This window comes from Macrotis lagotis, chromosome 2 (genome assembly GCF_037893015.1).
Source record: "Macrotis lagotis isolate mMagLag1 chromosome 2, bilby.v1.9.chrom.fasta, whole genome shotgun sequence".
Lineage (NCBI taxonomy): Eukaryota > Metazoa > Chordata > Mammalia > Peramelemorphia > Peramelidae > Macrotis > Macrotis lagotis.
Genome location: NC_133659.1, coordinates 24,238,295 through 24,309,993, shown reverse-complemented (window position 1 = coordinate 24,309,993; position 71,699 = coordinate 24,238,295). Strand labels below are relative to the sequence as shown.

At 45.9% G+C, this 71,699-nt stretch overlaps 1 long non-coding RNA gene across 2 annotated transcripts; it reads left to right on the top strand.

Moving 5' to 3' along the window:
- Window positions 1-49,843: 49,843 nt before the first annotated feature.
- Window positions 49,844-63,798, top strand: LOC141512433 (uncharacterized). 2 transcript variants are annotated; one of them, XR_012475497.1, is made up of 4 exons: window positions 49,844-50,489; window positions 55,814-55,885; window positions 62,009-62,083; window positions 63,190-63,798. It is a non-coding gene; the product is annotated as an uncharacterized LOC141512433 (long non-coding RNA). The 2 variants fall into 2 exon arrangements; XR_012475496.1 differs by having other exon boundaries at window positions 62,009-63,798.
- Window positions 63,799-71,699: the final 7,901 nt, after the last annotated feature.

The following is a 71,699-nucleotide window of genomic DNA, read 5'->3' as shown; positions in this document are numbered from 1 at the left end:
TGCCATGGATATTCTAGGCAATGGTGTCAAGATTTGAGTTTGGCATCTCTTTTCTGCAGTTCTGAAGACATCTGGGACTTCTGGCATTCCCTCCCAGGGGCATGTTCATTTTCCCCCTTTTATTATTTCCTTGAATTTTTTTTATTAAAGTCATTTTAGAAACATTACCTTTATTTGTTGTTGATTTTTTTTTTTTTTTGCCCAGGATCATACAGCTAATAAATATCTGAGGTTGGATTTAAACCCAGGTCCTCCTGACCCCAGAACTGGTACTCTATCCACTGTGCCACCTAACTTCCCCTTATCTTTATTTATGAACATATCCCATCCCTTTGGCTACTCAGTGAGCTATCCCTTTAAAAAAAGTATAGTTTGGTAAATGCATCAACATATCAAGGTATCTGACAAAATATACAATATTTCACTCCCATAGTCCCCCATCCTTGCAAAGAAGGACAGTTAGAATTCTCAACTTTATAATGCTCTGGTTAGAACAATAATAGTATGATTGTGTGCTACAATTAAAGTGGCAAAGTTTAACCTTAGTGGGGAAAACCATTGAAAAGTTATATCTCCTTTCCTAATACTATCATTCATTGTGAACATGATCCACTGGTTGTGGTTCTTCTAACTTCACCCTGCATCTGTTCATTTAAGTCTTTTCAGCTTCTCAATTCTTCAAAAGCAGTTTTTCTTACCCTAAGGTAATAGGTCATTCCTTTCATTGACCAGTATTTGCTTAGCCTTTTCCCAAAAAATGCAGTTGGACACCTGGGCAGCAACAGAGAAAAGATATGAATGCAAATCCTGCCTCAGATACTTATTGACTTTGTGACTTTGGGCCACTCACTTCTCTCAACCTTAACTTCCTTATCTGTAAAATAGGGATAATAGCACTTATTTCACAGGGTTGTTGTAAGGACAAATAAAATAGTCTACGATAAGTGTTTAGCAAATATTATAAAAATGTTATTATTTTGTTCCCATGTCTTTGCTAAATGAATGAATGAAGAAAGAAAAAGAAAGAAAGGAAGGAAAGAAAAAGAGAGACAAAGAAAGAAAAACAAAAAGGAGGGAAGGAAGAAAGGAAGGAAAAGAAAGGAAGGCTTCTATGGAGGTTGTGGGACTCTCCTCTGATTGGAATATATGTTCAGCAGTGGGATCTCTGGGATAAAGATTATGAACTTGGGTCATTTACTCCCCCTCGTGCCCCCCCCCCCCAATTCTAAATTGCTTTTCAGAATGGTTGAGGCAATCCAAGAGCATTTGAATTTTTTTTTTTAAGGAGAGGGCAAAGCTTTCCTTAAAAGTAAGAATTACAGCTGGTAGAATGTCTGGAATCCAGTGGGATTATAAAGAACCCCAACCAGCCTCAAAACTCATCAAGTGGTTGAGTACCTGCTGGTTCATCCACATTGTTTCAGGAACTATTTGTGGGTGAAAATGAGACTCATCTATTGAAGAACTGGGGCTTTCCTCTCCCCCCTCCCCATCTCTCCCCCTTAATCTTTAGTGAGATAAGAATTCAAGTGTTACATTTGTATCTCCGTTCCTAAGACTATCATTCATGGTGAACATGGTCCACTGGTTCTGGTTCTGCTAACTTCACCCTGCATCAGTTCATTTAAGTCACTTGGGTGATCCTAGTGGGCAGAGGGGATAGAACTGGCCCTGGAATCAGAGTTCAAATATGCCTCTGATCTTTGTTAGCTATGTATGAACTAAACCTCTCAATCTCAGTTTTCCTCATCTATAGAATGGGGATAATAAAAACATTTATCTTCGAGTTGTGAGAAAGCCATCCAACACACTTGTAAAGGTATTTCGTAAACCTCAAAGAGTTATAGGAATGTTAGCCATAGTCATTACTTCCCCTTACTGGCCCCATCCCTCCCTAATCTTCTCTATTCTAATGACCCTCTCTCTCTTCTGAGATCTCCCAAATACCCCCCCCCCCAGCTCTGACATTCTCTGATCTAGGTCTCTTCTAGCTCTCAATCCCCCAAACCTACTCAGGGCTTACTTTTTTCTTCTTTTCTAATCTGGAGCCTTTAAAACACAACAAATACCTCTCGCAGTTGTTTTAAATTTCCTGGCTGGGGCTACTGCCGGGGGTCTCTATAGGCAGAACATTTTTTCTGTGAGATCTTTATTTCCCTCAAATTTTATATTCGGGCAGCCTCCTGGGCTGGGGGGTTGGAGCAATAACTTCCAGCTGGGCTGGGGGGCTGGGCTGGAGGAAATCCATCAGGGGGTTGGGGGAGGGAGGGAGCTGCCCCCAACTCCTCCCCCTCCTCTCCCTAACTCCTCAGTCAAATTTATTATCCACCCTAGAAAGCTGATCTTGTCATGGGTCTTTAATATAAATGTTCCTTTTTTTTTTTTTTAGTTTTGTTTTTAAAGCTTCTCTGGGCTCCATTGCTATTTCATTTATATTTTTATTTTCTTTCCCTTTAACCACCCCCCTTCCATTTCCCTTCTGTCCCTCTCTGAATTTCTTTACCCCAGCCCAAGTCTTTCTCCCTGTCTTTCCTTTATATCCCTTGTTAGACTTTCCAGGGTCCATTATCAGGAGAGAAATTACTGGGATCCGTCTCTGGGGTTCTAGAATTCTGGTACCCTGAGCTTCTATTTGGGGTGCTAGGACAATGGCTGGCTCTGAATTCTGGGAAAAGAACCCTTGGTCAGTTGCTCTTTCAGATTTAAAGCGGATGGACCTTGGATTGAGTTATCCTGTCAAACTTTAGGAAGGAATCTGGGTTTCCTGCCTCCTTTACAGATTTGGAAACTAAGGCTGAAGATAGTGAAGTCTGAGCAATTTGTTCTTACAGCAAGCCCTGGACTCTCTACTCCACCTAGTCCACGCCTCAGTGCCTCAAATCCCCTCAGATCTTAGACTCAGTTAGGTGAAGGGCAGTTGTAGAGCCAGAGAGAAGAATGAGTTTCTCAGAGACTATGAAGGACATACTGCATACTCCAAGGACAAACTGAGGATAACCCCAGGCAGCTGCTCTGAATCAAGCTCCTGGGGCTTCCAAGTTATTGATATGAGTTCCAGGGCCATCCCCTGATCCATATCTGGCCACTGGACCTAGAGGGCTCCAGAGGAGAAGGTGAGGCTGGAGGCTTAGCATAGCACCCCTCTTTCAAAGCCAGCTCATGTGCTTGTCACAGCTTCACCTCCCTGATGTCCTGGTCTTCTTGGAGAACTAAGGACAAACATCCTCATCCTCATCTGTCCAGTCGATGAATCAGTCCTGGTGGTGGTCGCAGGGCTGGAGTGGGAGATTGGGGGAAGGCTTTTGGTCAGTTTTATTAAGAGTTTTAAATTCTTCCTCTAATCAAAATGTCCCCCCCCCCCCTTTTTCTGAAGCACTCCTTCCCTTGTTTTGCTCTTGGAAGGCATTTCCGAGCCCCTGATGCATCCTCCGAGAAGCTATTTCTGTGACTTGGGCCACTGAGTCCCTATTGGAAAGGACTGGCTCTGGAAGTCTGGGCCACGAGCTAGCTAGGCTGAATGGCTCAGTTATTCCTCTGAAAGGGAGCTACCACATTTGACCAAACTCCCTCTAGCAAGGCAGATCTGATGTTATTAACAATTAAGGTTACAGTTACACAATGTACTTTCTGTCCATGACCCCCAGAGTTAGGTTGGGCCAGTATATCCGTCTCTCTTTTGCAGATGAGTAAACTGAGTCAGAAAAAAGTGAGAGGAATACCCACCTATAGTCTATTGGGAAAGGGGTTAATTATTATGAGAAACCTCTTTTGTGTACAACCACCAAGTTCCAGGGCCTAGGCTGGAAGAAGAGACCTCAATGGCCAATACCCTTATTTTTCAGAGGAGGAAACTGAGACCCTGAGAGGGGCAGTCACTAGCCCGGGATCACCCAGATAGAATCAGGATTGGGATTTGTCTTCAGGACTAGCTGCCTCTCAGTGACCTTGGGTGAGTCCCTTAGCAAGAGAGCTCTGGCCTTTTTCCCGGTCCAGTCCAGGTCTCCCCCTCCCCCTCCAGTGGCCTGGGGGTGGGATGTGCAAGCAGAAAGGACCTGGCTCCTTTAAGACTCCTCTGAGAAGAGACCCCAGGGAGCCACAGTGCCGGGAGTTGGAGGGAGAGGTGGCCCCGAAAGCCCCATCTGTTCTGCAGGGCGTCGCCGGGGCTGTGTGGGAGGATCGGGAAGGCCCAGGACAAAAGATATTGAAATGTTGTCTTTGTTCTGCTCCTCACAGACGCCGGGAGGCTTGGGGACTGGAGTGGAGGGGGGAGGGAGGGCAGGGAGGTCGCGGGGCTGGGACTGGAGGACTGGGGGCTTGGTGTCTGAGCCCCAGGGGAAGACAATGCTGGTGGCTAGAGTCGCCTTCCCCTGGGGGAGGGACCAAAACCCCCAATTTCCAGGAGAGGAAACTGAGGCTAAGACCACCCAGGGAGTGGGAGTCTGGAGACCTGGCTTCCAGTCCCGGAGCCTCAGTTTCTTCTGCACAAAAGGGTTAAGAATGCTTTGCTCCCTCACCTCTCTGTCTCTAGACCTGTGTGATCACAGGTCAAATGCTTTCCCTCCTCCTTTGGACCTCAGTTTCTCTCACTGTAAAATCCAGGTTTGTGATGCCTATCCTTTCCTCTCTCCTTTTCTTTTGTCCTTATTACCTCACTCACTTCCCTGGGCCTCAGTTTCTTCATCTGTTTGAGAAAGGGGGGGGGGTCCTAGTAGCCAGCCTCTGCTGCAGATTTTGGAACCTCCTGATTCTTCTCAACCTTTTCTCCATTTTTTCCTTGCCTACAGTGAACTCTGGGTATGGTGCGTGCGTGCGTGTGTGCGTGCGTGTGTGCGTGCATGTGTGTGTGTGTGTTGTACGTGTGCGTGTATGTGTGTGTATGGTGCGTGTGTGTGTGTGTGTGTGTGTGTGTGTGTGTGTGTGTGTGTGTGTTACAAGATCACCCAATGATCTGGATTCCCTAGCCCTACAGAGGGGAGGGAGTCCTTCTGGGGTCCTCCAATGAAGGGAGACTTCTGTTTCAGAAGAGATCTAGACAAATTAGAGAATGAGCTTCCCGTGTTATGCTCCTTTCACCTGGGCACCCATGGGCACATGTCTTTCTTTGTGCCCTCCCGGTCGGTCTGCAACCAATCTGGTAGGGGTCAGGGGAGAGCATTTCTACATCCCCCCTCCAACCGCAGCCATTTTCCCTGCCTGGCCTGCCTAGAAACAGGGCTCCTTTGTCCCCTTGGCTAGTGTAGCTATGATTTATGGGCGGGCAGGAAGTATACTCAGCAGGAGCCGGGGTGGCAGGCTGCCTCTCCTGGGCCAGGCTGGGGAAGGGAGGGGAGGGGAGAGTTGGAGGAGGAGGACCTGGGAGCTGGTGGATCTAGGAAGGCAAGACCTCCTGGCTTCAGGAAAAGCTTGGTCATTAATAAGCTCATGAGTAGGCTCTTAGAACCGAAAACAACTGCTGGGAGGGCCCAGAGAGTCCTTCAGGACCATCTTCCCTCATTAGAGGCAACAAGGCCATCAAGAGGAAGGAACTTTAGTAGTCACCCCAGACTGGGTTCAGGTTTAGAAGATGAACAAAAGACCTGGGAGCTAGCTGGATTGGTGGGAGTTCTCCATAACTAACCTGGCTCATACCTACCTAGGGAACTACCTATTCCTCCCCTCCACCCTTTGGAACCACCATCAGTCCATAGCCCTATGGCTCTACACAGTATCCCTTGGTGACCCCTTTGGGGTCAGTCTTCCCCCAAACCCCCCGATCCTCTTCCAGCTCCCCTGTTGGTCCCTCTTCTTCCCCAACAAGAAGTTCCTTGGGTCAGGGTCGCTTTTTGGATGTGCAGTACTAGAGTTTACCAAAGTGACTCCAACAAAATTAGCATTTAATAAATGCTTTTTATTCCTTTATTAATGCGTTCTTTCATTCCTTTTGTACCGGCCCTGAAGGAGAGAAGTCAGGAATGCCAAGTTTGAGGTCTGGAAGGAATGGGGCTTATTCTCCCTTTGACCTTGAGGAAGGCCTTTCTTTGGGACTTGTCTCCTCAACTGAAGGGTTTTGACTATGACTTGTAATGCTTCTTTCTAATTTATTTTGTTCTGATACTCCTTTTAGCTTTAAAACTTTGTGTCCCCAGGCCTCTCCCACTTTCTCCCTTCTAAGGGCCTTGGCAGCTCCAACATTCTTTGTTCTAAATTCTGTCTACTTAAGGTTTTTTCTGGCTTCCAAATCCTGTGTTTTACATTCTAGAACTTGGTCATCTTTCTCTCCTTCTAAAGCTTAATGTGTATACAGTTGTCTCACCTGGGACCAGCTCTTGGATCATGCATTAACTTTTTATCCTCTGCTCTCGTCTCCTAGCTAGACTGTAACCCTCCTTGGAATAGCACCTGCCTCTTCTATTTTTCCCCAGTGGAGCCGGGGAGATACTTCTAGTCAATCACTGGAAAGATGGAAGAACTGAGCTCCAAGGCCCTGTAGAACCTCTCTGACCTCTGCCAAATCCCTTCCCTTTCCTGGCCTCAACTTTCTTTTCTATAAAATGAAGGGCTGGGATTAGAGGTCTGTGGGGTCCCTTCCAATATTTAAAGGCTTCAGTTACAACCCCAGCTGTTCCTTCCCATTTTAATTTCTTGTCCAGTGCTTTGTTCTCCTTCTGCCTTGGCTTCCTTGCCCATTATTTCAGATAGCTCAGTGATACCAGAAGAAAGTAGGCAAGGGTCTGAATGAGCTTGAATGACTTTCTTCTTCTCTTCCTTCCAGGGTCAAAAAGAACCCCAGTTTGGGGGGTGGTAAAATTTAGAGCTGGGAGTGACCTGGAACATCAGATCAGTTGGGCCAATCATTTCACAGGAAAGGAAACTGAGGCCCAAGGGAGGATGACCAAGTCATTCAGGTAGTAGGAAACAGAAGAAACTTCCCCAGCCTTTCTTCTCATATCAGAACTGCTTAGTCTGGAGGTTTAGGCTTCTTTAGTCAAATTCCTTTCAAGTGACATTTATTAAATACTTACTGTATATTTGTCATACATGCTGCCCACGACCAATCTCAGTGTCCCATGAAACTCTAAGACGAAAAGTTAGAGAAAAATTACTTAGCCGCCACCGCGTGAGAAGTCTTCTATCCTCTGGTCTCATGCAACAGCAACAATAATTGTTTTTATTTCTTTACTGTTATAGCACATGAAATATAAATAGTATTGATACTATGTAGCATTATAAAATCATGATTAATTAGTTACATATTGAATTCGTCGTCATTATGTTTTACGGTCAGCTAGGCCACCCCGTGAGATGGGTTATTATGATTCCTTCCCAAACAACAACAAAGAAAGGGGATTTTCTTAGACCAAGGCCCATCAAAATAAAATCACAGGTTCCCTGGAAATTGATACTATCTAGTCTCAACTGGGCCCTCCACGAAGCAGGACAAACATTCTGTTCCTCCCTAATCGATTCCCTCCCCTACTTTTTTTCAGCAGCTGTTCCAAACCTTCTCTTCTTTCCTCATGCTTCCCACGGCACCCCTCCCCCACCCTCTGAGCAGATCTCTACTCATATTTCACCGAAAAAAATTAAAACCATCCATGGGAGCTCACCCTACTCCCCTCCTCGTCTCACGTCCCTCAGATGACTTTCCCCAGGCTAGCCTCCTTCTCGCTAGTCCCAGATGAAGAGGTGCTCCCATTTTTTGCCAAACTCTTCCCCTCCCCTACTGACTTCTCCAGCAAGATTGCACCACTCTCATCCCTACCCTCCCTTATCTTCCATCTCCTCTTATCTACTGGCTCCTACACTGCTGCCTACCAACACACCCAGGTCTCTCTTCCTCAAAAGACTTGAAGCTACCATCCACTATCTCTCCTCCTCTTCTTGGCTAAGCAACTTGAAAAGGAACAATGGGCAAAAATCAGTCTTCTCTCCTTTTTACCCTCTTTTCCCTTTTGAGAAGGCAGGAAAAGCAAAAGCCCTGTTACAAACATGTATAGTCAGGCAAAACAAATGGCGGTTTTGTCTTTAGTCAAACAAAAAAGTCACTTTCTGCGATTTAAATCCTCCCTCTCTCTATTGGGACATGGATGACATGTTTCATCATGAGTTTTCTGGAATCATCATTTCATTGATCAGAGATGCTAAGTGTTTCAAAATTTCTTGTCTTTAGAAAATTGTTGTCATTGTATAAATTATGATACTGGTTCTGCTCCTCTCATTTTATATCAGTTCATGTAAGTCTTCCTAGATTTTTTGATACCATCCTGCTCACCATTTCTTATAGCACATTAGTAGCCTATCACATATACCTCAACTTATTCAGTCATTCCCCAATTGATGGATACTCATCAATTTCTAATTCATTGCACTGCAAAGAAACTGGTGTCAATATTTTTGTGTATCTAGTTTGTTTTGCTTGGGACTCATTCCTTCCTTAATCTACCTTCTCTTCTATTTGCCCCTCTACCTTCTCTTTCTTCCTGTTTTTCTGTTTAATGAAATGTATTCCTGACTCAAATATGGTGAGAGTGACATTAAAGTGCCACCTGCTTTCCCTACATCTTCCTTCTTGGTTATATAGACTTCTACATACCTACCCCAATGATATGAAGTAATTTCCCTAACGTTCCTTTGTTCCTTTCCCTTTTCCCCCACTTTTCTCCCTTTTCATTCCTATTCCTTCTTTTTAAAGAACAATAAAATAGTTCCAGACTCTCTATCTAATTAGATTTTGCCGATGATAATAGTGTTCAGTGTCACTTTTCCTAAATTAAAATGTAAACAGTTTAACCTTATTTCATCTCTTAACTTTGTGAAATCATGTTTGCCTTTTTATGGTTTCTCTTCATTAGAATCTCTGTGGAACTTCATTATTTTCATCAGGAATGCTTTGAAGTCTTCTACTTCATTAACCCCAGCAACATACTCAATTTTACTCTTATTCTTGGTTATAAACCTGAATCCTTTGTCTTTTGGAATTTGGCATTCCAAGTTCTACATTCTTTTTTGTTGGTGGCTGCTAAATTTTGTGTGATTCTAACTGTGACTCCATGATACTTGAATTATATTTCCTCTTATCTACTGGCTCCTACACTGCTGCCTGCAAACACACCCATGTCTTTCTTCCTCCAAAAAAAAAAACTCACTTGAAATGTTTTTCCTTTGACTTAGAAGCTCTATATTTTGGTTATGATGTCATTTTGGAATGTCTTACAGGAGGTGACCAATGAATTCTTTCTATTTCCACTTTATTGTTTTAGTTTCTTTCATGATTTTTTTTTTTAGTTTTTTTTGCAAGGCAAATGGGGTTAAGTGGCTTGCCCAAGTCCACACAGCTAGGTAATTATTAAGTGTCTGAGGCTGGATTTGAACCCAGGTACTCCTGACTCCAGGGCCGGTGCTTTATCCACTACGCCACCTAGCCTCCTCTCTTTCATGATTTCTTAAAATATTATGTGTAGACTTTTTATTTTTCATGGCTTTCAGGTAGTTCAATGATTCTTAAATTGTCTCTCCTCAATTTTTTTCTAGCTCAGGGAAGGTAACTGACCTTTTCTTCTATTTTTTTAATTGTTTAATTTTTTTTCACTATTTCTCATCTCATGGAGTCATGGATTGTATTTGACCCATTCCAATTTTCAGAGGTTTGTTGCTTGGGCAAGGTTTTGTACTTCCCTTTCAATTCTCCTCCTCCTCCTCCTCCTCCTCCTCCTCCTCCTCAGAGTGGGTAGCTCGTGGTACTTTTTTCCTGCTATTTCAAAATCTTGATTCCATTTTCAATGATCTCATCTAGAAGTCTCTGGAGCACTTGACTCTGTGGCTCACCTTCTTCTCTTTGATACTTTCTCCATATATATATATATATATATATATATATATATATATATATATATATGTATATATATGTTTTAGGGCTTTTTTTTTTTTTGCAAGGCAAATGGGGTTAAGTGGCTTGCCCAAGGCCACACAGCTATTATTAAGTGTCTGAGGTTGGATTTGAACTCAGGTACTCCTGACTCCAGGGCTGGTGCTCTATCTACTGCACCACCTAGCCGCCCCTCCTCTTATATTTTTAAATACTGATTTCTTTTGGTTCTGCCCCTATTTATCTGATCATTCCTTCTCTTTGTTGGATCTTCATAGAAGTCATACCTACTAGCCATGAGTTTCCCTCATTTTTCTCTTAGGCATCCTTTTTCAAAAAAAAATTGTATATTATCTCCCTTGGTGATCTTATCAGCTTCCATGAATGATACCCAGAACTATATTTCCAGATCTAGTCTCTCTCCTGATCTATAGACACACATCTCCAACTGTCTCTTGAGCACCTTGATGTCCCAATCTTAGCTTAGATCCTCCTCCCTTTTTGACCTTTCTAATGGGTCTGTCTCAAGTCTTCCTCCACTCCTATCAATATTCCACTCAGCTGTCAACATGTTTTTTCCTAAATTGTCGATCAGGTCATGTGATTCCTCTCACTGAAGGAGCTCCAGTGGCTTCCTATTACTTCCAGGATCTAATATAAAGACATTTAAAACTCTTTGTAACCTGCCCCTTCATAGCTTTGCGATTTTCTTACATTTTATTGCCATCCTTGTACTCTGTTATCCAACTCCTTGGGTCAACTGGCAATTTCTCAAACATTTCTCAAACATCCTGGACTTTTGCATTGGCTGGCCCCCACTCCTGGAATGCTCTCACTTCTCTGCCTCTTGTCCCACCAGTTCTTGCTCAATCCTCACTGAGATGACCTTGGTATATATCTTGTATATGCCTGTTTAGTTACATGTTTTCCCCATTAGAATATAATAAGGTCCTTGAGGACCCAGATTGAGTTTTTTTGTCTTTTTAGCTCCACTTTGCAGTTTATGACCCATGTTACTTGTCTAATAAATACATTTTGACTTGATTTGACATGCCCCATACCAGGTACTTAATAAATGTCTGTTGACTGACTGACAGAAAAAAAATGTCTCTGCCATGAAGCTTCAGGGGAGGAGGGGAGGAGGGAAAGGATCCACCATGGATACTGATCATTAAACACATAATTTAAGGGAAGAAACCAAAACACTCATCACTGGGACTGGGGCTGGCGCATGATGGGAGACTGCCTGGAGGCAGCAGTATCTGACAGAAGACAAGGATTCTGGGAAGTGGAGATGAGGGGATACATCTAGGCACAGGGCCTGTCTACACAAATATTGGGACTTGGACTTTCTGTCACAGCCTTTGGATCAAATTCAGCATTTGTGGGGGGAGGGATGGCAGAAGGATCACTGTCTTGAGTATAGTTAGGGGGGAAATCCTTTAATATGTGCATTTGGGCTAACGTTCCCTTCCAATTCTCAAAATCTGGTGTTCTCTGACCTTGGAGTTCTATGAAAAGAGATGAGCAAGGGAAGCTAGAACCTGCTTGTGGAGGTACTCACCTGGACACACCTGGATACCTGGAACTCTGCCAGCCCACAATGGATTGTGCCCTTTTCCTCTCTTGGGTCAGACTGAAGCTGGGATTTCTCTTCTCTTTCCCCAGGAGTATTTGTAGGGTGGGAACAGGGAGCCTAGGTCACCATGCCCTAGAGGAGGTATGCTTCACATTCCTAACTTTTCTCCCAGGAGACAGAGATCCATATTTCTGATGGTTTTTTTTTTTTGTTCCTTCCCAGTTGTGGTCTCCTGGGTAGAATTCTACGGACCCACCTCTGTGGGTCCCACCTCTGACACACCCTGACTGTCTCCAGGTTGCTTTCTGAAAAGGTCAGATACAGATCTGCTTTGGGATGGGGAATTTTCTCACCAGGAGTTTCCTAGCTTGATGGAATACTACTCTTCCCTCCACCTACTTCAAGAAAAATGGAACACCTACTATGTACTGTCGAGTTTTGTGCTGGGGATACAAAGAAAGACAAATCCCTTCCCCATTTCCCTCCTCCTCCCCTCCCTGCTCCCCAATCCAAAGGGGGGAGGGGAGATCACATACAAATAAATAAATAGAAGATAAATTGGAGATAATCACAGACTCCAGCCTCTACCCAAGCAGAAATTTGACAGCTAACCTTTCCAAAGAACTCCAGGGACAAGGAGCCCATCCCCTTCCAGGGTGGCCACTTTAGAATGACTCTTACTGTGAGAATGCTTTCCAAACATTTAACCCAATCTTGAAGCTTCTCCCTGGTCTTGCCTTTTAGGGTTCAAACAGAAATGATAGTCAACTGATGCTGCAAATATTTGGTGGGCTATCATGCGCCCAGAAAATTCAGCATCTGGTCTACAGACACTCCTTTATTGGTCCAGCTTTGGACTCAGCATCTCATCTCCCGACATATTCTCATCTCCAGGATAAGCATTCCTAACTCTTCCCACTGAAGCTCTTGGGTCAGGTAAGCTAGTCCAGTGACTACAATGAAGAAGTTTCCTTGGAAAACTGGCTGGGGAATTTCACCAACCTTGGAGCCAGAGACCAGTCTCTTGAAGGGCTGTCCAATGGGGAAGGGTCCAGAGGGCTAAACCAGGGTTACTGGGTGGGGAGAACAGTTCAGAGTTATCTTGATAGCAGGAAAAAATTCAACCAATGAGAGTTCTCCAGGAATGAAAAGGTGGTAGTGGTGACTCCCCATTTTTGCTGGGGTTCTGGAGGTAGGTGCTTGGTGACCACTGTAGGGGAGATTCTTGTCTGGCATGGATTCTAAGACCTGTTCTGTGTCCTGGGCCCCTTTGACAATCAATCTGGTGAAATCTTCTCTGAATCATGTTTTGTTTTGTTTTTTTAGGTTTTTGCAAGGCAATGGGGTTAAGTGGCTTGCCCAAGGCTACACAGCTAGGTAATTATTAAGTGTCTGAGGCCTGATTTGAACTCAGGTCCTCCTGACTCCAGGGCTGATGCTCTATCCACTGCACCACCTAGCTGCCCCTGAATCATACTTTTAAAGATGTAAAATAAAATTCATGAGGTTACAAAGCAACTATTATATTAAAATAATTCCTCAATTAAAAAAAAAACAAGTTCATGGACTCTCTGTTAAGCAATTTTAAGGTTGGACCATTTCTCCTTGCCCCCCCAGTTCCAAATCAGATTCTGTCATGTCTGTGAGCCTCAGTTTCCTTATCCATACAATGGGGGAGTCCTACCACTCTCACAGATTATTAGGAGAAAAGAGCTTGGTACATCCTAAAGACCTAGAGAAATGTATTATCTTCTTGGTCTCTGGTATTTTCTCCATCTTGGCCTTTCTCATTGGAAAAAATGATCTGGTTTGCCTTGTTTCTTCTCTCCCTCACAGTCTAACAAGGAAACAGATATCCACATGTAATTAAGTAGCGAGATTTTCAAGGCCAGAGTCGTTTCATTTCTGGAGTCCTAGTCTCTAAAATTGGAAGAAACCTTAGAGAACTTCCAGTGCAACTCCCTTATTTACAAAATTAGTAAATGGAGGTCCATGGGGAAGAATTAACTTTCCCAAAGTCTCTTGGTGGCTTAATAAAAATAAAAACAATAATATTATATATTTCTTTGTGTCTATATATAACTATATGGAGCCTTATGATTTGCAGAGTGTTTTACAAGTCACCTCTGAATCAGGTGCTGTTATTTTTCTCATTTTACGGATGAGGAATAGCAGGCTGAGAGAGAATAACTCATTTAGCCTTAGTTATACAGCTTGTAAGTACTTGAAATGGAGATTTGAACTCATGTCTTCTTGGCTCAGGTATAGCCTTATAAACACTAGGCCATCCAGCTGTTTCTAACAGAGCTTATAGTAGAACTGAGATTTGATTGCTCAAAAGAAATGTGAGGGGCACAAATTTAGAGAATCCATCACAGTCATATGGCTTATTTCAGCTTGACTGTGGTAGAGCACCCCAAACTTATCTGATTAATCACAGTTGGACTATATCTTGACTTTAGCATAGTGATGCCATTTTGGTTCTTTTTAAGAACCAAAGATCATACTCATCTAACCAATCAACAGAGCTTGTAGGAGAGCTGAGTTTTAAACTCAGGTTTCCTTCCATGCTAGATCTGTCTTTGTAATATATGTTGTCCTGGGGATTCCTTTTCAGGTATGGCCCTATAAAGTTCTGCCCTTCAGACTTGGGGGTTGACAAGAGACCACTTGAGATGGGATAGGAGTGGAGAGAACATCTACAGAAGTTCTGTTAGTGTCTTCTTTTGTTAACTGTTCAATTATGGCAGCTGATCCAATTGCAAAACACTTCATTTCCCTGGATTTTCCTTTTTTTAAAGCTGCTGAGTGGGAAGGGACCTCAAAGGCATCTAAATATAATTCAGCCTCCAATGAGGAGAGCCAGCTATCCAGGCTACATAGGAACCTTTCCCATTTTTAGGGATTTTTTTCCCTTATATCAAGCCTTAATCTATCATTTTTATCCATACAACTTATAGCTTCCTCCCATGAGTTTTCTCCTTTCTAAAATTACTAGGTTGAACTCAGGTCTTGAAGGTCTTTTCCCACTCTGGCCTTCTTGTTCTAAGGCTTTACCAGGTCTAAAACTAGGATTCTGTAATATTTATTTTGTTTTGTTTTTGTGGAGGCAATCAGGGTAAAGTGACTTGTCACACGGCTTATAAGGTCAAGTCTGAGGTCACATTTGAACTCAGATCTTTTTGATGTCAGGATTGCTCCATCTAGGTGCCCTGATTCTATGATCTTTTCAAGATAGATAGGAGGAATAGCTAGGTGGCACAGTGGATAGAGCACTGGCCCTGGAGTCAGGAGGTCCTGCATTCAAATATGACCTCAGACACTTAATAATTACCTAGTTGTGTGACCTTGGGCAAGTCAACTCCATTGCCTTGCAAAAAAAAAAAGCCAAAAAAAAAAAAGACAGATAGGAGACAGGGCAGCTAGGTGGCGAAGTGGGTAGGGCATTGACCCTGGAGTTAGGAGGATTACCTGAGTTTAAATCCAGCCTCAGACACTTAATAATTACCTGGCCCTAGTGACCTTGAGCAAGTCACTTAGTCCCATCACCTTGCAAAAAAAAAAAAAAAAAAAAAAACAGGAGATAAAAAAGGATGAAAGGAAAGAAGCAAAGTTAGGAAAGCTTCCCAAATGGGCAAAGCATGGGTAGGGTGTTTGAAGAGAGAGGGCCCCAAAGAAGGGTTCTGGTAGCTGGGCAGAAGGAGAGAAGGGAGGAGAGATATAGTGATGATATGAAGGACGGCTCAAGCTGAGCAGAAGTGTCAGACACAGAATGTTAGTGTTAGATAGTTTCTCACAGGGAAAAAGGATCTAAGAATAAGGAACTCCTTTTTTTGGAAGGAATATTGACTCTTGAAATTTGAAGGTATCTGAGAGATTAGAGATCTTAGAAGTGAGAGTGCTAGAAAGTAAAAGGTTCAGGCTTGGAAGGATCTTAGAACATAGGAGTGGGGAGAGCATCTACAGAAATTCTGTTAGTGTCTTCTTTTGTTAACTGTTCAAATGAGCTAGCTGTGTGACCTTGGGCAAGTCTCTTAACCCCATCACCTTGAAAAAATGCCAAAAAAAATGACAGATAGGAGACAAAGAAGGATGATAGGAAAGAAGCAGAGTTAGCAAAGATTCCAAAGTGGGCAAAGCTTGGGTAGGGAGGGACTTTAAAGCATAGAACACTAAAGGGACTTAAGACAAAGGAATCTAGAATATCAGATCTGCAAGAAGTCTTAGAATGTAGAAAAGAGAATGTCAAAATTATGAGAGAGCCCTAGTTTAAGGCACAGGATATTAGAAAAGAGTTTAGAGGGCCCTTTGAACAGAGAAAGAGAGGAGAGAGAGTGTCTGAGCCCGAGGGAACCTTAGAACATAGAACATTAGAACTCTATCAGAGGCAAGAGACTGGAGAACACAGAATGTTATAGCTTCAAAGGATTTTAAAGTTCATTTACTCCAACCCCTTTGTTTTATAATTGAGGAAATGGAGAGCCAGAGATGGGAAGTGGCTTGTCTGAGGTCACATATAGAGTGAGCGGGGACTCAGGGCAAGAAGAGCCCTGCTCATGGGAGGTTGCTGGCCTCCCAGCACCATTGCCTCCACCCTGACCACTGTGGGTAGGGGGCTGAGCTCAGGACAGGAGCAGGCAGGGAGCCATAGACCACTTACTCTGCTTGTGGCTAGAAAAGTAACCAGCTGCTTGACAAGAGGCATTTGGTTGGAAATGTTGACAAGAATCGAAGATGTGACTGGTTTCCGGAGCTTCGAAGGCATTTTTTGGTGACTTTTAAATTATAGTGTAGTGGGTGTTGGGTTACCCTTAGTCATGAATGAGTGGCTTACAGCAATACCCCCAAGTTTTCCTGGGGCTCTCCATCCACCAAAATCTCAGTGAAAGAGTAAACTCTCCTTTACCACCTTTGTTTCCTCCTTCCACAGTTTTTCTAAAACAACAAAAACCACTTCCCCAAAACTTCCAGAAAGTGGGTGTTATTGACTCCTAAATACAGGAAGCCCCTAGGTTTTAAATAGACATGTGGGGAGAGCTCATGTTCTGAAATCAAACCAGTTCTTTGCTACTTGTATGACTCTGGCTGAGTCAATTCACAACTCTCAGGCCGTGTATCTCATTCTCCAGTGGAATAAAGAAAATTGGACCATCCATATGGGACTTGGAAGTGGCAATAACAAAAAAGAACAACCATCATCATAATGCCAGTCACTTTGCTAAACTCTACAAATATTGTAAAGGTGATCTTGGGTGATAGATGCTTTTATAGATGAGGAAACTGGGGCAAGCAAAGATTAAGTGACTTTCCCAGGGTCACACAACTAAGAAAGCCTAAGGTTGACTTCAGGTCTTCCTGATTCCAAACCCAGTGCTAATGTCATTGCCCCAAAATGAATATTCTGCAATCCCTTTTTTCTTAGTTCTCCATAGATTTCAGAGGAAAGTGCATCTGTCTTTTATTTGTCTTCCTTGGAGTTAATTCTTGTCCTTGTGAGGCTCTTTATATCTGACTGGTATCCCAAGTTTTACATCTCATGCAGCTGTCCATGTCCACCATCTTGTCACTTCCACGGAATCTCCTTGGGACACACCAACATCCATGACCTCCATTTTTGGCAAACTTACGGGAGTATAAACTTGCTAACCAGTTGCCCCTAGGTTGTATTAGATTATCTTTCACATCCCACCTAGTTCTTTAACAGTCTGTCTCAGTTTTTGTATTTCTATTCCCTCCACTTAGCATAGCACCTGCCCCATAATAAGTCAGTTGACAAACATTTATTAAGTTCTTATATACCAGGAAGTGTGCTAAATGTGATTTCATTCACTCATTTATTCATCCTCCATCCTTTCATCCATCCATACATCTATCCATCCATCCATGATACCAGAGCAGTTAAATCCCATGAGGAAACAGTCAGTGAAGAGATAGTTGCCTCAAACTCAGTTGTGTTCTTCTTGTCTTCTACTTCTTCTAGAGGCCTTCCCTCCATCCATCCATCCATCCATCCATCCATCCATGAGACCAGAGCAGCTAAGTCCCATGAGGAAATTGTGAAGAGAAAGTTGCCTCAAACTCAATTGTGTTCTTCTTGTCTGATACTTCTTCTAGAGGCCTTCCCTCCCTCCATCCATCCACTCATCCATCCATCCATCCATCCATCCATCCATCCATCCATCCATCCACTCACCCATTCATCCAGTCATCCATCCATCCATGAGACCAGAGCAGTTTAAGTCCCATGAGGAAACAGTCAGTGAGGAGAGAGTTGTCTCAAACTCATGTGTACTTCTTGTCTGATACTTCTTCTAGAGGACTTCTCCCTTTCTCTGAGGACAGATTCCATTATAAAGTTCTTTGCCTCTGGCACTGGAACCTTCCACCACTGGACCAAGCTCAAGGAAAACTTGGGGTGATTTGGGGCTGTTATTTAAACTTCATTGGGGAATGCAATAATTAGAGCTTACATTTCTTTAGTTTTTTAAGGTTTACAAAATGCTTTATAGATATATTATCTCATTAATTCCTCACAGCAATAGATGAAGAAACTGAGGGTCAATGATGTTGAATGATTTATTTAGTATGGCACAGTCAGAGGCTGAAGAAGTCAAATTTAGATATTCCTGACTTGAGTCAAGTGCCCTATCACCATGACATGATGTCGTTAGTTCTGTGGGTAAGACACAACCTGTCAGAGCCTCAGTTTTTGTGTCTGTCTATAACCTATAGTCTATCTAATCTCTGTGAATCTATCAGCCTATAATTCTATGATTTCAATGGGGTGTTTGCAGTTAAAAACCATGATCTTTTAAAGGAAGCACTTGGACTTCCTTGGAAGTTTATAGGTAGAGGGCAGGTGATGGCTTTCCCTCCACTCATCATTTACTATTTATTCTGACTCTGGCTTGTTTATATTTGTTTGCATGTTGTTTCCCTGGGCAGGGACTGTCTTTGGTCTCTTTTTGCATCCTTAGTATTTAGCACAGATTCTACACACAGTAGAAGCTTAATAAATGTTGATTGACTGATTCAAGTAGGGACTGAGCCAAATGACTTCTGAGGCTTCTAACTGTGAGATTTGACTAAATCTTTGGAACATAAACCATTTTTATGTTGGAACAACTGTCTTCCTTTGGGTCTGAATCTATTGACATTGGGGAAAGTGGCCTCTAATGGGAGTAAGATATTTCTCACCCACTCAAGGTAAAACTTCACATCTTTTTTTTTTTTTGGTGAGGCAAGGGACTTACCCAGGGTCACACAATAGAAAGTGTCAAGTGTCTGAGGCCAGATTTGAACTAAGCTCCTCTTGACCCCAGGACTGGTGCTCCATCCACTGTACCACCTAACTGACCCTGCATGTGTTTTTAACCTTCTTTTTCCTCCTAGATCTTGCTGGAGTAGAAGGATCTCTCCCCACTCCACCTTTCACAACATCCCTCCTTCACCTCCTTTCCTCTGACATTCTGACCTGTCTAGCATCAGGCCTGGACCATTGCCTTAGACCTCCCTGCCCCAATCTCTCTCCACTCCAGCCCATCTTCCTCTTGCCTCTCACAGTGATCTTTCTAAAGTGTAGGAGTCCCCCAGACTCGTTAAAGTCCAGGGGCTCCCATTTCCTCTGAGGTTAAACCTCAGATCTGCTTGGCTTTTAAAGCCCTTTGCAACTTGATTTCTTCCTACCTCTCTATCCTTCTTTCATTTTCCTTCTGTCCACATCTTCTATGATTTAGTGACACTGGCCTTGCTGTCTCTATATAGGACACATTGGCTCCCATCTCTGAGTATTGGCGCCCGCTGTCTCCCAGGCCTAGGATACTCTTCCTCCTTACCTCCATCCCTTACTTTCCTGACTTTCTTCAAGACTTAGCTCAAATTCTTCCTTCTATATGAAGACTTTCCCAGGCTGCCATGTTGCAGATGCTTTCTCTTTGAGATTACTTCCTATTTACTGTCTATATTTTATATACACATATTTGACTCCACCATTAGAATGGGAGCTCCTTGAAGGCAGGGGCTGCTTTTGCCTTGAAGTAGCTGTTTGCAGATTGTTCCTGGCATCATTAGTTCATGGTCCTTAATTAGTACTTGTGGTGGGCCGACTGACATTAATACTTTTAAAAGTCAATGGGGGGGGGGGTGCGGCTAGGTGGCATAATGGATAAAGCACTGGCCCTGGAGTCAGGAGTACCTGGGTTCAAATCCAGTCTCAGACACTTCATAATGACCTAGCTGTGTGGCCTTGGGCAAGCCACTTAACCCCATTGCCTTAAATCAAAAATCCTGGTGGAATTTCTCAATCTCTCAGGATTCTAGATCTTGGGGGGATTTTGTGAACCCAACCTGTCTGTAAAAAGGAGAGAAAAGAGAGTGATGCTGCTAACAAATGAATGGATGAAATCTCTCTTCCTTTGAGGTTTTGCTACTTCTTTAGCCTCGTTAGGCACTGATCACCTCCCACCTGAATTGTTGTTACCAAACTCCTATCTGTATGTCCAAACACCAGACTCCCCGATCTGCTGCTTAGATTATACTTGCTGATACATAGCTCTGATTCTATCACTCCCACACTTAAAAAAATACTGCCCCTCCAAAAAAGCCCCAAACCTTCAATAGCTCCCCATTGCCTGTAGAATCAACTGAGGTTCACCTTCCAGGTTCTCCACCATCCTGCTCCCTTTATTCTCTTGGGAGAAGCCTTTGCTTCCCTCCCTTCCCTGGGGCCATGAGTTGTACCTTGGCTCACAACTACCATGCCTCTGCCAGGAATTCCCTCCTTTTTATCTATCCTGCCCAACCTTTAGCCCCAGAATAAATCCCACTGCTACCCCGAAGCAGACTTACCCAGACTCCCCATTGCCTAGTGGAGTCTCCCACCTGAGATTTTCCATAACACTGTTCATGCTACAAATTTCCCCTTCATTTACTGAACCATGAACCCCTGGGGAGCACGGATTATACCTTAACTCTTTGTCTTCACCCCAGGCCTGAGTAGGGCATCAGTCAACCATGTTTACTAAGATGTAAACATGTCTCCATGTTTACTAAGGCAGCCTGGCCTTTAATAGATACTTGGGGAGGGCCTGGTTATTGTCCCTGTGAATGCTGATGGAAGGGACTTGGGATGGTTATCCCAGAGAAGATAACACTCAGAGGGGTCAATGAGGAAGGACAAGATGGGGGTCTTCAGGTCTTCAAATCTTGGGTGGCGGCTCTCCCGAGGAAGGAAGATGAGAGGTGTGGAAGTGCATGCTTCTGAAATCTATTGTCATTGGACTCCAGGGCTCCTGGGAGTCCCTCTTCAGACTCAGATTCTGACTTTTAGTCTAGGTTCTGCTATTCAATCTCTTTTTTCCTTTTTTTTTTAAGGTTTTTTTTTGCAAGGCAAATGGGATTAAGTGACTTGCCCAAGGTCACATAGGTTAATTATTAAGTGTCTGAGACTGGATTTGAACCCAGGTACTCCTGACTCCAGGGCCGGTGCTTTTATCCACTGCTCCACCTAGCCACCCCTCTGCTATTCAATCTCTGTGTGACTGAGGGCACATCTTGGGAATCAGACCTTATCACAGGGTGTAACATGGGTCCTAGGGTCACCAAGCTGGTCCAAATCAGAAAGAATACTCAAACCCAGGTGTCCAGCACTCTTTTAACTTATCTACTTCTTTTTTCTTTCTCTTTCTTTCTTTCTTTCTTTCTTTCTTTCTTTCTTTCTTTCTTTCTTTCTTTCTTTCTTTCTTTCCTTCGGTTTTTGCAAAGCATTGGGGTTAAGTGACTTGCTTAATGTCATACAGCTAAGTAATTAAGTGTCTGAGATTGGATTTGAACTCGGGTCCTGGATTTGAACTCGGGTCCTCCTGACTTCAGGACCGTGCTCTATTCACTGTACCACCTAGTTGCAACCCCGCCCCTGCCCAGTTTCTTAAGTGACCTGAGATCCAGTCCTAAAGCTGCCCTTTGTCTGAGCTTTAGTTTCCCAGTCAGTAAATTGGACCCATTTCTCCCTCCCTCCCAACCTAAGGAACAGCAGGACCTTGAAAGGATCTAAAGGGCCGTCAAGTCCGGTCACTCTTGAACACATGCAGGGATGGGGAGCTTATTCCCTCCTAAGTTCCCCATGACTTTGGCACCTTTCTAAACGATGAGGACGTTTTTCCTTCTCTCCAACCTAATACTGCTTCTCTGTTTTATTCTGGTAATTGCTGCTAATTCTCCTCTCTGGGTCCATGCAGAATAAAGCCAATTCTTTCCCCACATAGCAGCCCCTCAGATACCCTGAGACAAGCAGCTCCTAATTCTGCTCTTCCTCCAGTCTTCTCATCTCTTGATCGTCTTCTCTGGACACTCTATGCAGATAATCAATAAATATCCTAAGCATATCATCAGTCACCCATTTGTGCTTCCGTCTTTACTCGCTACTTGGGGAGGGTCTGGATATGTTCCCTGTGAAAGGGACCAAGAGAAAGAAGAGAATATGGGGGGGGGTAACCTGAGCACCCACTCCTGGATATCAGGGCAACAGGGAGTCCCTCCACTAGCCAGTGTCTCTCGAGTCCTAGACAAACTCAATGCAACTCCAAATCTCAGGAGATCGGTTTGACAGTTAAGAACTTTAATGTCATTCAGCGGTCTCCTTGGAAGACATCAGCTCACTGAGGCCTCATCCCTCTACAGATCCCAAGTCATTAGTCCAGTCTGCCTCCGGACAGCCCAAGAAGAGAGCTGCCTTGCCTCAGTGACAGAGCCAGAATTGGAACCCATCTCTATCTCCTGCTTCCCCCATTGTCCCTGCTGTCTGTGCCATTGTGTTAGCTAAGCTACCGGAGTCTTCCTCTTCAGATTATCCACCCCTGTGGGATCAGGGCCTTCAACCCTCCCAGGGAAGGGACTGTGCCTTCCCCTCTTATCTCCCTGGCTGACCTCGAGAGCCCATGAAAACTCTTTTTACTGTGTCTTTTTCTTTGAGTGATAAGAACGCTTCCAACGATTGCAACTTGAAGATGCATACTTGAATACATTTATATTTTCCAAGATACACATCTAAATACAGCTATAATATAGTGAGCTAGATACACACGTGCATTCAAAAACATGCTGAAAGACTGGGTTCCGTGTGTATCTAGGTACTTACAAAAATGCTGAGCCCCAGATCCCCCCCTGCCCCCACTGAGACTTCTGTCCTGAGCCCCCACAAGGCTTTGGCTGTGAGCTGACAAGGCAGGTGTGTAGCAGAACATCAGAAGAGCAGAGCTGCCAGAGGGCTGGGGACACTGAGGCACAGGCTGGGAGCTTGGAAGTCAGCCGGACCAGCCCACCCGTCCTACAGAGGAGGAAACTGGAGCAGCTTCCCCAAAGTCACACAGATGCAGAACATTTCAGGACAGGGACTGTCAGAGCTGGGAGGGGCTTAGAATAGGGAAAGTCAGGGTTAGCCAAAGAACAAGGGATGTCAGGGCTGGGAGGGGTCAGAAAATAGGGGATATCAGGGATGGAAGGGGGCCATAGAACAGGGGTGGCAGGACTGGGAGGGGCCATAGAATGGGGGTGGCAGAGCTGGGAGGGGGGGTCTTAGAATAGGAGATATCAGGGCTGGGAGGGGGGTCATAGAGCAGGGATGTCAGAGCTGGGAGGGGCCACAGAACAGGGGTGGCAGGACTGGGAAGAGCCACAGAATAGGGGTGCCAGGGCTGGGGGGGGGCATAGAATAGGAGATGTCAGAGCTGGAAAGATTGTCGAGATCATCTTGTCCAAAGCCCTAGTTTTACATAAGGGGAAACTGAGACCCAGACAAGGGCACGACTTGCCCAAGGTCACAGGGGACGTGGCAGGCGGCAGGGCCCGCACCCACTCCTGCGGCTCGGAGCACCTGGGCAGAAGCCCCTGCCTCTCCCTGTGTGCCCCCCGGGGCCGAGCTGCAGGATCTCCCTCCCAGCTCTCAGAGTTGATGCTTCAATCAGGAAAGGGTGGCAGGAGCCGAGCGGGCCCTTCATCTTTATTTATCTAAGGTCAGCTGCCCTTTGGGGTGGGCTAGGGGGAGGGGCTGCAGGGAGCCGGGCTCGGCCGCCCGCCCGCCTTCTAGTCACTGCCAGGAAAATGTGTCCCCAGCTGACATGGTTGGAGAGCAGCAGGCGGTCGGGAGGAGGGAGGAGGGGGAGGGGAGGGGAGGAGGAGGAGGGAGGAGGAGGAGGAAGAGGGAGGAGGAGGAGGAGGAGGAGGAGGAGGAGGAGGGGGGAGGAGGTGGAGGAGGAGGAGGGGGAGGAGGGGGGAGGAGGAGGAGGAGGAGGAGGAGGAGGAGGAGGAGGAGGAGGAGGTTACCTGCAGTGCCCCTCACCCCCAGCCAGGCAAGCCTGGAGCTGCAGCTTCAGGAGCCTGGGCTGGGGGTGGGGGTGGGGGGCTGCTCTCTGGATCCGGTCGGCTGCATCCTCGCAGCACCCCCACCCAGCTCTCCTTTGCTCTTTCTCCCTCTCCCTTCCTTCTCTGACTCTTTTCCCTTGACTCTTCCCCACTTCTTAAGGCCAGAAACCGACTGGCTTTTGTCTTGGTGTCCCCAGAACCTAGCCTGGGTTTGGCACACAGTAGGAGCTTAATAAAGAAATGGTCGATGTTTTTCTTCTTTTTTCCAGTCTCTCTCTCTCTCTCTCTCTCTCTCTCTCTCTCTCTCTCTCTCTCTCTCTCTCTCCCCCCCCCCCCCCCGTCTGTCTCCATCTCTCTGTCTCTGTTTCCCTCTCCCTTTCTCTCACTATGCATCCCCATGTCTCTGAATATCTCTCTCTGCATCTGTGTATGTCTCTGGGTCTCGTAGTCTCTTTTCTTTTCCAAGCTATTTCATTGTGTATGTGTGTGTCTGTATGATGCTGTGCCTTTGTCCATCTGTCTGACTCTCTGCCTGTCTGCCTCTTTCTCTGTGGCTTCTTCTTTATCTTTCTAATGTCTCTGTCTCTGTTTTGCTGGCTCTTCCTCTTCCTCTGGCTCCTCCTCTGCTTCCCCTTTCTGGATCCCTTTTTCTTCTTTCTATGTTTTCTTCTCTTTCAAGCTTTCTTTTTTTTTTCTGTATCTCTCTTCTCTTTCCTTTTTCTTTCTTCCGTCTTTCTTTGTCTTCATGTTTCCCTTTTTCACTCTGTGTCTGTCTGTCTCTTTCCTCTTTCCTCTCTCCTCTTTCTCTGTCTCTCTCTCTGTCTGTCTCACTGTCTCTCTCCCTTCCCTCTCCCTCTCTCTTTCTTTCTCTGTCTTTGTCTCTGTCTCCCTTTCTGTTTCTTTCTTTTATCTCTCAGCTTCCTTTCTTCTGTATGTGCACGTTTCCCTCTCTCACTATCTCTGTTTGTTTCTCAAGGGGAAGGCATGTGAGGGAGTCCTGACCTAGAAACATGGCCGTCTCTCTCTCTCTCTCTCTCTCTCTCTCTCTCTCTCTCTCTCTCTCTCCTCTGTCGGTTCATCTTGGAAGGGGAATGACTTAAGGGTGGGAGGTGGGAGCCATTTATCATTTGGGGAGAGGGAGGGAAGGGCTTTCTAGTTCAGCCAGAGCTCCAGAAATTTCCACCCCCAGCCCCCTTCTCCGCTGGTGCCAGGGTGGGCAGAAGGGCCAGCTCCAGGGAGGCTTGAGGGGAGCTGCTTCAGCCCCTGTGAGCCCCCCTCCCACATTCACACACTTACACACACAGACACATATACAGGCAGGCATACATTGACGCAGGCATACAGTGACACATGCACCCTCACATACATATTCATACACAAACATACGGACACACAAACACACATTCAGACATATTCACACATGCATAGACTCAGACACATACATACATTCTCATGCACAGATACATAGACACATTCACAGACACAGAGATGCACACATATTCACACATACACATGGAAACACACATTCACGCATGCACATACACACATCCAGGCAAATCCTCACCCACAGACCCACATGTACACACACATTCACACATGCATACACACATAGACACAAATATTCATGATACACACATGCACATAGACATACAGACACAGAAACATATTCACACACATAATGCGCACAATACACACACTTACACAGACACACATTAACATACAACCATGCACACCTCCACACCTCCACACATGGACACACACACATTCAGACACACATTCACACACAAATAGACACATTCAGACAAATATATTCACACACAGACCCATCATACATGTGCATACACACATGTAGACACACACTCACACAGACACACATTAATATACAACCATGCACACCTCCACACAGACACACATGGACACACACACATTCAGACACACATTCACACACAAATAGACACATTCAGACAAATATATTCACACACAGACCCACCCACACATGTGCATACACACATGTAGACACACATTCACACACAGACCCACATGCACATATGTACACAGAGACACACAGAGATAAACAGGCCAGTTACAAGAGACAAGGGCTGTAACTTTCTTTTCTCCTGAGTTTAATGTAAGCTTGGGAAGGACAGGGAGAAGAGATTGGATGACTAGTCAGGTGGACAGAAGGGAGGCTTCCCAACAGGCAAGATGACTGCTAGATCTTGGGGTGTATCAACACCAAGGGGAGCTCCTTTGGCTCATCCCCCAGCACTGGTAGACCCTCTGCCTAAATCCTCCCCAGCCATTGGTTTCTGCTGAGTTCCCTAGGAGCTATGGCAGGTTCTAAGGTGCTTCTCCTAGCTGGGAAGTCTTCCCTGATGACTCTCCACCAATTTTCTCACTGCTCCTCCTCAGAGGTTGGAGGATCAGCTGACCATCTTAGTACCAAATTGGAAGCCCTAGAGGACATCCCTGGATTTTCCAGGGAAACCTTGGTTCAGCCAATGTTTAAATAAGCACAGGACCCTCTTTGGTAGAAGAGCCTTCCTGAGACCAGCTAATCCAGCCTTGACCCCACTGTGAATGAGCTCTAAGATCTATCTTAAAAGTGGTCAGCTGGAAGCCTTCCAGAGAAGGTAACCCAGTCCACTCCTCCAGGACCAGTCTTTTAACACCTTAATTTCTTGCCCACCCTGCTCAGAGGACTCTGACATCCAATGACAAGGGTTTTCTAACTGCTCCTGGCACAAGAACCTCCATCTCCTGACTCCAGCCAGTTTGGCTCACCAGACCCCCAACTCCCCCTCCCTCTCCTCCCTTCTCCCTTCTCCCATCTCCTCCCTGTCCTTCCTCCTCCCACCTCCTTCTCTCTGTCCTTCCACCTCTCTCCCCTCCTTTATTCCATCACGTACACCTCTCCACCCCCACAGCAGTCCCACAGTTCAAGCACTCATGACCTCTCACCTGGACCACTGCCACTCCAGTAGTCAGACTGGTCTCCTTACCCCAAGTCTCTCTCATCTCTGTTCTATGTTCCTCTGAGATGCCAAAATAATCTATCTGAGACATGTCACTGCCCTGCTCCAAATTCTCCCATGACTCCTTGTTCTTTCTGGGATGGCCCAGCAAACAAAGCCGGCATGGTCTGGGTCCAGCCCAACTTTCCAGCTTTGTTTCTGTACAGACCGCACTGCTCCCACAGCTAGGTAAAGTAGGTACTTTCCTGTCTAGGCTTGTCCCAACTGCCTGGAATCCCTTTATGGACCTTCCAGCTTGTCTGGTTCCACCTCAGTTTACAATGAGTCAGATAGAGAGGTGACTTACCCAAGGTCACATGTGGGATTTGAACTCCTAAGAGCTCGCAGATATTTAAGTCTCAAATGCAGAATTTGAACCCAAAGCCTCTAACAGGCAGTAGGTGGCAGTGCAGCCAGGATCTTGAGTCCAGGTCCTTTGTTTCCACTTTAGTGTTATGTTCCTTGCCCATTTCTGCCTGTCAGATCCAGTCCTTTCTTCAAAGTGGATAAAGAGCTGGATGGAGAGTTAGCTAGAACTGAGTTCAAATCTCACCCCAGAGGCATATTAACTAATGTGTCCTGGGCAAGTCATTTAACCTCTGTCTTCTGTAAACTATAAAATGGAGATTCATAATGACACTTACCTTCCAGGGAATGGAGCAGCTAGGCAGCCCAGTGGACAAAGAACTGGCCTTGGAGTCAGGAGATTGAATCCAACCTCAGACACTTGACATTAACTGTATGATCTTGGGCAAGTCATTAACCCTAATTGCCTCATGTCCAGGACCATCTCCAGTCATTCTGATCCATATCTGGCCTTTAGACCTAGATAGCTCTGGAAGAGAAAGTGAGACTGGTGACTTAGCACAGCCCCCCCTCCCCAAAAAAATCAAATTTATGTGCTTGCCACCTTCCATGATGCCATGGTCTTTTTTTTTTTAGGTTTTTGCAAGGCAAATGGGGTTAAGTGGCTTGCCCAAGGCCACACAACTAGGTAATTATTAAGTGTCTGAGACTGGATTTGAACCCAGGTACTCCTGACTCCAGGGCTGGTGCTTTATCCACTGTGCCACCTAGCTGCCCCCGTCTTCTTATTTTTTAATTAATATTTTATTTGTTTTCCAATTATATACTATAATAGTTCCTACCCAGCATTTTCTGTAAGGTTTTGAATTTTACAAGCTTTCCTCCACCCTTGCTTCTGTCTTCTGTTAATCTTTACATTATTTCCATGCTATAACATTGATCGAAATTGAATGTGTTGGGGCAGGAATCATATCCTTGAGGAGAAAATAAAATATCAGAGATAGACAAAATTATGTAGTGCATAAGATACTTTTTTTTTTAAATTGAGGATATTAGACTGGTCTTTGTTTAAACCCCACAGTTCTTTCTAGTTTGCTTTTTTTTTTTAGGTTTTTGCAAGGCAATAGGGTTAAGTGACTTGCCCAAGGCCACACAGCTAGGTAATTATTAAGTATCTGAGGCCAGATTTGAACCCAGGTACTCCTGACTCCAGGGCCAGTGCTCTATCCACTGTGCCACCCAGCTGCCCCACAGTTCTTTCTCTGGGTACAGATGGTATTCTCTGTCGCATGTGCTCTAAAATTGTCCCTGGTTGTTGCATTGATGGAAAGAGCAAGTCCATCAAGGTTGACCATCACCTCCATACAATGTTCTTCTAGTTCTGCTCATCTCACTCAGCATCAATTCATGCAAGTCTTTCTAGGCTTCTCTGAATTCCCATCCCTCTTGGTTTCTAATAGAACAATGGTGTTCTATAACATACATATAATGGCATGGTCTTCTTCAAGGGGGTAGTTGTGAGGTTCAACTGAGATACCATTTGTAAAATGTTTAGCATAATGGACATGCAGTAGGTGATTAATGAATTCTCCTCTCCTCCCTTTTGCCCCTTCTTTTCTCTTTTTTCTCCCTCCCTCCCTCCCTCCTCTTCCTCTCTCTCTCTCTCTCTCCTTTCTTCCTTCTTTCCTTTCTTCTTCTTTCCTCCCTCCCTTCCTTCCTTCCTCTTTTCCTTCCTTCCTTCCTAATTTAAATGCCACTTCTGACCCTGAGATTCCAGAATTTCCCTATTCATCTTTCCCTATCTTTCTCAGCTGAAAGTATCCCCTCCAGGCTCCCATGCCCCAAACCCTTGGTTCTTCCTTCCACTCTTTCCTGTTACATTCCACCTCATATCATACTTCTTTGTATAACCATCATGTCCTCTCCATACCCAAATTCCAGATCAGAAACACTTTGAGAGTTGGGTCTAAGTCCCCTCTTATGCATACAGTAGGCCTTCAACTTCACTTAAGGTCCTTTTAGGAAAGAGGACAAACAGTCGAGCTTTTAGAGTGTTGATGGGTGAGAGGCAGATCCTGAGATCAGTAGGAGCCAAGAGGCTATTGGAGGGCCTAGAGACCATTAGGCAGGGAAGATTGGCTGGAGGAAGTGGGGATGGTTAGCTGGAGAAGAATTGGGAGGCTAGGAATCTGAAGAGCTATTGTGGAAAAGGGATTCTGTTTGTCCTGAGTCACCCCAGAAAGCAGAAATGGCAACTATGGCAGGGAGAGAAAATGGTGGATTTAGCTTGAACATCAGGAATGATTTCCTAATGTTGGGAGCTGGATTGAAATGGAGGTACTGGCTTCTTCTCATTGGAAGTCTTCCTGTAGTGACTGTATTCAAGGCAATAAGCATTTATTAAACACCTATTGTATACCAAGGTCTGGGGACACAGAGAAAGGAAAAAATAATCCCTGCCTAAAAGGTGCTCATAGACTCCTGGGGAGAAAACATGCAAATAATTGTTAGGTTTGTCATAGGAGGGATTCATGTTTAGGCAAAGACTGGGGTCCCTTCCAACTCTGACATTCTGGGATTCTGTTAAGGAGTATCCAGTTTGGAAATTGTGAGGTTCAACTCCTTCTGGGTTAGTCAGAGGTTGGGACTGATTACTGAGAAGGAAGAGGACATCAGCTGTCCTTGAAGGGGTGAAAGGGCAAAATGTGTTGAGGGTCAAGGGAAAGGGATCCCCCTCCCCACCTTCACTAAAACCACATACTTCTTAGACAAATCTGCAAATGTTCATCCAGCATCTGTTCAACATCATGTTCTAGAAACATCAAGAGAGTCTGCCATTAGGGAGCCATGGGACTTTGACTGAGACACTTATTCTTTTTTTTTTCAGTTTTTGCAAGGCAATGGGGTTAAGTGACTTGCCCAAGGCCACACAGCTAGGTCATTATTAAGTGTCTGAGGCTGGATTTGAACTCAGGTCCTCCTGTCTCCAGGGCCAGTGCTCTATCCATTGCGCCACCTAGCCACCCCAAGACACTTGTTCTTGAGGTTCAGTGTTTCCATCTGTGATATGGGAAGAATAGCTTTTGCACATTCTAATCCCTAAGGTTGCTGTGAGCTGAGTGTTTCATGAGTCACAAAGCACTGCATCTATGGGAGCTATCAGTATTAATGATGAAAATGAGGTCAATTCTCTTGACCTGAAGATTTCTGATCTGTAAGCAGGGTCATGGAGAGGCAGGGCACTGGACACGAAGTCCAGAAGACCCAGGGTCAAATCCCTACACTTAGCTTATTGAGTGGGTGACCCTGGTCAAGTCACTTAGCCTTGGAGTCATTTAGATTCTTTATCTGAAAAATGAGGCAGGGGATGACTTAAATGACCTCTGAGGTCCCTTCTAACCCTAAATTTAAGCAGTTAGATACTCCATCAAAGTCTCTGAGGTGAAGACTGTTTACTAGAGTCTGAGGAAGGCAAGAGATCACTGGCTTAGCCTTGTGTCCATTATCCAGCTGGGGTTGGACTCATGCTATCTGACTTTTTATAGAACCCTCCTATGGTTCGACTTTGAGGCCTTCTGACCAGCTCTTTCTCCCCCCCCCCCCCTTTGATATTATGGATTTGCAGTCAGGATACATGAAGATGGATCTCAGTTTTGCTGACTTGTGAGCAAATCCAGTCCCTGCTCTGGACCCAGACCTCCTCTTGTATAAAAAGAAAGAGTCAGATTGTATCATCTCTAAAGTCTCTTCCAGCTCTGACATTCCACCTTCTAAGAGCCTCTCTGTCTCTGATGGTGTGTACTCTAGGCCCCCTTCTCTGGCTCCAACATTCTATATTCTCAGACCCTCTATGATCCTTGATCCTTGGTCCTCAGACTATACACTCCTATGCTTCTCTGCCCTACCTTTGTTTGACTGAGCTACCTCCAACCAGCAATTCCCCCCAATCTCACTGCTCTCTTCTAATTTCTATTCAGGGTCCCTTGGGAGATTTGTAGCTGGACTGGCCAGTAACATCCTGCCCAGGGCCCCAGCCAAAGGGATGGCTGCAGTAGAGGGAGTTTATAAAGCTTGGCTGCTGTTCAGGGCAGGCGATGCTGCAGAGACATCGGGAGCCAGGGGGCTGCTGCCTCTTGTTGGCCCTGGTGGAGGAGAGGAAGAGATGTCTAGTTTAGTCAGAAGTAAAACTAAACCATAGGTCATTGCATTAGAGCTGGGGGGTCTTTAAAATGATCAACTTTTATCCCCCTCATTTTGCAGAGGAGGAAACTGAGGCACAAAGAAATTAAGTAATTTGTCTAGTTCACACAAGTAGTAAGAATCAGAGGTTATAGATTTAAAACAGTTCCTCTGACTTTAGAACTGGTGTTCTTTCCCCTCTCTCACTGACAACACAGGTAGGGAAGGACTGAGACTCTAAATCAAGTACTCATTCCATAGTGAAATGCATCTATTTGATTCTAGCCTGTCCTTCAAGGGTTGGTCAATCCCTTCTTCCCCCTGAAGTCTTCCTTCTCCCTTCCTAGTCTGGGTTGATTATTTGCATTTCTATTTTTCTGTCAACTCTCCTAGCATGACAGGACTTGAGACGAGGGATGGATCTTGCTCCCAGCATTTTACAGAGAAAGAAATTAAGGTTTAGAAAGAGTGATCAGCTCAAGGTCATGCAGATGATTAGAGCTATGACTTGAACCCAGATGTGCCACATATATGTGTCATGGTGCTCCCCTACCTATTGAATGAAAGACAAACTCTGCATCCTGGATTTCAAGACCTTCAACAATCTGGATCCTGATGACCTTGCCAACCTTCTCTGATCACTTTCCTTCATCAACATTTTTTTTAAAACCAAACCAGGCTATTTTCCTACTCTGGGTCTTATCTTGCTAACTCCCACCTGTACCTTTGCTCAGACCTTTACCCATGCCTTCATAGCCCAGCTCAGTTGCCCCTTCTTCCATGAAATTCTTCCATATTCATCCAGATGAAGGAGATCTCTCCCTCCTCAAATTCCTCATCACACTTTGCCTGGATCTCTCCTTTATATTCATTTCTCACATCATCATTCTCTGTGTCTGTCTTTTCCCTCATTCATCAGTAAGTTCCTTAAAGAGAGGATCTATGATGTTTCTTCCTTAGTATCTCCAGACCTAAGCACAGAATTCGAAGGTAAATAAACGTGCGTTGACTGACTGAGATCAGTCAAAAATCAAACCAGGGTTTCCCTGGGGCAACATGGAAATTTTACTGCTGACTCACTAACTTTTTTTTTAATTGATATTTTATGTTTCCAAATACATGTTATAAAAGTTTTTCAACATTTATCCACTTGCATATTTATTAGTTACACAATTTTCTTCCTCCTTTCCTCCTTCCCCCTCTCCCCCTGCCCCTAGTGGTGAACAGTCTCTGCTAATTCTTTTTTTTTTTAAATATCGATCTCTTTTGTTTTAACATTGCCAACATTCCTCTCATTATCCTTTCCTCTCCACCACCACCTCAGACCCTGATGGGTGAAGCATATGCTATATACATACATACATATATATATATATATATATATATATATATATATATATATATATATATACACACACACACATATATATGTATATGTATATATCAAATAATATCTTTTAAAGACAAAAAGGGAAAAAATTGGCAAAACTGATTAATACAGGGCAAATGTGGAAAAGATCTGCAATGTTCACATCTATAATCCTATTAGTTTTGCTAAAAAGTGGTGGAGCTAGTATATTCTGATACCTCTCCTTTGGAGCTATGTTGGTGCTTTGCAATTTTGCAAAATCACTTTCAATTGCTTGATGATTGATGTTCTTTCCATTTACATTGTCATAGACATGTGTGTGTGTGTTTTAGCCATTTACTATACCTTGCATCAGTTCATACAAGTTTTTCCATGCTTCTCTGTATTCATTATATTCATAATTTTTAGAGCATGTTTTAGTGCATTCATGGACACAATCTGTTCCCATTCCATTCATATACTACAACTTGTTTAGCCATTCCCTAATCAAAATTGTTTCCAATTCTTTGTTACCATAAAACATTCTGCCATAAACATTTGAGTATATATGGGAGCTTTCTTCTCATCAATGATCTCCTTAGGATATATGCCTAATAATAGAATCTCTGTCAATCACCAATTCTGATGCAACACATTTGGTTCCCAATATTTTCCTGATGTTAACTTTTTTTTAATTCAACATTCCAAAATCATACCAACTAATCAATCAGTTAACCAACAGAATATTTTCAGTATTTAAGAAATGAGAAGAGCACGTTATTCTAGTTCTCAGTTCAATTCAAAGCAGTCAAACAGTGGAGGACTCCAGTCTTAGAAAAGCCTTCAGGAGGTAATTCCTTGTATCTACCTGGGGGAAACAGAAGGGAGCAGAAAGTGAGCCCAGGAGTGTTATCCTTCTCTTGGCATTGACCTCATCATTAGAGAGAAGAGACCAGTTGGAGATGGGTATATATAGCTTAAAGTCACAAGATGTATTTAAGGCAAAGATTGTCACCTCAGAAAGGACTTCTTCCCCAGGGATCTTGTATATACAAGGGGAAAGTATGCTTCTGATTGAGGGAAGAATATTTTCTTCTAATGTGTTTAATAAATACCTTTTGTAAAAGCTAATTAAGTCTGGGGCAGCTAGGTGGCATAGTGGATAAAGCACTGGCCCTGGAGTCAGGAGTACCTGGGTTCAAATCCCGTCTCAGACACTTAATAATGACCTAGCTGTGTGGCCTTGGGCAAGCCACTTAACTCCATTTGCCTTGCAAAAACCTAAAAAAAAAAAAAAAGAAAAAAAAAGCTAATTAAGTCGAGCTGATTGTCAATGGGGACAGCAACCAATGGGGGCTCTTGAATATGAGTGCTAGAAATACAACCCTTTAGAATTGCCCCTAAACACCCTTGGGAGAGAAGCAGGAAATCCTAAATTACAATTGTAAGAATATGTTGGAGAAATGAGTCTTAGAGGAAGAGTTACACAATTACCAGAGGGAGATAGTTTCTACTCTCAACCTTACATTCTAAAGGAGAGACATGTTCATAGACAGAGATAAACAAAAAGTAAATATAAGATAACAACGTAGAGAAATGTAAAATCCTCTGTTTGTGCTTATTAACATCACACTTTCTACTTTTCCAGTCTCAGACAGCTGTCCTTGGAGTCTCTGCTAGAATCCCACCTTTTACAGATAGCTTTTCCAGGTGCCCCTTCCTGCTAGTGCCTCCCCTCAGATTTATCCTGAATATATCTAATTTTTTCCCATAGTTGTTTGCAAGTTCTCTCCCTAGAAGGTGAGCTCCTTGAGGGCAGGGACTGACTTCCTTTCATTCTCTAGTGTCTGGCATATAGATGGTGCTTAATAAATGCTTGGTTTTTTTTTTGTTTAGGTTTTTTTGCAAGGCAAGTGGGGGTTAAGTTACTTGCCCAAGGCCACACAGCTAGGTCATTATTAAGTGTCTGAGGCTGGATTTGAACTCAGGTACTCCTGACTCCAGGGCCAGTGCTCTATCCACTGTGCCACCTAGCCACCCCCTTAATAAATGCCTGTTATCAATATTGGTTGAGAAAGGCTTTGACAGCTGGGAGAACTGGAGAAGACCCTAGAAAAGGTTGTATTTAAGAATTGAAACTAGGGGCTCTAGGCATGAGGGGCAGTCAGAATGAGGACACAGAGATGGGAGATGGAGTATTTTGTGTGAGATCAGGAAAGGCTATATGTTTGGGAATGTGACCGATAAATAGATGGATTGGAAATAAAACCCAAATATTCAAGTGGATTTTGAGGGTGGATCTCAGGTCCTGCTAATGAGACCCAGCAAATGTTCATGAAGTTGTGGGGATGCTCCTTTTCAATTAATGTCTGAATCAGAGACATAGGGCAGATGTTTACTGGACTAATCCTTCACTGAGCAGAGTTGAGGGCTAAAGTCTTGAGGGTTTGTGTGGGAGGAATCTTAGGTTAAGGGAGAAGAACAGAATTATTAAAAGAAAATCTAAGGGCTTTGAGGGGATGAAGAAGAGAAAGCAGAGAGAAAATGAACAAGGCTGTTGGTAATTCCTTCTAGAGAGAATCTTCTAGAATTCCTTTAGGCAGTGTTGGAGATATCACAGAACTGGGGTTTCAGTGGGTGTTTGTGAGGACTTCTGCAAGCTGTTATCCCTTAAGGATATAAGTGGGGTCTGCCTTCAGAATCACACTTTTGTTGAGTCCATGTCTGGACTCCCTTATCCTTTTGCATTGGAGGGGCGGGAGACAAGGAAGACAAGTTCTCCCTTTGTGCACCAAGGTCTCCATTTATTTACCAAAACACCAATGCTTAAATACCTCTCCAGTCTCTAATCCACTCCCACTCCCAAAGCACTTAGTAAGATAAGGCTGTGGTGCTCAAGGACTCCAGGTGAAGATGATTTACAGTGCTCCCATACACAACAGTCCCTAACACATTTTCAAAATTAAAAAAAAAAAATATTTATTTAAGGCAATGGGATTAAGTCACTTACTTGCCCAAGATCACACAGCTAGGCAATTATTAAGTGTCTGAGACCAGATTTGAACTTTCTTACTCCGGGGCCGGTATTCTATCCACTTCCCCACCTAGCTGCCCCTTAGAATCACATTTTTAGAAGAGATTCTTTTTTTTTAGGTTTTTTTTTTTTTGCAAGGCAAATGGGGTTAAGTGGCTTGCCCAAGGGCACACAGCTAGGTAATTGTTTAAGTGTCCGAGACTGGATTTGAACCCAGGTCCTCCTAACTCCAGGGCCGGTGCTTTATCCACTACGCCACCTAGCTGCCCCTTAGAAGAGATTCTCAAGAGATTAATCTACTCTGTGATCATCATCCCTAGAAAACCAACTTGGTCAAGACACCTAGCTTCTTCCTGCATATGAAGGAAGACCAGTAGGGTTCTTTCTCTTCAGGGACCCTTACTCTCCCAAGAGCAGACTATTTAAGTTGTCTTCTGGAATCAATCACTAATTTACACTAGGATTCCGAATCAGTCTTTTTCTCTCACTGAGCTTTAGTCAGTCAACAAGCATTAATTGGTGCATAGTTTACCCCTCATAAAAGGTTTGAATTGAATGATTTGTATGGTGCCTGTCCGCTTCTACCTACTCTATTTGCCTCGTGCCACTTTGAAATGAACTGGGCTGATAATGATGCAAACACATATAGAGAAGGCTAAGTGGGGGACTGAGCTGATAGTGATCCAGAAACTTACAGAGCAGTCTAGTTGGGGGGAATGGGGAGAGAGAGAGAGAGAGATCTCGAATGTTGAAGATGGGGATTTTCCTGGCTTATATGGTACAGGTCAAGTTATATGATGGGAGATCTTGGCTCTGAGACAAGCTCTATCAGCCAGACCTAGGAAATGTGGCTGCCATTGAATCCCCAATGGGAGGAAATAAACCCATGTGAATTCTTCTAGGACCAATTGTCACCAAGAAGAGTGGTGGCCACTGAGAAGGTCCTTCAGCACTTACCTTCCCTCCTCTGCTATGACACGGCCATTATGATTGGTCCTTTTCCAGTTGGCAGTCAAGTCTACTGGATGCCACTATATGGTGGTGGTAACTCTTGTCTAGTGCTCAAGTTCTGGGGCTTGGAGGTATTTCCTTATTGCTACTTACAATAAGTAAGTTCTAGATGGTTCTGGGGAGAACAGTTTCAACCCAAGGCCATGAAGGAGCCCATACAGAACCTACACAGAAAAGAAGCTTGTTTAGCAAGTAAGCAAAGACATTCGTAGGATCTTAGATTCAGACTTGGTAAAAGCCATTCCCCAATTGACAAATGGTCAAAGGATATGCAAAGGCAATTTACAGTTGAGGAGATCAAAGCCATCCATAGCCATATGAAAAATTGCTCTAAATCATTAATTATTAGAGAAATGCAAATTAAAGCTTCTCTGAGGTACCACCTCACACCTCTCAGACTGGCCAATATGACCAGAAAGGATAATGATCATTGCTGGAAGGGTTGTGGGAAATCTGGGACACTATTACACTGTTGGTGGAGCTGTGTACTCATCCAACCCTTCTGGAGAGCTATTTGGAACTACGCCCAAAGGGCAACAAAAATGTGCAGACCCTTTGACCCAGCGATTACCACTATTGGGTCTATACCCTGAAGAGATGATGAAAAAGGGTAAAAACATCACTTGTACAAAAATATTTATAGCAGCCCTGTTTGTGGTGGCAAAGAATTGGACATCAAGTAAATGTCCTTCAATTGGGGAATGGCTTAGCAAATTGTGATATATATATATATATATATATATATATATATATATATATATGTCATGGAACATTATTGTTCTATTAGAAACCAGGAGGGATGGGATTTCAGGGAAGCCTGGAGGGATTTGCATGAACTGATGCTGACTGAGATGAGCAGAACCAGGAAAAACACTGTACACCCTAACAGCAACATGGGGGTGATGTTCAACCTTGAAGGACTCGTTCATTCCATCAGTGCAACAATCAGAGACAATTTGGGGCTGTCTGCAAAGGAGAGTGCCATCTGTATCCAGATAAAGAGCTGTGGAGTTTGAACAAGGTTCAAGGACTATTCCCTTTAATTTAAAAAAACAAACAAACCAGATATCTTATTGTCTGATCCTGCTATCTCTTATACTTTTTGTTTCTTCCTTAAGGATATGATTTCTCTCTCATCACACTCAATTTGGATCAATGTACAACATGGAAACAAAGTAAAGACGGACAGATTGCTTTCTGTGGGGGTGGGATGGGGAGAGGGGAGTAAGATTGGGAGGAAAATTGTAAAACTCAAATAATATCTTTAAAAAAAAGACAATAAAAAAAGATTTAGACCTGGAAGAGATCTCAGAGACCATTGAGTCCAACTCCTTCAGTTCCCCAGTGAGGGAACTGAGGCATAGAGAGGTTAAGGGACTTGACTAGAATCACACAGCTAGTAAGTATCTGAGGTAGGATTTGAACCTGGTTTTTCCCCACCCCAGCTCCAGTGCTTTATATATGTTGTCTTTCTGCCTGAGGGGGCCAGGTTTCAACTTTGTACTAGCTGCATGGTTATGGGCAAACTAGCAAGAAGAGAGGCTGAGCCTGTCTAGGTTGGAGGAGGAGCCAGCTTACATCAAAGGATCTAACACTAAGACCTCCTTTCTTTTTCCTCCAATGTAGGTTCATGGAATTTAGATCTAACTAGTTCAACCCACTTATTTTGTGTTGTTTCCATTGTTTTACTCTTTTTAAACCCATTTAAGGTTTTCTTAGCAAAGATATTGGAGTGCTTTGCCATTTCTTTCTCCAGCTCATTTTACAGATGAAGAAACTGAGGCAAACAGGGTTATGTAACTTTTTCAGGGTCACATAGCTGGTAAGTGTCTGAGGCCAGATTTGAATTTAAGAAAATGAATCTTCCTGACTCTAGGTCTGGCACTTTGATCACTAAGGCACTAAAGCTAGAGGGGGTCCTTGGAGGTCATCTAGGTCAACCCACTTGTTTTACAGATGAGGAAACTGAAGCTCAGAGAGGTGAAGTCACAATTTTATGAAGGTTTGAATGAAAGGCAATGCCCCAATGATCAGTCCAATGGGTAATCTGAAGCTTTTAATAATTCAAGAGTTCTCTTCTTTGAGTCTTAATTTCCTCATCTGTAAAATAAGAGGATTGAACTCAACGAATTCCAAGGGTCCTTTCTGCTTCTCAGTATGTGGTTCCATGTTTCTTCATTGTGACTTGAGATGATCTTAGGTTCACTAGCTCTGACAGGTCCTGTTTGACATGGGAAGACTTAGAGAATGGGCCCATGGCTCGATGTTGTCTAAGGGTCAGCCTTAAGGCTGGAGATGCTCATTACCAAATTGGCTGCAGTCAACAAACATTATTAAGCACTTACTCTGTGTCTCCACCACTGGCATGGGGCCTGGAACAATGCAAAACACTTATTAAATACTTGTTGTCACCAGTATGATGAATTTTTGCCCTTGTTAGGGAACAGGTTCCCATCTATTTTGGTGGAAGAGGTGGTTCTGTCAATGAATCATAGATTCTTCAAGAATGAAAGCAAATATAAAGTCTTATATTCAGGTTCCCAAAAATCAGTGGTTCCATTGCAAGAGTAGGGCAGCTGTGACTGGACCAGAGCAGTTTGTGAAATAAAAAAGAAAAGATCTGTAAGTTTTCATAGACTACAAGCTGTATATGAGTCAGCACTTGTGACATTACAGACCATGTGGTCTTCAGGCATGGGGCCTAGAGCTAAGGAGATGACAGGTAACCCTGTCAATCACTGCCCTGGTCAGAGCTCTGGCGCTCTAGGAAGGAGAATTTTCAAGTTACTGAATTTCCAAAAGAGGGCAACAAAGATGGGTAGGGGTTGAGGGTTGTGCTACACAAGGAAGGACTAAAGGAACCAGAGAAGTTTAGCCTATAGAAAAAAAAGACTTGGGCTGAGGGGTGGGACATGAAAACTGACATTGAGGCTTTGGTGGGTCATCAAGTGGGAGAGAAGTTTGATATCTTCTGCTTGGCCATAGAAAACTAAACCAGGGTTGATGAGGTGGAGATTTCAGAAAGGACCCTAAGATTTTTGGGGAAACCTTCTATTAGGTATACTAGGTAGGCCTTACTCATTAATGCTTAAATTTCCTAGTCCCTCTCCATTCAGAAACATCCCTGGTCAGCCTTTAGAGCCCCTCCCAACCTGGTTCTTCCCTGGACATTACCCTCCTTGCCACACTCTGTGATATGCCTCACACTTGTTTTTCTTTCTTTCTTTCTTTTTTTTTTGCAAGGCAGTGGGGTTAAGTGACTTGCCCAAGGCCACCACAGCTAGGTCATTATGAAGTGTCTGAGGCCGGATTTGAACTCAGGTACTCCTGACTCCAGGGCTGGTGCTCTATCCACCTAGCCGCCCCCTCACACTTGTTTTTCACACAGGGTGCTCCATCTCCTTCTCCCTGGCATGTCCTTCCTCTCTCTTCACTTCCACCTCAAAAATTCCCTCTTTTCATTGAAGATACAACTCATTTGTCACCTTCCATAAAGCCTTTCCTGATGGTGTCATTCACTAGTGATCTTCCCTCCCAACCACCTGACTTCCAACTATCTTGTTTTTATGTGTATTCATTCTCTTTATATCAATTCTTCTCCATGCTCATCTTGCCTCTCTATCCTGTAAACTCCTTTGCCAACACTGTCGTGGTCAGAGTTCTGGGGCTCTAGGAAGGAGATTTTTCAAGTTTTTGAATTTCCTATGGTTTCTGGCAAACAGTAGGTGCTTAATAATGGGCTAATCCCAATGAAGGATAAATTCTACTTGTAAGGACTTTCACTGTATGGCCTTGGGCCATATTCTCATCTGAAAAATGGTGGTTGGAGCACCGGGGTTTTAAATTCCATGCCAGTCTTCCCCTTTAGAGTCCCTCAGGTGGGTCTCCTTCCTTTCTACCTAATTAATTGTTTTCTTTTAATTCATTTGTTTTATTTGATTAATTGTTTTTAGAACATAAATATATGCCTCATTCTATATTCAGGGTCTTTGGACTGACTAGGAAACTCATTGACCTGTTTATTATGCCTGTTTTGTTAATAAATCATATGGCTTGGATTGTTTCCTCAGTTATTATTAATTATCTTCCATGCTCCCCAGGATTTTTCCTCTAATATTCTATGTTACAAGGTCCCATCTACCATTCTCAGAAGTCTAAAAATCTCAGAGCTGGAGGAGATCTCTGTGATTGACCATGGAGTCCAGCCAGCACCTGAACAAAGCTTCTGCTCTGTGACATATGGAACCACTGGTCACCCAGCTTTGTTTGAAGGCTTCAGGCAGGGAAGACCATTCTACTTTGGGGCTATTCTCATGCTTACTTTAAAAAAAATTTTTTTTGCAAGGCAATGGGGTTAAGTGACTTGCCCAAGGTCACACAGCTAGGTAATTATTAAGAGTCTAAGGTCACATTTGAACTCAGGTCCCCCTGACTCCAGGGCCCATGATCTATCCACTCACCACCTAGCTGCCCCTGGGGCTATTCTCATGTTGAGGAAGTTTCTTGATGTCATACCCTCATATGCCTTTTTGCCACTATTCCCCAATCTCCTTTTCCTCTCAATTGGAGCAGATGGGTGGTACAGTGGATGGAGCCCTGAACCTACAATTAGGAAGACCTGAATTCAATTCTGGCCTTAAAGGCTTAGTAACTGAATGACTCTGGGGAAGTCTCTTAACTTCCAATTGCCTCAGTTTCCTCAACTATAAAATGGGGATCATAATAATAGTATCCACCTCCCAGATTTGATATGATATTCAAGTGAGATATTAATTAAATAGTTTCTGACATATCACTAGGGTTATGTAAATGGTAGCTATTATTAGCATTCCTTCTGGGGATAAACACAGAAAGACTCATCGCTCCTCTCTATGGTAGCCCTTCAGACAGTCCTTGAAGATGCTCTCTTCTTCCCTGAGTTTTCTCTTCTCCAAGCTAAATGGGCCCAGTGACTTCAACTGAGTCATGGGGTTTGCACTCAAGGTCCTTCCTAATCTCCCAGGGCCAATGTTCATCTCCCAAAGCTCCCCGAGTGACCTTGTATTTAGTCTGGAAATAATGTGTCTTTACTTATCAACCCGCATGTCTTCCTTCCTCTCCAGGAGAATGTATCCTTCTTGAGAGCAGAGATTATTTTCATTTCTCTCTTTGTAGCCCCACAGTTTGTCATGAACGGAATTGATATGTTGTGCTCTGATGTTCTCCAGCTCACTAGGACCATTTTTTAAACATGGGGCCAGGATGACCCCAGTTCTCCATCCAATCAGGGGCAAGGCCTGGAGGACTCATTTTTCTAGTTCTAGATCCCATCTTGTTTTTTTTGGCTACCATATCACATATTGATCTTATAGTCCATTAGCCAACTCCCATCATGCCTCCCTCTCGTCTGGTACTTGGGAAGTTGACTTTTTGAACCCAAGAACAAACCTTAACATTTATTCCTATTCATTTTGTCTTAATGTGTCTTGACTCAGTGTTCTAATCCAACTGGGTCTTCGGATCCTGACTCGGCTGTCCACATGGTAGGCACCTCTCCCTGCTTTGTGTTATTTGCTTACCAGCTAACCACATTATCTTTGCCTTTATCCAATTCCTTGATAAAATATTAATCCATGCAAGATGAAACACAAATCCCCGGGGCACTCCACTATAGACTTCCTCCCAAGCTGACAGAGTCATTAATTACTCTTCTTGGGGTTCATCCTCTCAACCAGTTACTTTACTACCCATTTATATTATGATCTAGCCTCCTTCTCTCCATGTTGTCTTCTCTGCCAAGATCAGAGAAAGTGGAGGCCAGAATTCAAATAAGGCTCTTCAGATGCCAAGGAGAGTTACTCTTTCCAAAACCCTACCTTTCCTTAGATTCTCTCCTTCCTTTCTCCTGTTTTTCTTTCTTCCCTTCTTTCCTTTCTTTTTCTTCTTCTTTCCTTTCTCGTTGCTTTGCTTTCTTTCTTTCCTCTCCTTCCTTCCTTTCTCTTTCTCCTCTCCTTTCTCTTCTTTCTTCCTTTCTTTCTCTTTTATGTTTCCTTCAAATGGTCTCAGAGTGCAGCAGGAAGGATTAAGATTAAGAAGAATTTGACAGACCCTAGAATGCAGAAGCATCAGAGTACAAGACATGGACTTCAGAGGGGTCACGAGACCCGGCTTTGCCACTACTGGCTAAGTGAACTTGGTCCCACCTCTTTGGGGTCACCTCTCCTCCCAGGAGTCTGTAAAATGGGAACATGATATCTGTAGAACCTATGGAGCAACTTATCCTGTGCTTCAAAGTAGGAAAAAGAGGGAAGGAAAGTATTTTACAGCCCTCGGAGCTCTGGTCTATAACTATGTGTGTTAGGTGTAAGACCTGGGAAGGCCTAATAAGGATGACTGGCTCCCAGATGGAGTGGAGGACAACGGCTTTAACAGACATTCAAGTAACTCCCCCAACCCACTCCCAAGGAGGTACAGACAGTTCCGATTGCCCTTCCCCCACCCCGAGACCAGGATGCAACAGGGACTTCTGGAAGTTCATTCCCCACTCCTAGCCCAAGAGTGAGAATCCCCTTGGCAGCTGGGTTCCAAGCCCCTGGTTTGGCTGCCTGGAATTTCTCCTCCTAATTGAAACCAAACCCAGGTCTTGGGAAATTCCCTTTAACTGAATACTCTGAATTTTCTTTTCTTTCCTTCTCTTTCTTTCTTTCATTTTTCCTTTCCCTCTTCTCTTTCTTCTTTCCTTCCTCTTCTTTCTTTCTTTTTTCTTCCTTCCTCTCTTTCTTTCTGGCTAAGTGATTTCTCTTTCTTTCCTTCTTTCTCTTTGCTTTTCTTTCTTCTTTTCTCTCCTTTCTCTTCCTTCCTTTCTTTCTCCTTGTTTTTCTTTCTTCTTTCCTTCTTTCTTCTCTCCCTTCTTTCCTTTCTTTTTCTTCTTCCTTCCTTAATCTTTCTTCTCTTCTTTCTTTTCTGTCTTCCTTTCTTCCTCTTTTTTCTTTCCTTCCTTTCTTCCTCTCTTCTTTCTTCTTCCTTCCTTCCTTCCTTCTTTCTTTCTTTTTTCTTTTCTTTCTTTTTCCTTCCTTCATTTTTTCTTTCTCTTCTCTTCTTCCTCCCTCCCTTCCTTCTTTCCTTTTTTCTTTTTTTCTCTTCTCCCAGAAGTTTCTGGGAACTCAAGAGAATAACAGGGAAAGGCTTTCTTTCAGGGAGAGTACTAGAGAGGAAAATGGAGACCCTTCTCCAGAGATTAGTTTAGGGGAAAGGGCACTGCTTTTGAAGTCAGAGAATGTGGGTTCAAATCCTGATTAAATCGCTTATGACCTGCGATGCTAGAAGTCATGTTCCCTTTTGGGGTCTCAGTCTCCACATCTGCAAGCTGTGGGAGAGGTGTGAGTAGTCTCCTTCCCTGCCCTAGGTCTCTTTGCCTCTCTATGGTAAGAATGGTTCTCTGGGTGCAAGCCTTTACTGGACTTAGGAACAAAGTCCCTTCTTGCCCCTCCAAACCCCTCCAAGAGAGGAAGGGAAGGCCCTGGTCAACCTTGGCCCCCATCCTTCTCACTGAGCAGATGGTAAATAGGCTTCCTTTGTGTTTGGTACTGGGAATACTAAGATATATCAACATAGGCTCTGCCTTCAAGAGGCTTACAATCTAACTCTGAGGCACACAAATAACTGAGAAAGGAGAAGGAAGTGCCGGCAGTCAATCCACAGACATTCATTAAGCTCTTATGTATTTTTTCTCATTACCTGAGATACCCAGAAAGGTCTACTCTCGAGGACCTCACTTTCTAATGGCAGAGACATGAAAATAACCAGGTATATTCAAGATTGAGACAGGTGGCAATCTGCATTAGTAGCTGGAGGGGCTAGGAAAGGCCTCTTGCAAAAGGTGGGAACTGAGATGAGTCTAGGAGGAAGCAAGGGAAGCTAAGTACAGAGGAGTCAGAACATTTCAGGCACGAGGGCAGTCAATGTATAAATTCTCAGAGAGAGGAGATGGGACGAGAAGATATGGAGAGAACATTTTATACGCAAACAGGCTGGTGTGACTGGATCTCAGAGTGTGTGGAGGGAGCCAAGTGTAGGAGGGTTGGAAACAGGAAGGACCGAGAAGAGCCTTTTTCTATTTGGTCCCAGGAGCAATAGAGAACCACTGGACTTTAGTGAGTAGAAGAATGACCTGAATAAACTTAATACTTTAAGAAAATTATTTTAGTAACTGGAAGATGGATTAGAGAGGGGAAAGAAGTGAAACAGGGAGATCCATTAGAAGGCTACTGAAATAGTCTAGGCAAGAGGTCAGGAGCTGTGTAAATGGAGAAAAGGAAATGTACAGGAGAGATATTAGGAAGGGAGAAATGACAAGATGGGACCACTGAGCAGATATGTGGGCAAAAAGTGAAGAGCCCAGTACATCACCAAGAAGGTCAGTCTGGGGGAGCAGGAAATGGTAGTGATGGCAGGGGAGCTCAGAAGAGGGGAGGATTTGAGGGAGGGAAGAGGATGAGTTCTGTTTTGTACAGAGTTATATTCAAGATGTCTATGAATCAGTCAGGTTGGGATGTCCAAAAATGTAGTGGATGATGCAGGATATATCTTAGGAGAGTAACCAGGGAGATTATGTCTACGTCTGTCTATGCCTATCCCTATCCCTATGCTATTCCTATGCCTATGTCTATGCCTGTGCCTATGCCTGTGCCTATGCCTGTGCCTATCCCTATTCCTGTGCCTATGCCTGTGCCTATCCCTCTTCCTATGCCACGCCTATGCCTATGCCTGTGTCTGTGCCTATGCCTATGCCTATACCTATGTCTATGTGGCTGTGTACATGTCTAGATCCATGTCTATGTCCATGTCTATGTCTGTGTCTGAGGGGCGGCTAGGTGGCGCAGTGGATAAAGCACTGGCCTTGGAGTCAGGAGTACCTGGGTTCAAATCCGGTCTCAGACACTTACTAATTACCTAGCTGTGTGGCCCTGGGCAAGCCACTTAACCCCATTTGCCTTGCAAAAAACAAAAACAAAAACAAAAAACCTATGTCTGTGTCTACATCTGTGTTTATTCTATGTCTGTGTGTATGCCTGTGCTCTGTGTCCATACCTATGTTTCCATGTCTACTCTTATGTCTTTGTCTATATGTTTCTGTATGTGTCTGTCTACATTAATGTCTGGGTCTGTTTGTATGCATATAATGTATATACTTATGCGTGTTTACATACATACCTGTGTATGTACAAGCTACAATGTACACACACAGTATGCATGTATCTCTGCACTCTTAAATTTGCCTCTGGGTATGCACACACATGTATGTATTCACACGTGTATTCATGGGTGAATATATTTGTGTGCATTACATTGTTTGTGTAGCTATGTGTGTATGGGTGTGTATATGTAGGGATCAGAGGTGATAATGGAACCAAGAGGAGCTGATGAGATCATCGAGTGAATGAGTGCAGAGGGAGAAAAGATTCCTCAGGACAGAACCTTGTGAGTCCCCTAGGGCTCATGGGCCTGACATGGGAACACAGTAAAGGAAGCTGATGGTTGGTCAAAGGACTCTGATAACAGAAGAAAACCATTAGTGGTGGAAGAGAATTAGAATCAGAGCCCTAGATGTGGAGGAACCTCAGAAGGCATCTAGGCCATCCTGATGTTTTTACAAATAAGGAAACTGAGGCCTGGAGCGGATCGGTGAATTGTTCCAAACTGCAACGTCTCAAAGGTGATGCTTGAACACAGGTCTTGCGACTCCAGGCAGATATTTTCCCACCACATTGTCTCACAAGAAGGAGGAGGGCAAGGGGCAAAAATGGGAGTTGGTGGAAGGTAATTTAGCCACAGAGCTGTGAGTGAATGACTGAATATGCAATGAAAAAGTGAGTGCAAAGCTCCTCCACTATAGATAATTCTTATCTTCCTCATGCCATGCAGGTTCCATGAGTCTTCTGGCACAAAGTAGGAGCCTGTTCCTTGAATAGTAAAGGGTAAGCTTAGAGTTAGAAATAGAACAGAGTCAGTGGCATAGGAGATGGAAATCCTAGAGTCAGGAAGAGCCTCCTCAGACACTTAGCCTTGTAACTCTGACCCCCAAGTCACTTACTTCTGGATGCATCAGTCTGCTTAACTGTAAAAAGGGTAGGAGATAATTAAGAAGGGGAAAGTCCTGAAATTAAGAGGATTTGGAGAAGTTTTCCTATAGAAAATGAGATTTTAGTTGGGAGTAGAGGAGGGAGAGCCTTCCAGGAACAGGGAGCATCAGAGAACATGCCCTGAACCATGGAGGGTTTTGCTCAAAGAACTGCTTGGAGGCAGGTGTCACTAGATCCCAGAATTCTTGGTGGGAAGTAAGGTGCATGTGTGTATGTAGAGAGGTGGGAAGGGGTCAGGTGAGGAAGGAGAGTTTGTAATGGTATGTGAGAGGTGATAGGGAATCTGTGTGGGGTGGTGACTTGGATGGACCTGCCCTTTAGGAAAGTTACTTTAGTGACTGACTGGAGGTTGGATTGGAGTGGGGAGAGAGGAGGCAGGCAGATCCCTTAGTAGCTATTGCAATGGCAAACAGATCCTCTTGTTTTACAGAAGAGGAAACTGAGGCTCAGAGAGGGGAAAGTAACTTGCCTCAGGGCTTAAAATCCTTCCACTCTGGGCTTCTCAGATCTATCTGCCATTTTGCCTTACCTAATTGACTTGGTTTGTCTCAAGGAATCAGGTTTTCATTGGTTTCTGAAGCCAGAGGGGATTTTTTAGATCATTTCATCCATTCCTTTCATTTCCCTGGAAAACAGCCCCAGAGAAGGGAAGGGATTTATTTTTTTCTGGGTTTCAGTTTTACTAATTATAAAATGAAAGGTTTGGACTAGATAGCCTCTAAGGTCCTTTCAAGCCCTGACATTCTGTGTTTCTAGAGCCGCTGAGAAATTGGGGGAAAAGAAAATGCTTCATGTCAGACTGGAATTTTAAGCAAAATGCTTTAAATGAGCCAATTGTGTATAATTGAGAAGTGACTTGTACAGAGATACAAATATACCCCTGGCTCTTCAACTAACTCACACTGAGTGAACTTTGGGCAAGTCTGGCCTTCTGTGTTCCCTTTTACAGATGAGGGACTTGGACTAGTTCTCAGAGGATTATTCCAACTCTCTTATTACATGTTTGCCCCGCCCAGCTCTGACATCCTCTATTCTAAGATCCTCTCCTAGGGGTATGGCAGAGGGATTCCAAGATATCCTGAAAGAATTCAAAGACTTAGGCTATCCTTCAAGTTCAAGTAAAGGTGTGTATTTAGAGGATCATTCCCTCCAAGAGCAGACTGGACTCCCTAAGAGGGCAATAGCTTAAAGACTTGATCTCTTCAGACTAGGGCAGGGATTTACTATTTTGTTGTTAAGGGATTTTCTTATGCCTGGGGGGAGGGGTTTAAAAGTCTTTGTGAGTGGTCAAGATCCTGGACTGAAGTTCATCAATCTCATCACTCCTTTCTTCTAATGCCTGGCCCTGTCATTTTCTGTTCTAAGTTTCCTTCCAGTTCTGACATTCTATGGTTCACATGATTCCTTGGGGTTCACATTTTCATTTTGTAAAAAATTATATATTATATGAGGTAGGATAATGATTACAAGAACTGAACTTGGAGGATCTGAATTCAACTCTGGTCTCAAATATTTGCTAGCTGTATGACCCTGGACAAATCATTTTATTTCTCTTAGTACCTCACCTGTAAAAAAAATGGGGATAATAATAATACCTATCTCCCAGGGTTGTTATAAGGATCAAAGGACATACTATTTATCAAATGATTTGCAAATCTTAAGGAACTACAAAATGCTAATGATGATAGTAATGATAAAATGATCTTATCTCCTATTACACTCCAGGTAAACTCTACTAGGGCAGCTGGTGCAGTGGGTGGAGTCCCTGGATGTCAGGAAGACTCATCTTCATGGGTTCAAGTTCTTACTAGCTATGGGACTCTGGGCAAGTCATTTAACCCCATTTTCCTCAGTTTCCTCATCTGTAAAATGTCAAACTGCTCCAGTATCTCTGCCAAGAAAACCCCCAATGAGATCAGGAAGACTATAATAACCACAAGGCTCCATTAACCTAAGCTGGACTACTTTGGGTCTCCCAGAATGCCCAGTGTCATTCCTACCCCCCACCCCACTTATTGAAGCAGTGGATAGAGCACTAGACCTGGAGTAGGGAGGAACTGAGTTCAAATTTGGCCTCAGCACTCGACACTTACTAACTGTGACTTTGGGCAAGTCACTTCACCGTGATTGCCTCACATCCAGGACCTTCTCCAGTCATCCTGATTCATATCTGACCACTGGACCCAGGTGCTCTGGAGGAGAAAGTGAGGCTGGTGACTTAGCCCAGCAATCGCTTACTCAAATCCAATCATGGGCTTGTCACGACATCACAGGTCATAAAGGCCTGGGTTTACCTCAGTGTCCTCAATGAACTTACCTATTCTGCAAAACTGGGTGTTGTAGTTTTTCTCCTAATTTGTAGGATCCTCCACAAGACAAGAAGGGAAGGAGAACTTTGGATCCCTCCTCCCCCTTCCCCCACTCCTGGCACCCAGCTAAGGGTTTGCATAATTAAATTGTTTGGGCAGAGATATAACCAGGATTTACTTTTTTTTTTTACTCGGGATAACAAGACCTGGGGGAAAGAAGATGGCAAATCCAGTTCTACCATTTAGTGCATTAGTTGGGGGAAGAGTTGGGAATGAGGGTTATAAAGTGTCTACTATGTCCAAGGTCCTGTACGAAGCATTTTACAAATATTTTATCACCACAATAGTTCTGAGTAGAGGGAAGTTTTATCCCTATTTTATAGTTTAAAAAACTGAGTCAAACGGATTAAATGATTTGCCCAAGGTCACACAGCTGGTATCTGAGGCAGGATCTGAACTTGGGTCTTCCTGACTCCGGACCTGGTGCTCTATCCATTGTGCCATCTAATTGCCTCGCCCATATGAGCCCCTGGATGTCACCAGCCTGTACACAAAGCCCTGAAGTTCCCAACCTAGTTCTGCATCTGAGTTCTTCCAGGGAACGGGGATTGTTTTAAGGGGAGGTGGATCCAGTGGCAAATAACTTCAGAAACTTGGCTCATGGAGTTACCTCTTGTAGAGGGAGCCTCCAAATAGAAATAGGGAGCTGGGGCCTCAGCTTGTGAAGGAGCCTCAGGGGAGGTGGTGGGGGTTGGGAGAATGGTTTGCTCCTGGATCTCTGGGTCCCAAGTCTGGAGGAAAACCTTCCATGTTTGTGTGAGTGTCCCTGAGCGACTCCCTTGGAGGAGGTGATACAAGGGAAGCCCCCCCCCTCCTTTTCAGTTAGGAATCCCAGAGGGAGAAGGACTGGTGCCCCCTCGCAGCAGGTGCCAAACTTGCCCAGACCACGACCTGGCTCCACTCCTTTGTGTCAACCAGCCTCCCCCCACATTTCATCCCTCTGTTCTTGCTTCTGTCTGGTCTGAGATAGGGACTTAGACACAGCTGGGGAACCTTATCTCTAGGCCCCTCCCTGGACCAGAAACGCTCTCTGGTTTGGAGCAGAGAGAAGCCTTAATTAACCCCTTTGTGAGGCCCTAGCTGGTCTCTGCCCTAGGTTGGGAAGGGGGCCTGTTTCTCTCCAGTACTATGGCAGAGATCTGAAGACTCAGTGAGAAAGAAGATAGATTTGACTCAGGAGAAACTCTACTGGAATTTCTGGCTGAGGCAGTGTGGATCAGTGGGGAGCTCTATAGTCTTGGGACCTGACTTCTAATGATCTCCTGTGGGCAAATCATTTCCTTTCCCTAAGCCTCAGTTTTCTCAGGTGTAAAATGGGACTAGTGAGGTTTGTACTTCTACTTTGTGTGTGTTTGTGTGTGTGTGTGTGTGTGTGTGTGTGTGTGTGTGTTTTGTAAACCAGTACAATGCCGTGATGCTGTTCTATCATTTCTCCCTTCCCTGACAGATATATAAAAATACACAGCCTAGCTCCAGAGAGGGTCTATTTGGGGGTTGTCTCCAAGGGAAGACTAGCGGTAAAAGAATCAGGAAAAGCTTCTTATAGGAAACAGGATTTATAACTTGCAGGGAGCCCCAGGATGCATAGGGGGAGAGGCTGGGGGTTCAGGCCTCGAACACAGGCAGAAAACCATGCATGGAGTTGGATCCAGGAAGATCAGGAAAGCTGGGTGTCCCTGTCTGAAGAAGCATAAGGAGGGGGTCAATATGGAAACTGGGCAGGGGAGAGGGGCCCGATTAGGGGGCCCTGAAAAGCCATACAGAAAATTTCTGCTTGTTCCCAGAAGTGTTAGGAAGCCCCTGGCGCTTGTTGACTAAGGGGGTGCTATTGTCAGACCTGTACTTTGGGAAGACCCGTTGGACGGGTGAGGGAAGAGTGGATTAGAGACAGGCAGACCAACCAGCCAGGCTGAGGTGCCAGTGTCCAGCCATGAGGGGATGAGGGCCTATGATGATGTTTGTCCTTCATTTTCTTTTCTTTTTTTGTTTTTTTGCAAGGCAATGGGGTTAAGTGGCTTGCCCAAGGCCACACAGCTAGGTCATTATTAAGTGACTGGGACTGGATTTGGACTCAGTCTCCTGATTCCAGGGCCGGTGCTCTATCCACTGCGTGTCCTTCATTTTCAAAGATGATGACATCAGGGAGGTGATGTCATGACAAGCACATGAATTGGATTTGAGTGAGGGCGGCTGTGCTAAGTTACCAGTCTTACTTTCTCCTCCAGAGCCATCTGGGTCCAGTGACCAGATAGGACCCAGGACCGCTGGAGATGAGGCACACAGGGTTAAATGACTTGCCCAAGGTCACACAGCCTGAACTTGACAAGTGTCTGAGATTAGATTTGAACCCCCATCCTCCTGACTCCAAAGCAAGGACTCTATCCACTATGTCACCTAGCTGCCCCTTATGAGGGTCTATGCCAGGATGGGGGTGGTGTCTGAGAAAGGAGTGAGTATTGGGAAGGTAGAGCAAGAGGCCTTGGTGACAGACTGGATATGGGTTGTCAGAATTTTGCAACACTGTAAAAGGGTCCTTAAAGGACTATCTAGTCCAGTCTCTACTTTACAGAGGGGGAAACTGAGGCAAGGCAGTGGCAGAGCTGAGACTAAAAACAAGATGATAACAATCATTCTCCAAGCACTTTGTAAGTTCCTACAATGTGTCAGGCTCTATTCTAGGGAAGAGGAATACAAAGACAGTAAGGAAACAGCTCCTACTGGCCTATCCTCAAGGAGCTTCCAATCTCTGTTAGGGAGATAACATACACCTTCAAGGGCTAGACAAGATAGAATCAAGGTGATCCTTGGATCATTGAATCTGAGCAGTAGGGGGTTTAGAGGTGATCCAGGTCAAAGGTTTCAGGTCTTTGTCCTGGGGAGAACATCAAATCAAAATGAAATTGGAAAATCTTTAGCAAAATAAATAAAAATATAATATAACAGAGATAATGTCAATTTGTGGTTTTCTAAGTTAATAGGCACCAATATATTCCTTTTGGAGTTTGATGCTAACAGTCTACTTCTCAGTCCCCTAATTCCCCACTCTTCTGACTTTGGGGAAGTAGTCAGGTTCTCCATGATAATGAGAATAATTTCCCCAGATATCCTCCAATCCCCCAGTGTAGGATGGAGATGACCCTGAACTACCCCAGCATATTCTCTTACCAACTAACCAAAGCTTCTAGGATGAACCCAGTGATGGAAGGACTTCTATCTGGGGACTAAAGACTATCCTCCCTAAATCAGAGACCCTGAACCAGGCCAACCCAGGACAGTGACTTTTCAGACCCCAGAAATTTTCCAATAATATCTAAGCTGTGACAGAGAGGCCCCTCCCACTTAGTCAATAAACTCCAATGGCTCCCTTGCACCTCCAGGAATTTTCTGTGTGCCTTTTCAGGCCCCTCCTAAGCTGGTCCTTCTCCCCCTTTCCAGTCTTCTTATACCTGATTCCCCGCCAAGGACTTCACATTGGGACACCAGCTTCCTACATGTTCCTTGATTGAGACCCTACCAACTCCATGCACTTTCTCTGCCTAGACCTAGAACCCCCAGCCTCCTTTGGCTTCCTGCAAGTCTGCTGTATAATCCTCCCTTCTATAAGAAACCTTTCCTGATCCTTTTACTACTTGAGGCTTCCCTCAGAGAGAACCCCTAAATAGATCCTCTCTGGAGCTTGTCTGTGAGTCTAGTGGCTCACATTTCATCTCTCTCATTCCTGTTCTCCCTGAGAACAGTTTTTACCTTTCTTTGTATCTCTAGTGATGAATACAGTGGCTTTAACCACAGTGAACACTTCATAAATTTGACTTAAGGAAACTTCCTCCCAATGAGAATTGTGTCAAAATGCAATGGATGCTTTGAAAAGCTGCGAGTTTTCTATCACTTAGAGTCTTCTGGAAGAAGCTTGATGATTGTAGAGAAGCCCCATGTGTGGTGAGAACATGGAGGTATCATAGCATGTCTCAGAGGAAGGCAGAAGAGACATCTTTAGCCCCTGCTCCCCTTTTCACAAGGGAGACTTTAATTCCTGCCAGAAGGAGAAAGAAGTTGGGACCATTGGCCACCATCTTGTTCTTCTCAGAAACAGGGGGCACTAGGCTAGGATTATATCTGTTCCTTAAATATTACCAGTTCATCATTTGGAGATGTTTTACATGAATGCACATGTATAACCCATATCTAATTGCTTGTCATCTCAGGGAGGAGGGATAGAATTTGTACCTCAAAACTTAAAAATAAAAAACAAAATTGGTTTAATATATAATTGGGGAAAAATAGACTATATATAAAAAATATAAAATGAAATATTAGTTTAGGGGATAAGACTGAGTTCAATCTAAGCTTTGATTGCTTTGTCATTTGGGGGAGAGGGAGACCCCAAGCTCTGTATTCAAGGTTTGACCCCCTTGTCCATCAAATACCAATTCTGCAATGAATGTACATAGGGAATAGCAAAGAAATCCACAAATCCAGATCATAGTAAAACAGAAATCAGAGAAAGTTTACATAGGAGAGTAAAGACAAGGAAACTCAAGCCAGAGAGAGTTCTAGATGTCACCCAAGGGGAGCCTCCCCAAAGTTTCTAGTGTAACAAGTCAGTGATAGGGACAGAATGGTGACTTTTGCCTTCTCTCCTGTCTTCCTGGAGTCTTTTCCTTTAGCAACCTGACACGGGCTTGGCCTCTTCCATCTTGCATCTTGCAACTAACTGCCACAAACACCCTAAGGGATCCAATGCTTCAAGAGTCCCCAAAGGGGACCAGTGAATGTTGGAGCTCTCTTCCTCTCTCCAACCCTGCCTCCCTTTCCCCTTCATAAAGGGCAGGACATTTATTTCCACCAACAAGGAAAGAATCCCAGATCAATGGGTTTTGAGACTGGGGTTACATGACCCCACACTGTAAAATTAAGGAAGAGTTTTGGGATATGGATTGATTACACTCGATGAAACTTGGAGTCCCTTTCAAATCTGAGAGGGTCTCAGAGGGATAATACAAAGGTTAAGGAGGCCTGGCGAAGGCTTTTAGCAGAAGGTGAGATTTTAGCTGAGACTTCTGGGGTGCCAGGAGGCAGAGATGAGTTCCTGACTAGTAAAAATGCATGGAGTTGTAAGGCAAGCCATCTTGTTCAAAGAACAACCCAGGGAATCGGTGTCAGTGGATTGAAGAATCCATGTTGGGAAGTAAGGTGAAAGAAAATTGGAAAGGTAGGAGGAGGCTAGGTCCTGAAGGGCTTTCAAGGTCAAACAGCAGATATTATATTTGATCCTAGAGGTTATAGAAAGCCACTGGGGGTTACAGGGAGTCACTGGGGTTTATTGATTAAGAAGCTGATATAGTCAGACCTATGATTACAAAGATCAATTTGACAATTGAGTGGAGGATAGATTAGAAAGGGAAGAAACTTGGTTGGTAAACAGATCAACCAGCAGTCTACTTTGAAAATCTGCATGTGAGGGCATGAGAACCTTGCACCAGGCTGGTCATGGCATCCGAGGAGAGAAGGGGGAAGCCATGAGAGATACCAAGGATGGAAGCTTGTGTATGGCAATGAGAAAGTAAGATAAAACCTTGGTTTTGAACCTGGATGCCTGGGAAGATGATGATGCCATTGACAGAAAAAGGAAAATTAGGAAGATAGGAAGAGTTTTATTTTGGGGGGAATAATGAATTAAATTTTGGGCAAACTGAATTTAAGATGTTAATGGGACATCTGGTTTGAATGTCTATTAGATGGCTGGTGTTGTGAAACTGCAGATTAGATAAGAGATTGGGGATGGACCAGCTTAGAGTCCTCTGAATAGAGATGAAAATGAAACCCATGGGAGCTGAAGAGAGATCAGGTGAAATAGTATCAAGGATAGCATCATGACGGACCCCACATCCTCTCTTCTACGTTCCCAGCTTTGATATTCTGTGTTCCATCATCTCGAGTCTTTCTGAGTTTCAATAGTTGATGGTTGAAGATCTTTCCAGTTTCAATATTATTTTTATGTGTTAAGGCCCCTTCAGGTTCTGGTATTCTGACATTCCCTGCTCTAACAGTCTATATTGAGAAACGACATGGCCTAATTAAGGGATTCTAAACATTTCTTGCATCTTGGATCCATGGGTGATCTGTTGAAGACTTCTTGGGATAGTGGTTTTGTTGGCTACATTCATAATTGAGGGAAATGCAAAATTTCACTTAGAGGTTTGTGAAACTAAAGATTTATTGTTTTCATCCAAATTCATGCTACAATCTGTGAAGCCCAGATTAAGAGCCCCTAGCCCAATGGGTGCTCTGTTGATTTGGGATCCAAATCAGTCTTCAGATACTTATGTGATCATGGCCAAAGTATTTCTCTTGTTGGAACCTCAGGTTCATCCTCTGCAGAATGGGAATAACATTATTGGCACTAACATCACTGTGTCGCAAAATAGCTATGAGAAGGAGGGGGGCTTTGCCATTTCCAGGAGCTAGGGAAATCTGAGTGGTTGGCATCCACCCCTGGTTTGGAATTCTCCGGTTCTCCCCGGGGGGCTCTGGGTAACGTGCTGGACTGGTGACCCTCTCTTCTGATGCTCAGCAATAGACACAGAAGTCTAGGGGGGCAGTGATGTAAAGAAAGACCCTTGCCTTCCACCACCCCTCTATTTCCATCTGCAGCGTTTCCATGTTTGGAGAGAAAACCAGGAGGATGTGAATGGAGCATGATGATGCATGGGAGCCCTGGCCAGGGTGAGTGGAAGCTTCAAATAGAAAGAGAAGACAACGCTGTTGGGAGGGAGGGAACCCAACAGGCTGCCTGCCTGCCTTTCCCTGGCTTCCTGTTTACCAGCACAGCTGCAGCCCCTGCCTCTCCACGGTGGTATGTGTTCAGACCAGCGGCTAAAGCCATAGACATGGAGAGCCTGGCCATTGGGCCACCAGGTTTGGGGGTGCTTCGGCTTCTTGGTCCCTCCCTTTTCTTCTTCCACGCTCCCACCCATGGTCCCTGGGGCTTTTGGGGGGAGGGAGAGAAGAGATAGAGAGAGACAGAGAGAGTGAGAGAGACTGAGAGAGAGCCTTATAGTATAGAAGAAATTTTTTTTATTAAGCACCAAGAGACATGGCAATCTGCTTGCAGATATTGTATGTGCATAATTAATAAAATCTCATCATTTATTTATAAAGAGACACATGGAACTGGAGAATTGGGGATATCCCCATTATATAGAATGGTGGGGGGGAGCTGAGGCTTTGGAAAGCTAGAGCCTTCCCCGTGGAGGAATCTCTTATTTCATATAAAAGGAAAAGAAAGTGCCTTGGCCTGAGGTTTGGGGGCCAACCGGGATCAGGGGCTGGGCCCCACTCATCAGTCTGGGGGCTGCTGGCACCCCAGTGGGCCTGCTTTCCCGACTCTAGGAAGGAAACGAGGCAGGAAAAGCAGATCCTTCTATCGGGGGCGGAGACCTCGGGGAAGAGCAAACTTCGGGGGCCGGAGCCCCATTTTAGCGAGGCCTCTCTGCCTAGATTATTCCGGCTTTATCCTTTCATTCGAGGGATGCCGCCGAGGGCTGCAAAGCGGCAGAGCGCGGCGGCCGCGGGGGCTGCGGGTTCTGGGCTCCGGGGGGCCCCGGGCCCCGTAGCACCCAGCAGGCCGGAGTGGCCCAGGGCGGCCCGGTCCGGCCCCGCGGCCCCGAGCTGAGCTGGCCGCCCGGGGGGCAGAGAGAAGCCCCGGGGCGCCCGGACCCCCGGGCGAGGCGGCCAGGAGCGGGGCGCCGGGCTGGGCAGCCAGGTCGGCCCGGGCCGGGGGGCCCCGTGCACGGCCCAGGCCCGGCGCCATCCCCGCCCCCCACCCGGCAGGGCGTAACGTGCAAAACAAGCTTCCAGAGCCGCCCCTCACCCCGCGGGAGGGCTCTGCGGGCGGGGGCCGGGGGCTCTGCGGGGCGCGCGGCCCCCGAGGGCTCCGGCGGCTCCGAGCCCAGCGCGGGGGGCGGGGCGGGGCGGGGGAGGGGCGGGGGCCAAGGGGCAGCTTGAAACCGCCCGCGGGGCGTCGCTGATTGGCCGGGCGCGCGGCGCTGCAGCCAGCCGCCCCTCCCCCCGGCGCGCCACCCCGGAAGGAATTTCCTGCTCTTGCGGCCCCATTGTTGTCCGGCCCGCGCCCCTCCCCTCCCCCTCCTCCCCCTCCCCTCCTCCTCCTCCCCCTCCTCCTCCCCTTCTCCTCTTCCTCCTCCTCTCCCCTCCTCCTCCCCTCCTCCCCCTCCCCTCCTCCTCTTCCCCTCCCCCTCCCCTCCTCCTCCTCCCCCTCCTCCTCCCCCTCCTCCTCCCCTTCTCCTCTTCCTCCTCCTCTCCCCTCCTCCTCCTCTTCCCCTCCTCCTCCCCCTCCCCTCCTCCTCTTCCCCTCCCCCTCCCCCTCCCCTCCCCTCCCCCTCCTCCCCTCCCCTCCTCCTCCTCCTCCCCTCCTCCCCTCCTCCTCCTCTTCCCCTCCCCTCCTCCTCCCCTCCCCTCCTCCTCCCCCTCCTCCCCTCCCCTCCTCCTCCTCTTCCCCTCCTCCCCCTCCCCTCCCCCTCCTCCCCCTCCCCTCCCCTCCTCCTCCTCCCCCTCCCCTCCTCCCCCTCCTCCCCTCCTCCTCCCCCTCCTCCCCTCCTCCTCCCCCTCCTCCTCTCCTCTTCCCCCTCCCCTCCCCTCCTCCTCCTCTTCCCCTCCTCCTCCCCCTCCCCTCCTCCTCTTCCCCTCCTCCCCCTCCCCTCCTCCTCCCCTCCTCCCCCTCCTCCTCTCCTCTTCCTCCTCCCCTCCTCCTCCCCTCCTCCTCCTCCCCTCCTCCTCTCCTCTTCCTCCTTCCCTCCTCCTCCCCTCCTCCTCCTCCCCTCCTCCTCCTCCTCCCCTCCTCCTCCCCTCCTCCCCCTCCTCCCCTCCTCTTCCTCCTCCTCCTCTCACCTCCTTCTCCTCCCCCCTTCTCCCCTCTTCCTCCCCTCCTCCCCCTCCCCCTCCCCTCCTCCTCCTCCCCTCCTCCTCTTCCCCTCCTCCCCCTCCTCCTCTCCTCTTCCTCCTCCTCTCCTCCTCCCCTCCTCCTCTCCTCTTCCTCCTCTCCTCCTCCTCTCCTCCTCCTCCCCTCCTCCCCCTCCTCCTTCCCTCCTCCTCCCCTCCTCCTCCTCCCCCTCCTCCTCCCCTCCTCCTCTCCTCTTCCTCCTCCCCTCCCCTCCTCCTCCCCTCCTCTTCCTCCTCCTCTCCTCTCCCCTCCTTCTCCTCCCCTTCTCCTCCTCCTCCCCTCCTCCCCCTCCCCCTCCCCTCCCCCTCCCCTCCCCCTCCTCCTCCCCTCCTCCTCCTCCCCTCCTCTTCCTCTTCCCACTCCCCTCCTCCTCCCCTCCTCCCCTCTCCTCCTCTCCTCCTCCTCCCCCTCCTCCTCTTCCTCCTCCCACTCCTCCCCCTCTCCTCCTCCTCTTCCCCTTCTCCCCCTCCTCCTCTTCCCCCTCCCCTCCTCCTCCCCTCCTCTTCTTCATCCCCTCCTCCCTTCCTTCTCTCACTCCTCCTCCCCCTCTCCTCCTCCTCCTCCCCTCCTCCTGTTCCTCCTCCACTCCTCCTCTTCCCCTCCTCCCCTCCTCCTCCTCCCCCCCCCCTCCTTCCCTCCTCCTCCTCCCCTCCTCCTCCTCCCCTCTTCTCTTCCTTCTCCCCCTCCTCCCCCTCTTCCCCTCCTCCTCTCTCTCTGTCTCTGTCTCTCTCTCTCTCTCTCTCTCTGTCTCTCTGTCTCTCTCTCTCTCTGTCTCTCTCTGTCTCTGTCTCTCTCTCTTTCTCTCTCTCTGATCCCGTAACCATAGTATCCAAACGGGGGTCCAGGCGTGCGCCCCCTCCCCTCGCTCCCGCCCCAGCCATGTGTCTGCAGCCAGCGGAGCGCGATCATGACTTCATCGGACACAGGGGAGCGGGAGGGGGCCCCCCAGCCGAGCTGGTTTCAATTATAAGGGGAGGGGGCTCCGTGGAGGAGGAGGAGCAGCGTGTGTGTATGTTTGTGTGTGTGTCTGTGTGTGTATGTATGTATATATATATATATATATGTATCCCTCTGTGTGTCTGTATGTGTGTGTGTCCGTGTGTGTATGTGTCCCTCTGTGTGTCCGTGTGTCTGTGTGTGTATGTATATATATGTATCCCTCTGTGTGTCCGTGTGTGTGTGTGTGTGTGTGTGTGTGCACGCGCTGGGGGGGTTCCGGTGAGTCTAATGGGGTGTGCCCCTTCCCCAGAGCAGAATTCAAGGGGCTCCTTCCTGCAGTCAGAGATCGTGCCCCCCAATAAAACGTCCCCCCCAGAGCATTCCCGTTTTCTCCCCGAAGGGCAGAAGCAGCCCCGAGGATCTTCTCCACCCCCCCCCCCAGCAGACCCTCCAGAAGCCCCCCCGTAGCCTAGCAGAACTTTCTGCCCCCTCCCCGCTTCCCAGGCTGCAGACTCCCCCCCCTCCGCGCCGGCTCCCCAAGTCCTGTCCTTCAGCCTTAAGAATTCTCTGTCTTTTGCGCCCAGCCGCCAGCTCCCGGGATCCTCTCCCAGGACCCCCTCCCTCCGGGCTCTCTTCAAATCAATGAAGCCCTCGAGCCCCCCCCCCCCCGGATGCGCGGGGTCCCCACCTCCCGGCAGGATCTCTCTCCCCTTCCTGAAGCAGGGCGCCCCATCTCTGCAGGGCTCCCCGACCGAACCCTGCGGCTGCTAGCCATTCCAGCAGCAGATGGCCCAATGTGGCACCGCAAGCCCCCGAACCCCCAGGGCCTGCGAAACACTTCTCCCCGGGGCTTTTCCTGTCACCTCTGCCAGCAGCAGAACACAATGTGTGAGTGTGTGTGGGGGGGTGCGTGCTTGTGTCTGTGGTTCACGCGCCCCCCCAGTCCCAGAAGGGGCAGAAATCTTCGTGTCTTCCCCATCCTAGCCACGGGAGTCCCCAAAGTGGAGCGCCGCAGCCTGTGGGCAGCTCCTTGAACTGGAAAAGGAAGCACAGGGACTCGTAGATGCAATGGGGTCCCCAGGACCCCAGCGCCAGCCCTCCTTGGAGTCCCTCCATGCCTTTGCGCCAGGGCTTGCCAGGGCTGTGTAGTGGGGGGACTCTCTCAGCCCTCTGGGGAAGTGGCAGGAGGCTGGCACTGGGAAGAAGTTAGCTCAGACCAAGGAGAGGAAGGGAGGGGGCAAGCCCTTTCCCCACCCCTCCTCCCTTCCCCAGGGGGCTACCCAGAGAGGTTGGGGGCCAAGCCGCCAAGAAACCTGGCTTGGCCCCAAGCTGGTACTGACCCATTAGGGGCACCACAGGAGGACTCAAGTGGCCTTGGGATGCTGAAGGGGGTGAGGGGGATGTGGGGTGCTTGGAGGCCAGAAAGCCAAGGCCAGGGCTGAGCAACCTCAGAGCAACAATGCCCCCTGGAGGCAGGTCTGGACAAAGCCGGCTTTGCCGGTCGGGTGGGCTGGGGTGCCTGGGGAGGAGGATGGGGGAAGAGAGGCTGCGGCTAGCTGGCTGAGAAGACCCGAGATTTAGAAATGGAAGGAACTTGGGAGAGCACAGAAGTCAGCCGCCTCATTCTACAGGAGAGGAAACTGAGGACCCTTGGCCAAAGGGAGGGTGGGGCTTCAGGGATTCTGAGATTGAGGGGTTTCTCTCATTGGGCACGTGTCCCTCTCTGCCCCTGAAGCCCCAGACCTCGGGGAGCAGCTCTCCACCTCCCAGGTGCCCCAGACCTCGGGGAGCAGCTCTCCACCTCCCAGGTGCCCCAGACCTCGGGGAGCAGCTCTCCACCTCTCAGATCCTAGAACACGAGCTGGCTGTGATTTTCGAGGCCAGCTAGTACACCGATCTCCTTGAGAGATTTGAATCCAGATTCCAGGACTGGGAATCCAAAGTTCTTTTCGTGGTGCTCGATGGGTTGGGAGGGGCCCTGGAGGCCAGGCCGCCCAGGAATGGCCAGACTGATCATCTCTTGGAGCTGCATTGCCATGATCGAGATGACGAGGAAGCTGTTCTAGATTTGGGGTGAACAGACTTGGGTTCAAATCCTGCCTTTGCCCCTGTGGCTTGAAGCAGATCCCTCTCCATCCTGGACCTCAGTTTCCTCCTCTGCCAACGAGGGACTTGGAACAGATGCTCCCCCAGGTCTCTTCCCCAACCCCTCTCTCCCTTTCTGGCCTGGCTTCCGGCTGGCTTCCCTCCCTGCTCTCAGGGGCCCCCCAGTCTCAGCGGCCTCCCCACCCCTCCTGGTTTCCTTGGCTCCCTCGGGCTGCCCCTCCCTGTTCCAGCCCAGGCTTCCAGCCGACTGACTGCAGGGAGCTCCTCGGAGCCGAGCCAGCCAAGCAGAGAGGAGAGCCAGTCCCCTGGGAGCAGGGAGGGAGGGGAGGACTTGGGGGGAGCTGCCGTTCCTGGCTGGTAGCAGAGGTTGTTGTCTCCCCTCAGCTACCTTCCCTGGCTCACAATCCACCGCCTTTCTCTTCAGATCGACTTAAGGCTTTGCTAGAAAATGCTATGGGAGATGTAGGTGGGGGTGGGGAGAGCCAGGTAATGAGGCTGCTTAGAGGAGCTGGGATAGCATCCCAAGTTTTTCCCCCAATCCTTTTAGCAGCCCCCTCTCCCACTCCACTCCCAATTCCTCAGGGCATCAATTTTTCTATTTGGAAATTAGATGCTGCCTAAGGTCCCTCCCAGCAATGTGATTCTTAAATCTCTGATGCCTTAGATCAAGACAGTCTTCTATGGGCCTGGATTTCCCCATGTTAAGGGGGAGACCATTGGGCTAGCTCAAAGGTCACTAGCCCGAATGGATTTCAGAGGTTCCCTGAAATTGGATGAGGGAAAAATGGCATCTTTGTTTTCACTAACTTCTAACTGAAAGTTAGCATTTCCTCCAATTGTTTAAGATCATGCTTCTGAGAAGGGGCCCATAGACTTCCCCAGATGGCCTGCCAAAGGGATCTAAGATGCAGAAAAAAAATGTAAGGAAAACCTGCTCTTACTAATCTTTTAAATCTTTCCTTTTCCCTTGGTTTAGAGTGGGGGGGGGGCTCAATCTTTCACTTGGGATGAACTCTAGGTCCTATCTTTTTTTGGGAGACGCTAGATCTTGTTTCCATCTGCCTCAGTTTACCTACCTGAGAAATAAAATGGGGAAACATTCTCTGGGAGAAAAATAAATATGGTACTGAGACTCCTCTCATCCTTCACTTGGTCCCTCAACCTGTCATCCTCTACTTCCCTCCCTTTTACAGCAAATGTCCTAGAAAAAAAGCTTGCCACAGTCTTTTTCTCCCCTTCTTTATACCCCCACTTCTTGACCCTCTGCCATCTGATCTCTGTCCTCATCACTCAAATGAAAGAACTCTCCCCAAGACCACCAAGAATCTCTTTATTGCTAAATCCAATGGCCTTGTACACTAATGTGTTATTGGTGGAGCTGCGAATTAATTCAGACATTATGGAAAGCAATTCATAACCATGTCCAAAAAGACAGTAAACTACCCATCCCCTTTGAACCAGCATTGAATCAAAGCGAAAGTGCTCCTAAGGTCAAAATTACTTGTAGGAACACTTTTTGAATTAGCAAAATACTAGGAACTTAGGGGATGCCCACTAATGGGGGGACTTCTGACCAAAGCAGGGTAAATGAATACAAAGGAACATTGCTATGTTGTAAGACATGATGAAGACCCTGGGAAGTCTTGTAGAATATCAGGAAGTGAGCAGAATCAGGTCAGTTAATTCATGCAATAACAATAAGTTTTTGAATTATGTTTATTTTTATTGAATTTTACAATTCCCCCCCCCGCCACAGAAGGCAGTCTGATAGTCTTTACATGGTTTCCATGCTCTACATTGATCAAAATTGAATTAAAGAAAACTTTGAAAATCTCTTTTAAGAGTTCTGATGAAGGGAGTGACGGACCAGGATCCCAAAGGAGCTATGATGCAAGGTGTTGGACTCACTGGAATATAGAATGAGGCATACACCTTTGGTTTTAGCATTTCAAGAATTTATTTAGCTTGACTGTTCATATTTGTTACATGCATTTTCTTTTTTCTTTCTTTTTTTTTTCTGTTTAAGGAAGAAGGGTTGGGATAGGGCTAGGATTGTGAGAAAGAAAGGAAGGAAGAAAAGAAGAAGGAAAAGAGTCATTGAAACATTACTTTTAAAATGTACAGAAGAGAAGAAAGTCTGAAGAAAGAACCACAGATCAGCTGGACAGCTTTGAAAGTTATATGTTGAATTTATTATATGCTTAAAAAGAAAATAAAGTTGTATATAATGGTATTCGGGGCTTCACGTACAATCATCTTTTGCTCTTCTATTATATACGTGGAAATGTTTATTTTATTTGGTGTTTAAGTTCAGGGTAAAAAACAACTAAGAAAACAATAAAACTCAATGCCCCTTCCTCCTTTTTACAAGGCAGTGGGGTTAAGGGACTTGCCCAAGGTCTCACAACTAAGTAAGTGTCTGAGTTTAGATTTGAACTTGGGTCCTCCTGACTTTACTGAATCACCTAGCTGCCCCTAAATGCCCTTTTTAAAAACCTCCTCTTTCTCATTGTCAACATCCCTCTCCTCTTGGACACTTATCTTTTTTTTTTTTTAAGTTTTTGCAAGGCAAATGGGGTTAAGTGGCTTGCCCAAGGCCACACAGCTAGGTCATTATTAAGTGTCTGAGACCACATTTGAACCCAGGTCCTCCTGACTCCAGGGCCGGTGCTTTATCCACTACGCCACCTAGCCGCCCCTTGGACACTTACCTTTCTGGGTTTTTGATTCTGCTTTGTTGGGGTTCTCTTCCTACTAGCTGAACTGATTCTTCTCTGGCCTCTTTAAAGGTTCCTCATCCATATCCCCTCTTTCTCCATTCATGGATGCACCCCAGGACTATCTTTTCCCATAGCTGCCAAAAGGAGATCCAGTCCTGAGGCATAGGGCTGACTCTGGTCATTCCCCCATTTGAGAAGCTCCCATTGGTTCCCACTGGTTTTAAGCTAAATCCACTGGTAGTCCGACTACAGTCTACCTTTCTGGGATCCTTATATGTTGTTCTTTACCCTGGGTCTGAACCAGACTGCCGTACTTGGTGGTTCTCATAATATAGCATTTCATTTCATCCGTGACTTTGCATTTGGGCCTGGACTGCTCTCTCTCATCCCTAGCTCTCTTTAAGGCTCGGTTTATATATTTCCTTCCAGAGGCCCTCCCTTATTCCCAGGATTATGAATTCTCTCCCCTTTCTTATCACTGTGTATACCATGTCCTATATATAGTATGTGTGTTGGTTTATATAGGAGTGTAGTTTTAGAACTGGAAAGGACCTTAGAATACATTAGGCATGACCCTTTTACAGATAAAGAAATTGAGGCACAGTCATTCAATGACTTACTCAGGGTCACACAGTTAGTGTGTGTGTGTGTCTGAAGTATTATTTCTTATCCATAAGCACATGTATATTTTTAAGTTACAAAATTTCCTTCCACCTTCCCTTCCCACCCCCCTCCCCTCAGTGGTGAACAGTCAGGTTAGCATTGGACATACATAATTTTGATAAACATGGAAAGCAATTCATAACCATGACAGATTAGTCATTTTTGATATGAGGAATTAGGATTAAGGGAAAGAGATATATGAGACAATTTTTTATAATGTGTTCATCAGATTGGGTTGGGTTTTTTGTTTGTTTTGTTTTGTTTTTCTTCTCTGGATGGGGATAACATTGTCCACAGCCATTCTAATAGGGTTGTCCTGAACTGCTGAGAGGAGCTGCATCTATCAAGGCTGATCAACGCACAACATTGTTATTAATGTGTACCTTGTTCTCTTGGTTCTGCTCCCTTCACTCAGCATCAGATCCTGTAACTCATTCCACGCTTCTCTAGAGTCTGACTGTTTATGGTTTCTTATAGAACAAATATTCCATAGTATTCATGTACTGTAACTTGTTTATCCCCCCCTGAAGTAGGCATCTTTGGTGCCAAATCCTCTGCCCTACCCACGATATCACAACGTCTTTCTAGCATGTTATAGCCCTAGAGAAGAATATAAGTGAGGGGAGAATTAATCAGGTACCACTCTGTCCCTAAGCCCATTCTAGGTCTAAACACTGTATCCTAAGATCCCTCCCAGCATTCTGGAGTCTTTGTTCAAACATTCTAGGTTCTCCAAGTGCTGATATTTTATGTAGTGAGTTTATCTTCTACCTTTTCCCAGCCCTAATCTTAAGCCTCAAGTTAAATTTGGCAATGGAAAGGATACTTGCTGGCACATATGCACTGCCGTGCTTGGGCTCCAGCAAACAGGTCTTAGGACACTGTGATCCAGGAGAGAGCTCTGCCCCTGCCCACTGGGTGGTTGAAATACACCATCTGAAAGAACTTGTCCAGAGTCCAGTGCCGCAGGTGCCTGGGGTCATGATCCATGCCCCAGATGCTTGAGTAGGGAGCAGAGAAGGGGGTCAAAGGGTTCAGCTGGGGTCTGGGGGTTGTTGTCGCCTTAAGGTCATTTTCCCACATTCTCTTGAAACATTTCAGGAATAATTATCACTGTTCTGCCCCAGGCAGGTTATCCTAAGGACTAAGTACGTGGATGGGTGCTGCCATCATTGTTGCACTTAAGCTTCGCCCCACTGCACATCCTTTGAAAGAAGAAAAGAAGAATGAAAAGAGTCATTGAAACATGGCTTTTAAAATATACAAAGCTGAAGAAAGAGCCACAGAACAGCCAGAAAAATTTGAAAGTTATGGGCTGAATTAATTACACACTTAGAAAGAAAGACAAGTTGTACATAATGGTATTTGGAGCCTCATGTACAATGATCTTTTTCTCTTCTACAGTATACATGGAAATATTTATTTTATTATGACTTTGACTCTGTGCAGAGCTTATCTCCTCACATTTGGACCAAGCCCCGGTTTAGTCTATTCATCTTCTATTCAAGCTGCCAAATTCTCTTCTTAAATCTCATGTCTGATCCTGTCACCTTCCTCCCTTGCCAGTCTCCTTATACCTCACCACCTCCAAAGTACTCTTCCATCAATGACACGGATCTCCCATGTCTCTGCATCTCCACCTCCTGGTTTCCCCAGCCTCCTCCAATCTCAGCTAAAAGCCCCCTTTCAGATTCTCCCTTAATGGCTGTGATGATCTCCCTCTGTGATGATCTGCCATTTTACAGTTCTTGGTTGTACCTGATGGTTTGCATCACGTACTTTCCTCTTGAAAGCAGGGACTATTTTTACCTTGCCACATTGTGTGATGGTGATGGCACAGGGTGCTTAAATGCTTGCTGATTGATTGACTGATAGGAGGCTCTGCCTGAGTCATGAAAGCCAATCAAGCTGTACAGGTTTACCCTGTGGTCTTGGGGCTGGGTCTATCCAAGGAAAGCCAGGTTACCTGTGGTTGGCCCCTGGAGGATGACTTTTTTCACTCTAACTGCTCCTGAAGACTGTGAGAAGGTGTGGGACCTTCACTGGGGTGGGGCAGGAGAGCATCCCCAGCCCCTTCTCTACAAGTGACCAGCCAGTCTCTGTTTGAGGACCTCTGAGGTTGGGGCCAGTTCTCACTCCAGGAAGGTTTTGCTGTCTCCCAGCGCTTCTGGGTCTGTCCTCTGGGGCCAATCAGAACAAGTTCCTCCACTGGATAGTCCTGCAGATAATTGAAGACTTGATCTCATACTTCCTAAACTAGTCTGCATGTCCTCAGTTCCTTCAATGGGCCCCAGGCTGGCAAAAACCAGAGGCTTCAATTAACCTGGTTTGCTCTGTCTCCTACTGGAGCTGGCTGGCAACCCACTCTGCTGCTACTGGGCTTGTTCTTTCCATCTCCTCTTCTCTTTCCTCCCCACCTATCACCCTCTTCTTGCTCTTTTAATTTCTCTCTTCTCCTTCTCTCCTCCCCTCCTCTCCTTGCCTTTCCTTCTCCCTTTCCTTCTATCCCCCCTTCCTCTTCCCTCTTCCTTCTCTTCCTTTCCATTCTCCCTCCCTTTCTCTATTCCTTCTCTTCCTTTTCTCCTTCCTTCTCTTTCCCTCTCTCCCTCTCTCCCTCCCCTTCCTCTTCCTTTTTCTCTTCCTTTCCTTTCCCTATTCCTTCTCTATCCTCCCCTCCTTTCCTTGTTTCTCCTTCTCTCTTCTCTTCCTCTTCTCCTCCCTTCTCTCTCCCCCTCTCTCCCCCCTTCCTCTTCCCTCTCCCTTCCCTTCCTTTTCCTCCTCCCTCCTTTTCTCTATTCTCTCTCTTCCTCCTCTCCCCTCCTCTCCTCTCTCCCTCTTCCCCTTCCCTCTCTCTCTTTCCCCCTCTCTCTCCCCTTCTCCCTCTTTTTTTTTCCCCAGCCCTGATCTTGGAGGAGCTTTTCCTCTCAGGATCAGCCACTGAATTAGAGTTATTGGAATCAGGGGGTGGGTGGGGAGGGGGCTCCTTTTGGGAGTCGCAGAGCAGGTTGGGGGGATGCCTATGTGGTGCTTCTCTGGAGTCACCTCCTCCACCTAGCTTTGCTTCCAATTCCAAGGTTTTTCTGCACGGTGTGTGGGTGCTTCAGCCCCATCACGGCCCTGGGGGCTTCGGAGGCTGTTTCCTCTTCCCCTGTCTTTCCCTCTTTCTCCCAAAGGACCGCCTGCCTCTCCAGCTCCCTCTGACTTGGTGTCTGAATTGAGGAAATTAGGTAAATACTGAGGGCGGAGTTGACAAATAGATGACTTGGTAATTGAATTTGTTTCCCCCTGGCTTGCCTGCTAGAGAGAAGGAGAAATGAGCCCCCAGCAGCCAGGCTGGGGCTGCCTTGCTGGGATTCCATCTAAAGGGTTGTCGACCTGCAACCCCCCACCCCCAACCCTTTGACTCTGGTCCCCACCAGTTCTTAGGGACCAGTTCTTAGACAGTCCCAGAGAGGTCTGCTGCAGAAACCTGCATTTCTTCCCTCCTCTCTTCCCATTCCCTGCACTTCTATTCACTTCTTTCTCTTTTGGCATCCCCCCAACTCACTACCTCCTCATCCAGGCTTTTAGTTATTCTCTATGAAGGAGAGAGTTGATCCAAGTGTCCACTGTGCCCTTCTCAGCAAAGGAAGGTGCCACAGAAAGAATCATGACTTTGGAGTCTTGGGTCCTGGGTTTGACTCTGGACTCTGTCAAGGCACAGAGTCACTTAGATGAACTTGAAGGTTCTTTCTCCTTCTTGCCCTGTGAATTGCACCCCTTTTGGGATTTTAGTTCCAGCCCAGAATCCTGTGATCGACCTCCTCTCCAGCCTCCTCTGATGCATTCTGTGACAACGTTTTCAGATAGCGGTCAGCTAATGTTCCTGAAATAGGGAGGTGATCTTTTCCATAAGCTGAGACCTCTCCAAAGGGGATTTGTATTTTTACAAGACTGTAGAGAACTCAGAAAAGGATCATAAGTCAGCCACTGGGAATCTTCACCTTGGTTGTGGCCTGGACAGTCAGGAACGCAGTCCCTCTGGGGAAGGCTGGGGACTCCTTCTCAGAAAAAATGTTTCAAAAAACATAAAGGAAAAATGCAGGATTACAAAAGAAGCCAATTATACTGAAGCATGAATATGGAAATATTTTTTTAGAGGCCATAGGGTTTTTAAACCTTATGTTAAGACCATCTTAAGGATGAAGAAAAGGAGGCCGAAGGGTCTTTTCCAGGGTCACATAGGTCAGAAAAGGTAGAGCAAAAATTCAGACCCACAGCCTCTCATTTAAAGTTCCTTACTTACTCCCTGTGTGACCTTGGGCAAGTGGACCATTCTTTCTGTGCTTCCGTTCCCCTCTCTGCATAATGAAGGGGTTAGTCTGGATAATCTTTAAGGTCGCTTCAATTATAGGCTCCTAGGAAGTCTATTCTGAAAAGGAGATCTGCCAGCTCTTAGGGGAGAGAGGATCTGGGATTCCACCATGAAGAGATGGAGAGTACCTTATGGATAAATAGATACTTGATAAATAGATAAATAAAGTAAATAAATCCCTGAGCCCCAGGACAAGTTTTCTGGAAATTCTATGGGACCTGCCTATTCGTGAGGTAGAGGCAAACTCATTCAGACTTTCATATCAATCAATCAATCAATCAATTAATGAACATTTTAAAAATGCCTCAGGTACTGTTCTAACTTTACAAATATTATCTTGTTTGATACTCACAGGTAGTGGTGTTATTTACATTGAAGAAAAGAGGGAAGTGACTTGCCCTGGGTCACACTGCTAGGAAGTGTCTGAGGCCCCATTTGAACTCAGGCTTGGTGACTCAGGGCTAGTGCTCTATTTACTGTGATGGTGATGATGTCTGCCCTTAGCGTATCACTTTGTTGAACAAAGATGGCAAAAGTATGAGATTGGATCAGTGTTACATGGAAACTGGTGCTGAAGAAGAGTTAATTCTGAGGTAATCCAGGGTTTACTATACAAGATGTTGGAAGGAGGAATCAAAGGTATGGAAGCAATCTTAGATAGTTTAAATAACACAAGAGAGAAAACAATCATCATCCAGAATGTCAAGTCCCAACTATTCAGAATATTTGTGTAAGTAGCCTCTACACGAATTGAATACCCTCATTCCACTCCAATTTAGTGGGGTCTGGACCACTTGGTGACGATGCTGGTGAAGCGATTCTTGGACAAGGATAGGCTGGACTACGTAACTAAGGAGTCCCTTCCAACACTCAGGTTCTATGAGGCTGTGCATTGGCATCAGAGAGATGATGCTTAATAAATGATGTCAAAGTCACCAGATATAGATCTGGCCTCAGTAGAAGGAATAACTTATTAATAATTGTCCTACAATGGGATAGACTTCCTCAAAAGGAAGTAAGTTCCCTGCTTTTGTAGACATTCAAGGTGAGGCTCCATGGTCATTTGTTGGGCATTCTTGCTTCTAAGAGGGAACCATGTGACCTTGAACAAGTCACTTAAATGCCATGTTCTGTGCAATGAAGGATCATAGAATAAGATCAGAGACATTGATTAGTACTGGAAATGACCTTGAAGATCATTGAAGTTTAGCCGATCTTTTGCTAAGTGAGGAAATAGAGGAGACCTTGCTCACGGTAACACGGGAGCCAGAATTTGAACTCCATCTGATTGTGCCATTATAAGAGGCTGTTGTCTTGTGTTGTGGTCTTGAGGACCTCTGAGCTCCCGGAGATTCTGGGACCCTATGGATGAATTGAGTCACAATGGAGATGTATGGACCTGTGTTAAGACACAAGGACAGTCTGACCATCTCCCTGGTCATGGTCTTCAAGAACAAAGGACAAGGGCAGCAAGGTGGTGCAGTGGATAGAGCATGGGTCCTGGAGTCAGGAGTACCTGGGTTCAAATCCGGGCTCAGACACTTAATAATGACCTAGCCGTGTGGCCTTGGGCAAGCCACTTAACCCTGTTTGCCTTGCAAAAAACCTAAAAAAGAAAAAAGAAAAAGGACAAATATCATCATCATCATCATCATCTGTCATTAGATCTTCCAAGGAATCTTGATGCATGGATAGGAGTGTTCCTTCAAGCACAGAGTTGCACTGTGGACTTGGTTTGATAGAGGCAGTGTTGCATGGTGGGCAGACTTCTACACTGGAGTTAGGAAGACCTAGACTAGTCCAGCTGTGTGGTCCTGGGTGGGTCACTTTCCCAACCTAAGTTTGTTTTCTCATCTGTAAACTGGGGACAGAGATAACATTCTCCACCCCCACCCCCAAAGGGCTATGGTGAAGGGCCATGGAGACATCTGTGCCATGGACCTTTTTGTTTTTTTCTTCACACATTCAAGGTTGATGACATCATTGCCCAGAGGGTCCAGTCCAGTGTTACTATAGGTTATGGCTATTTATGGTGATGGGGGCCTGGAGAGGGAGCCAGGCCTCTGTTAGCTCAGGAGGCTTTGCCAGGAGATTTCCTCCTTCAGCCCCAGCAGGCCAGGTGCTGCTCGGGGCTTGGGCCTCCATCCCCGCTGATGCTTAGCTAATGCTGCTGACTCCCCAGCCGGGTGATTTATTAGGCTAATGTTCTCACACATTTTTTACTCTTTTTTAATGATGCTTTTCCACCAGGGGATGTCTGGGAAATACTTCTTACTCTTGCTCATTGGGGAGGGCCAGGAGGCATGCTGGGAGGTTCCCCAGGCTGAGGAGACGGTGGCCTCTTGGTCTCTCTCTTTCCTTCCCTCCCCCCTCCCCCTCCCTTCCCCCCTCACTCCCTCTAAGAGAGGACCAGGGACCCAGGGTGGGTGGGAGCTGGTGCCTGATGCAAAGGGGCTGGGGGGAGGTCAGCCCCAGTTGAGCAGGAAATATAAAAGGAAGGCCCCAGGCAGGCCCCATATGGTCCTGTTTAACCATCATCTCTTTCTGGGTGATGGGTGGGAGGGAAGGAAGCAAAGCAAGATGATGGACATAGAATGACCTAATTGCATGCTTCCTGAGTTGGGCCTAGAAGAGAGGCTCCTGGGGAGGAAGAGACAGTTTTCAGGCTTGGGGCGGGGGTGGGGGGGAAGGGGACTGGCTCTAGCCCTGGTGGAGGAGAGCAGAGAATTGGAAACCTTTGACTGACCCCTTCCCTATTTGTCCCCCCAGCTCCCCAGTGACCTGTAAAGGGGATTGAAG